This window comes from Mesoplodon densirostris, chromosome 6 (genome assembly GCF_025265405.1).
Source record: "Mesoplodon densirostris isolate mMesDen1 chromosome 6, mMesDen1 primary haplotype, whole genome shotgun sequence".
Classification (NCBI taxonomy): domain Eukaryota; kingdom Metazoa; phylum Chordata; class Mammalia; order Artiodactyla; family Ziphiidae; genus Mesoplodon; species Mesoplodon densirostris.
The window spans coordinates 126499048-126554217 of NC_082666.1; the positions used below are offsets into that span (position 1 = coordinate 126499048).

General features: G+C 51.6%; 1 protein-coding gene across 1 annotated transcript; it reads left to right on the forward strand.

Moving 5' to 3' along the window:
• Positions 1-6025: 6025 nt before the first annotated feature.
• On the forward strand, positions 6026-31675 carry C6H8orf74 (chromosome 6 C8orf74 homolog). Its single transcript, XM_060102384.1, has 4 exons — positions 6026-6073; positions 7588-7780; positions 28786-29189; positions 31535-31675. Exons 1-4 carry the CDS (start codon positions 6026-6028, stop codon positions 31673-31675), a joined length of 786 nt encoding a protein of 261 aa, XP_059958367.1.
• Positions 31676-55170: the final 23495 nt, after the last annotated feature.

Below are 55170 nucleotides of genomic sequence, written 5' to 3' on the forward strand. Positions count from 1 at the left end.
TAAAGAACTGGGTACTGCAGCCCAGCCAAGTCAAGACATAAAACTCACCATCACAGGCAGGTAACATGATATAGATGAAATGGCACTAATATGTGGTCAGAGGCTTGAGTTCCAGTCCAGACCCTGATATCTAACTAGTGATGCCCCCTTTGCTCAAGGTCTCATTCCATTATCTGGAAAGTTTAGGGTATGGACAAAAATACCTCTGTGTTCCCTTCCAGATGGAGTATTTTTAGATAATGTGACCTTACCATGTACCTTTGTATATTTCTAGCATCCAAACTCATGTCTTAATAGGGGTTCAATTCTGATGATGAAGATGATAAAAAATAATGTTGATGATGAGAATCAACATCATGGAGTATGGAGATTCCTCCAAAAATTAAAAATGAAACTACCATATGATCCAGCAATCTCACTTCTGGGTCTGTATCCAGAGGAAATGAAAACAGGATCTTGAAGAGATATCTGCACCACTATGTTCACTGCAGCATTACTCACAACAGCCAAGATACGGAAACAAACTAAGTGTCCATCAGTGGTATGTATCTATTGATACAATAGAATATAATTCAGCCATTAGGAAGAAGAAAATCCTGCCATCTGACAACACGGATAGACCTTGAGGACGTTGTGCTGAGTGAGACAAGGCAGCCAGAGAAAGACAAATACTGCATAGTATTTACTTACATGTGGAATCTAAAAAGAAAATAAAACTCATAGAAAGAGAGAGTAGAAAAGTGGTTGCCAGGGGCTGGGGAATGGGAGAAATAGGGAGAGGTTGGTAAAAGGTACAAACTTTCAGCAAAGTGATGAGCAAGGTGACTTCCCCGGTGGTCCCGTGGTTAAGACTCCGTGCTTCCAATGCAGGGGGGATGGGTTCGATCCCTGGTTGGGGAACTAAGATCCCACATGCCGCGCGGTGCAACCAAAAAAAAAAAAAAAAAAAAAAACCAATGTCAATGATGATGATGATAAAGGATAAAAAGAAAACGTAATGGCCAAATGTGTCCTGAATCATTCAAGGATATACAAAATCTCTAGGTTATTGTGTATATTGTAGCCTGAAGCAAGCAGTTAAGTCAGCTCTACTTGGGTGTTAACTAGAGTCTCTGAAGCCTGAATGTCCTGGACTTATCTAGAAAACTCTTGAATTCTGCAGTAGCAATTAGTATGGCCAATTGTTAAGACCGGGGTTTCAGCACTAGTTTTGTGATCTTGTGCAAGATACATAATCACTCTAGGCCTCAGTCTCCTCCTAGGTCAACTGGGAATGATTATCATTATATTGATCTCATGGAATTCTCGCAAGGATTAAAAGAGATAATGTATTTAAAGCTCCTGGAATATAACTCCCATTATTTACTAATTAAAAACACTCTTTAGCATTGTTCGGTAACTCTTTGAGGTTTTTGTTTTGTTTTGTTTCTGTAACTAAACAGGCCTTTAAGATAGGTAAGCTGAGATACACATATTCATTCCATAAATGGTAAATAGGAAAGGTCATTACGTTCAAAGCCAGACTAGGTGCCGTTTATAGTGCCTAGGAAAGTTCTGTTCATAGCCTGTTTTCATTCTGTCAGTATCACTTCGTGATACTTCCAATCATTCAACTGGCAAATATCTACTGAGTGCTGGCCACCATCCAGGCCATACACCAACCCCCGGGGCCCCAGGGGTGAAGAAGACATTGCCCACACCTTCATGTGATAAGCAGGCTGGACGGGGAGGCAACTGTTCAGTAGAAAGGTGAAAGGCCACATCATAGGGTCATGACAAAGACAGTCACAGCCATTCAACAGGCTGTGGCGCATAGAGTGGTGAGCAAAAGTCATCAGTAAGAGGAAATGCCCTCATGTCTTACAATCTAGAGGAAACAGGCACCAAAACAAATCATCAAGATGGTTAAGTGAACACTTATAACGTGCAAAGTGTTGCCGGTAACGCGTTCAGGGCTACCAGACTTGTCACAGGGACCCGGGAAAGGTTTCCCTGGGAAAGAGACGATTAAGCTGATACCCGAGGCACCAGAAGGATGTAGGCAGAGACACAGTAGAGGAGCTTCCAGGAAGAGAAGCAGCATATGCAAAGTTCTGGAAGGAGGAGAAGAAAGGGCTGGAGAAGAAAGAAAGACCGCGATCACAGAGGGCCTTGTAAGCCCCACGAAGTCTTCGGGGGCTACTCTACAAACAACGTTGAGGGTTTTGAAGCAAGAAACTGACATAGTCCATTTTTAAGTATCTATGTATCGGTGTGTGCAGAGAGAGGGAACAAAATAACCTATATAAAATAAAATTCAGAGATCTTAAGCAAGCCGGTTATACCAGAATAACCAACGCCCCAAACAAGATGAGAACACTATGATCACCCTACCACGTTCCCCCTTGCCAATTTCCAGTCCATAAGCAGATTTTTGTTTGTTTTTGGTTTTGTTTTTTTTTTTTTGCTGTATGTGGGCCTCTCACTGCTGTGGCCTCTCCCGTTGCAGAGCACAGGGTCTGGACGCACAGGCTCAGCGGCCATGGCTCACGGGCCCAGCCGCTCCACGGCATGTGGGATCTTCCCGGACCGGGGCACAAACCCGCGTCCCCTGCACCGGCAGGCGGACTCTCAACCACTGCGCCACCAGGGAAGCCCTGTTTTTGTTTTTGTTTACTCTGGTGACAGTGTGGAGAATAGTTGTTTGGGGTCTGGGTATGATAGTACCTAGGCAAGAAATGATGGAGGACTATCCTTGGGTCATAGTGATGGGAGTGGAGAGAAGAGAAGGGACCCGAAAATATTTAGGAGGTAAAGTCGGCAGAACTTGGAGAGATTGGGAAGGAGGAGTAGGGGAGGAGCAGGTAAGATGACTCACAGGTTGCTGGTTTGGGCAGCTGGAGGGACACTGAATCAGCCTGGGGGAGAAGAGGGTCCAGAAGGCTTTCTAGAAGTGCTGACACACACGTGGAGCTTTTCAGAATCAGTAAGAGTTAACTAGGTGATCGGGAGTTAGAAGTGCATTTCAGGAAAGGGGCTCGTAAAGGAAAAGCTCAGGGACGATCCTGGGAATGAACACAAATTTGAGCACCTGGATCAAGCCTCGCCTGAAGCACACACTGAGACATTTTGGTTCTGTGAAGCAATAGATTCTCACTTGGTCTAAGCCAGTTTGAGTTTCTGATGCAACAAAGAGAACTGTGATTTACAGACCACAAGGAGAACATTGAAAGGAATGGGAAAAGAAATGAGAAAGGGCTGTAGGTCTGGGACATCAAGCTCTGGGACCCCAGACTTAGGACAGACCTCAAGTAAGGGGCATCACCTGAGAGCCCAGGCATGGCGGCCATCCTGTAGGCCCTACCCCAGCATTGCAGGCTGTGACAGCTCCTGCTTGGCAGGCCTGGACTTGGAGACTCACCCCCTTGGACCACTGCATGAAGACTCCCTCTGGCAACACACCCCAACATGCATCAGCCCCAGAGACCCCCGAAAACCTATCAAGCACCATAACTTCTCAATCATCCATTTCTGGGGAAAGACAACAGCATACCCCAAGCTGAGACAGAGAATAGTGAACACTTCCATTACCTAAATCTGGAAGAAATACGTCGCTTCTATGGACAGACATCAATGTCATGCACTGTATAAAATCTCTCAAGAATATGTGGCCTGTGAACCTTGAGGACATTATGTTAAGTGAAAGAAGCTGGTCACACAAGGGGAAACACTGTATGTTCCACTTACATGAGGTCTTAGAGAACTCAGATTCATAGAGACGGGAAGCAGAATGGGATCGTCAGGGGCTGGGAGAGGGGAAAGGGAAAGGTAGTGTTTAATGGTGACAGAGTTTCAGTTTGGGGAGTTGGAAAACTTCTGGAGATGGATGGGGGTGATGGTTGCACAGAAATGTCAACGTACTTAATGTCACTGAACTTACACTTAAAAATGGTTTAAAAAGGGGCTTCCCTGGTGGCGCAGTGGTTGAGAATCTGCCTGCTAATGCAGGGGACACGGGTTCGAGCCCTGGTCTGGGAGGATCCCACATGCCGCGGAGCAACTAGGCCCATGAGCCACAACTACTGAGCCTGCGTGTCTGGAGCCTGTGCTCCTCAACAAGAGAGGCTGTGATAGTGAGAGGCCCGCGCACCGCGATGAAGAGTGGCCCCTGCTCGCCCCAACTAGAGAAAGCCCTCGCACAGAAACGAAGACCCAACACAGCAAAAAATTAATTAATTAATTAATAAACTCCTACCCCCAACATCTTCTAAAAAAAATAAAGGTTAAAAAAAGTAAATTGTTGTTTTGTATATTTTACCCCAATAAAAGAATTAAATTTTAAAAATAAAAAGAGAGTACATGGGATGACTCTTGAAGACGTTATGCTAAGCCAAATAAGCCAGTCATAGAGCACAAATACTGCATGATTCTATTTATATGAGATATCTGAAATAGTCAAATCATAGAATCAGAGCATAGGACAGTGGTTGTTAGGGGCTGACGGGGGTAGAGGAGGAGGAGAAGTTGCTGATCAATGGGCATAAAGTACCAGGTGTGCAGGATGAATAAGTTCTAGAAATCCTCTATTGTACACTTAAAATGTTTTGAGGGTAGATCTCGTGTTGTGTTCTCACCATTAGAATTTTTAAAAAGGATGCGTGACCGAGAAAGACAGGAGTTTGTGGACAGAACCCTGGATCATGGCAACGTGTTAGGGACCAACGGAGGCAAGCAGGTCTTCACAGAAGGCAGAGAAGGAATGAGTGGAGAGACCTAAGACCCTTCAGGAGAGAGTGGCTCGTTAGAAGCCGAGAAATAAACAGATGTTCAACAGAAGCATCGGCTGAGGATGGCAAGGACAGAAAGGGACAGTGGCATAGCAACTACACGTTGCAGAGGGGCACACTTGGTCCACTCGTTCCCTCCATGAGGTAAACAGGAGTGTGAAAGTTGCTGAAGAGGGAATGGGTACGTGTTCATGAGGGGCCCCAGGGATCCCCTCCCCCTCCCCTTGTCCCTAGTAATCTGCGGGAGTGGAACAAAGTGACCCTAACCCAGGTCTTCCCAGCGGCAGGAGAGGCAGCGAGGGCCCTGAAGTAACATGACCACGAGGACCAGGAAGGTGGAATCCCATGGCCGACGGGAATGATGGCTCTGGGTGGTTGACGTGGCAGAGGCTGGGACCTTCGTGAGCTCCCACGCGTGGCCAGGACCCCCCTGGCCAGGCCCGACACCAAAGAGCCTGGGCAGGTCCCAGTGGAGGCAACCCCAGGACCAGACGGCTCAGCCAGCGACTCCCGCAGAGCCCCGGGCTTTCCCGTCTGAGGCTCCTGGGCACGGAGTGGGGGCTTATGGGCAGGGAGGCAGGGGGGAGCAGGACTCGCCCCTCAGGTCCCCAGCTGGGCTTCTGGGAAGAGAAGGGCCAGGCTAAGCGGGAGAGCGAGACCAGCTCCCCACAGATCTTGGCAAGCGGGTGTCTGGCCACTGCACGGGGACACCCCCCAGAGCTGTTTTCTGCAGCCAACACAAAACAGGGATGCACGCAGCAGGAAGTCGGGATGCCCCTGGCCAGTGCAGAAGAGGGTGGAAGCCAGATCCTGGTGGGATGAGGAGGTGGTGAGGAGGTGAGGACGGCAAAAGGAGGCCCACCTTTACACAGAGTGAGATCCCTACTGTGGAAGGAAGCAGAGAAGCGGGGCTTGGGTTAGAAGGAGAGGGGTGGGACTTGGTAGAATGTGGAGCATGGGGGACCGTGTGTGTGTGTGTGTGTGTGTGTGTGTGTGTGTACAGGGAAGCCTGAGAAGGCTCACTGCCTGGAGGAGAACAGTTTATGAGGGGGAGGCTGGAGATAAGAAAGGGTTCCAGGTCGCCGAGCAGGTGTGGGGAGCTGGGACCCAGAGCCAGCTGGAGAGCAGGGCCAGAGGAAGGAGCCTGGGAGAGCCACCTCTAAGTGGGTCTTCATGACCTCACAAAGCAGGCACCCTCAGCATTCCTGAAGCTCTGAGTCAGTCCTGGCTAGGTCTCCTAGCAACTGGATGTAGAGGCCATGGCCCTCCTCATACCCCAGGGAGTGGAAAACGTCTTCCAACTTCAGGTGACGAGGACTCGTGACCTTTCAAAGGAGGTGCGCTCAGACTGATCTCAGAGTGAGGTGTGTCCTCCGAGGGAGCCCTGGACAGGATCCCCTGTCCCCGTACACCCACTCTGAGGCCCGCCCGCCACGGGTGTGTGCCCGGGGGATGCCAGGCCAAAGTCTTCCCAGCCCTTGGAACTTGGGGCTATTTTCCAGGCCGGCAGTGACAGTCCCTGATGCAGCAGAGCCCGCGTGGAGGGACAGAGGAGGTGGGCATGGAGGCACTGTGCCCACCCGCACTCCAAGGAGGGCCCGGGAGGCCCCAGGGTCTCGTCACAGGGGTGCCACCTTCACCAGGAGCTCCAGGGCCCTGTGAGCCCCCTGGGGTTGTATGCCAACGTGTGGAGGGAGGGTGTGTGTGTGATTGTGTGTGTGGCAGAGGGTGGGCTCTGTGTCTCTAGGGCAAAGAAGAGGGCAGATTTTGACGGTTTCTCAGAACCATTTCTGAGGCCGGAAGACATGAGCAAGGTGGGCACCTGCAGAGTGAAGAGAATCCAACCTGCAGGGCCCGGGCCTCTGAGCTGTCCACAGAGGGGTGTCCGGGCTCTGCTGCAGACCTCAGGCAAGAAGACCACAGGCCAGCTATGTGCATAGGTCAGCCTCTGACCGGCAGCCTCAAACTGTTGGGGACGCCCCCGGCCCGGGACCTGTGATTTCACCACCTTCCCTGGATCTTCCAGCCAGCTGTCCCATCAGGTGCCAACCTAGGGATCTAAAAGGGCTGCAGGGGAGGAGAGAGAGGAGTGACCAGGGGCTGAGACAAGGCTCTGGGACTTACTCGGGCACCGTCTTCCATCGGTTCCCCCTCCCCTCACCCCAGGGGAGCTCCAATGTTTGGTGGTTGCCCACTTCATGCCACACCTTTTCTTACCCCCGCCTTGAAAGGCACTTGATTCTCCTACATGTGTTAATGTGATCTCTAAGAACCTTTCTGGAAGGGCCAGGTGAACTCTCAAGTAAAATGAATCCTAACCTATAGAGGGAAATAAGAGGTACCCTGACCAATCTCTATCACCTAGCTTCACCAAGCAAGACACATTTCTCTGCTAAAGCATTGCATCTCCAAACCTCTTCTTGGCCAGTCATTTACACTTTAGTATGAATTTCATGATCAGATCGCCATCTCTGGAGCCGTTAGCTGGGTGGGAGTCGTCTCAGAGGAATGTCAAATTTTGTTTGAGGGAAGGGGAAGCAAGGATCATAATAATTCAGGACTTGACGCCGGCTGGAGGTGTAGAAACCTGGAACTGCAGCAGCTAGCATGAGAACACCCAGAGGAAGGAGCAGTGCTAGAAAGGTGACGGGAACCTGTCCAGAAATAAAAGATGAATTCTGCCCAAGCATACCCCCATTCTGGGTCTCTCTTCAGGATGCTGCGGAGCATATGCTGGGCCCCCAGTAGTGTTTTGCCCAGTGACGATGGCATCCTGATTCCTCAGTCTCATCCTCCACCCCTCATATATCCTGCCCTGCAGAAACCAGAAGGTCGGGAGCACCTACGGAGACTGTTGAACTGGGAAGAGTTTGACGAGCTCAAAGACTCCCGCAGAAGCATTCTGCTGGACACCCTCTACGAAAGTATCATCTTTGCTGCGGGCAAAGGCTTCCCCTGGGTAGAGGTGGCCCAGGTGGTCAAGTTCACAGAAGAGCTGCTCAGAGAAACCAAAGGTACGGGACATCCAGGGCAGGAGTCAGCGAGGCTTGGGGAGGGCAGACAAAGTCAGGAGCTCTCCGAGGAGCCTAGAGCCCCTTCCTTTTTTTCCCCTGGCATTTAGCCTCCTTGTGTGCTCACAAAGAGGGTCCCTGTCCAGATTTTCTGGAAAGTGGGTCAAACAGAATGTCCTTGCTGAGTCCTATCCCTGATCTCCCTGGTGGAAACTCTTGCACCACGTCAAGCTGTTCACAAAGCAGCCAGGGGTGTTTGCTTTTCAGTCAGTCATTTACACTTTAGTATGAACTTCATCGTTAGACCCATACCTCTAGGGCAGCTAGTTGAGAGCAGGCTCAGAAGGAAGTTAATTTTTGTTTTAGAAAAGAGAGAAGGAGGGACCATCATTTAGAATTTTTGTTTTGTTTCTGCTTAACATAAGTGTGTCACTATTCTGCTTAAAGCCCTTCATTGACTTTTCACTGTACTCCTGAGAGAACTTAAATGGTTCCCAGCATCAGTGTTTGCTCTGCTGAGTGTCTTGAGGGAATCCTCTACAGGTGTCAGCTTGCTGGCAGGGATGGGGGAACCACAGTCAGGTTATGGAGGGAGCCTCTCTCCCACCCCTACCCTGCATTAGGCTTCAGGAGAAGAGGGTAAGCATCTCTCCCCGTGATCCATGGCACAAGGGGATGTGGCCACATCTGTCCACCCCTTAGGCTCTGAGTTGCCGATTCATCCGTTAAGCAAATCCATGGCCAACATCGTAGTAATACTCAGCCAAGAATCATCAGTAGGTGCTAAGCCCAGTGGGTGAATGCTTGATGGGAAATGGGATACTTACGCACTTCCCAAGAACCTCCCCACAACAACCTCACTGATTGCAAAGGGGAAAAGAATGCTTTTACAGTGAGGTAGCCTGGCAGACACCTCCTTAATCAAATGATCCACCCGTAAGAGGACACAGAATACTCTGCCGCTTGACGGGATGCAAAAGAATTAGCCAGCCTCCTTCTGTGATGGTTCTGGCAAAGACTCAGAGCATGATGTCATTAAAAAAAAAAAAACACTCCCAATTAGGGGCACTGCACCAAGTCCTCTCCTTTAAGCTTCAAAGCATTAAGGCCTTGAGAACCAAGGAAAGATAGAGGAACTGTTCCAAACTGAAAGACACTGAGGTGACGTGTCCACTAAACATGACAGGTGGTCCCAATTCGGGTCCTTTTGCTGTAAAGAATGTCATTGGGACAGCTGGAGAGACTTGGGTCAGGTCTGGGGATTGGACAGTAGTGACGTGTCTCCAGATTCTGGTGGCTGTGGTTATGAATGTCCTTGTGTGAGGAAATGCACACAAAAGGATCCTGGAGGGTGGGGCATTAGGTGGATCACTTATTCTTTAAGTAGTTTGGGAAATTTTTCTTTGTACTATTTTTTTCTAGCTTCATTGAGATATAATTGACATACAATACTGTATAAGTTTATGGTATGCAACATGATTTGATATATGAATATATTGCAAAATAATTACCACAATAAGTTTAATGAGCATCACCTCACCTAGTTACAATTTTTTCTTGTGATGAGAACTTTTAAGGCCTACTCTCTTGGCAACTTTCAAATACACAATACGGAATTGTTAATTATAATCACCGTGCTGTACATCATATCCCCAGGACTTCATTATCTTATAACTGGAAGTTTGTACCTTTGGCCACCTTCGCCCATTTTGCCCACATCCCAACCCATGCTTCTGGCAACCACCTATCTCTTCTCTACTTCCATGAGTTCAGTTTTTTTTAGATTCCACATATAAGTGAGATCATACAATAGTTGTCTTTCTCTAACCTTTCTCCCATACCATAATGCTCTCAAAGTTCAACATGTCACAAATGGTAGGATTTCCTTCCTTTATGGCTGAATAATATTCCTGTGTGTGTGTGTGTGTGTGTGTGTGTACACACATATACATATATATATATACACACACACATATATAGTATATATTCACGTTTTCTTTACCCATTTGTCTGTCAATAGATCCATGGGTTGTTTCCATACTTTGGCTATTGTGAATAATGCTGCAATGAACATGGGGGTCAGATATCTCTTCAAGAGTGATTTCATTTCCTTTGAAAATATACCCAGAAGTGGGATTGCTGTATCATGTGGTAGTTCTAATTTTAGTTTTTTAAGGAACCTCCATACTGTTCTCCATAGTGGCTGTATCAATTTACATTCCAACCAGCAGTGCACAAGGATGCCCTTTTTTCCACATCCTCTCCAGGACTTGTTATCTCTTGTTTTTTTGAGGATAACCATTCGAATAGGTATGAAGTGAGATCTCACTGTGGTTTTGATTTGCATTCCCTTACGATTAGTGATATCGAGCACCTTTTCATGTACTTGTATGTCTTCTATGGGAAAATGCGTATTCAGATACTTTCCCCATTTTTATTATTTTATTTTTAATATTTTACTATTTGGGTGTTTGCTGCTGAGTTGTATGAGTTCTTGACATATTTTGGATACTAACCCCTTATTGGACATATGGTTCACAAATATTTCCTCACATTCTGTAGGATGCCTTTTAATTTTGTTGATCATTTCTTTTGCTGTGCAGAAGCTTTAATTTGATACAGTCCCACCTGTTGATTTTTCCTTTTGTTGCCTTTACTTCTGGTGTCATATCCCCCAAAAATCATTGTTAAGATCAACGTCAAGGAGATTTCACTGTTTTCTTCTAGGAGTTTTATGGTTTCCAGCTGTACTGTTTTTTTAATAGACTTTATTTTTTAGAGCAGTTTTAAATTCACAGCAAAATAGAGCAGAAGGTACAGAGATTACCCACAGAAACCCTGTCTCCACACACTCACAGACTCCCCTGTTGTCAATAGCCCCCTCCACAGAGTGGGAACATCTGTTACAGTCCATGAACCTACACTGATACATGATTATCACTCCAAGTCCATAGTCTACATTAAGGTTCCTGCTTGGTGTTATGCATTCTAAGGGTTTTGACAAATGTATCATGGTGTGCATCCACCATTAAAATATACAGAATGGTCTCACTACCCTAGAAATTCTCTGTGCTCCCCCTCCTCATCCTTCCCTCCCCGTCAATGAGCAGAAAGTAGATCTTTCTACTGTCTCTGTAGTATTGCCTTTCCAGGAGGTCATATAGTTGGAATCATACAGTCTGTAGCCTTTTCAGACTGACTTCTTTCACAAGTAATATGCATTTTGGTTTCCTACATGTCTTTACAAGGCTTGATAGCTACTTTCTTTTAAGGGCTGAATAATATTCCAATGTCTAAATATAAGGGCTGAATAATATTCCATTGTCTAGATATATCACAGTTTATGTATCCATTCATCTACTGAAGGATATCTTGGTTACTTCCAACTTTGGGCACTTATGAATAAAGCTGCAAGAAATATCTGTAAGTTTTTGTGTGGACATAAGTTCTCAACTCCTTAGGTAAGTACCAAGGAGGGTAGTTGCTAGATTATATGGTAAGAGCATGTTTAGTTTTGTAAGAAAGCACCAAACTGTCTTCCAAAGTGGCTGCACCATTTTGCATCCCCACCAGCCATGGATGAGGGTTCCCATTGCCCCACATCCTTGCCAACATTTGGTGTTGTCAGTGTTCTGGATTCTGGCCATTCCAATAGGCATGTTGTGGTCTCTCATTGTTTTAATTTACATTTCCCTGGTGACATATGATGTGAAGCATCTTTTCATAAGCTTATTTGCCATCGGTATATCTTCTTCGGTGACATGTCTATTAAGATTTTTACCCTTTTTTTCAGTCAGGTTTTTTTCTTATTGTCGAATTTTAAGTGTTCTTTGTATATTTTGCATAAGAGTCCTTGGTTAGATGTGTCTTTGGCAAGTATTTTCTCCCAGTCTGAGGCTCGTCTTCTGATTCTCTTGACGCTGTCTTTTGCAGAGTGGAACTTCTTAATTTTCATGAAGTCCAGATTATCAATTCTTCTCTCACGTATCATGCTTTGGGTGTTGTATATGAAAAGTCATTGCCAAACCCAAGGTCATCTAGATTTCCTCCTGTTATCTTCTAGAAGTTTAATAGTTTTGTATCTTACATTTAGATCTGTGACCCGTTTTGAGTTAATGATTATGAAGGGTGTAAGGTCTGTGTCGATTCTTTTGCTGTTGTTTGTTTCCATGCAGATGTCCACTTGCTCCAGCACCATTTGTTGAAGATTATCTTTACACCACAGTACTGCCTTTGCTCCTTTGTCAAAGATCAGTCACCTATATTTGCATGGGTCTATGTCTGGGCTCTATTCTGCTCCATTGGTCTAGTTGTCTATTGTTTTGCCAATATCACACTGCCTTATGTACTTTTGGGGAAACTTTTCTTTAGTTTGAAAAATTGTTTTAGCATGAAAGTTTTGTAATCTGTAATTTGAGGTCCTCCACTGGCCTTCTGACTGAGATCGTAAACAGCTGCCAAGCAAACAGGACTCACAATGCCTTGTCCCAGATGCACCCAGAGCTCACCCACCTGTCCTATCAGCAGCACCCGAATGTCCAGTCTCACCACTTTTCACCACGTGCTCATCCACCACCACCTCTGTCCACCGCTTTTACATATTGTATTTCTGCACCCATTCACCAAACTGCACCGTGATTTTTTTCAGACACAAATAAAATCCCATCACTCCTCTGCTTCAAGCCACTCAGTGTTCCTACCACACATATTATGTGCACTTGCACCAGCCTTTTTTTTTATTTCTTGAGCTGCCCGGGTGCCCTTCCCTGTCTCTCCTCCAGGCCGTCATTCCAACCCAGTGGTCCCAGCCTGAAGGCTTAAGCAAGACATGACAATGCTCATGGGCTGGTTGCAGGGATCCCTGGGCAATTTCATCCCACCTGAGACATCCCTGCCCCCTCGGGGCCTTCTTGGCATCCCTCCGGGTCCCGCACCCCACTGCTCACAGCAACGCCTGGCTACCAGAGTTCAGCCCTGTTGTTTGAGCTCTGCAGTGGCTCGTGGCCAGAACAAACACTGACGAGCAGGAGAAGAATGTCAGCCCCAAGCAGGTGGGAACTTGGACTCTTTCAAGTTTCCATTAGAGCCTTCCCCAGGCTGAGCCCTTGAAAAACAGTGGATGATGATGCAAATCCAACTTCAAACTGAGGAGATTAGATTGCACTGGCGCTTTCAATATTTCTGGCAATCACATACCTTACCAGTACAGTCTATCTATGTCTGGTAGACCTAAACCTTAGAGTTGCTAGGAGACTTGGTGATTCGAAAATGTAATTCCCTTTACTGCAGGGACACCCCTCAACCAGCCAGCGAGGTTTTCCCAGCCTTTGCTGGCACTCCAAGCCATGGGGCGCTCCCTCCTTCTGAGGCAATTCATTCCTTTATACAACCACTCTCGGTATTAGGAATTCCTCCTTATATCTAGTTAAACCCGTCTCCCGCACCTTCTACTCACACGCCCAGAGTGTGTCCTCTAGAAGCAGTGGGCTGGCCCTGCAGATACTGGATGGGCTTCATGCACCCTGACCATTACATCTTCACATGTCGACTGGACATCCCCAAGGGCCTTTTATCTTTTTTTTTTTTTAAGAGAAAGAAGGTTTATTCACAGAGAAGCACACTCCATAGACAGAGTGTGGGCCATCTTGGAAGGTGAGAGAAGGCCCAAAGCACATTAGCTTTTGACTAAAGACACTGGGCAACCTCCCTTGCTCAGAATCTTCCCCTGGACTATTTCCTGTCTTTATCATTCTTAACACTGCATCCTTTCCATAGACCCCTCCACCCCACCGGCCCACCCCATCCCCCCTCTCTTTCTGCCCTTCCCTGGGCATCCTTGTGTTTGTCAATATCATTCTTTTTTTTAAATTTAATTTTATTTATTTATTTATTTATTTTTGGCTGCGTTGGGTCTTCGTTGCTGCATTCAGGCTTTCTCTAGTTGTGGCGAGCGGGGGCTACTCTTCGTTGCGGTGCGTGGGCTTCTCATTGCATTGGCTTCCCTCATTGTGGAGCACGGGCTCTAGGAGCACGAGCTTCAGTAGTTGCGGCACGCAGGCTCAGTAGTTGTGGCTCACGGGCTCTAGAGCACAGGCTCAGTAGTTGTGGCATACCAGCTTAGTTGCTCTGCGGCATGGGGGATCGTCCCGGACCAGGGATCGAACCCATGTCCCCTGCATTGGCAGGCGGATTCTCAACCACTGCATCACAGGGGAAGCCTGTCAATATCATTCTTAAAATATGGCATCCAGATCCAACACAATACCACCTGCGATTTGATCAATGAAGTGATCAGGGATTTTATCATCACCCTTGTCCTGGTGATGATGCTCCTACTCATATAGCCTATGGGTATATTTTCTTTATCAGCATCAACGTCACAACCATATTGGACAGGCAGTGCACCATCCCTAGCCATTTTCCTAATCTTGCCCTTGCACATGGCCATGTTGAATGCACATGCAAGACTTTACAATCATCCCCACTGATTCCCTCTTGTCAGTGTTGGCCCATTGTTGGCTTGTGAGATATTAGTTCCCCAACCAGGGATTGAACCCGGGCCCTTGGCAGTGAGAACGCAGAATCTTAACCAGCGGACCACCAGGGAATTCCCCTTCTTACATCTTTTAACTCTTGATCCTGGGACATCCAGCTTACAAAATTTTCCTCTTTTATTTATTTTATTTTATTTATTTATTTTTTTGCGGTACACGGGCCTCTCACTGCTGTGGCCTCTCCCGTTGCGGAGCACAGGCTCCGGACGCGCAGGCTCAGCGGCCATGGCTCACGGGCCCAGCCGCTCCGCGGCATGTGGGATCCTCCCAGACCGGGGCACGAACCCGCGTCCCCTGCATCGGCAGGCGGACTCTCAACCACTGCGCCACCAGGGAAGCCCTTCCTCTTACTTTTAAATCAGCTCCAAATTTGTGAAACATGGCTGGTACAAACATCAAGTAGGAAGAAGCTCTTGGGTGGGGTCCCAGTGCCTGGAACTGGACTCGCCGAAGACAGCGTCCATCTGGGGGCTCCAAACCTGGAGAGAAGACTCAAATCCTAGTTCAGTCCCTTGCAGGACATGAGGTCCTGGGCAGCCACACCACCTCGGAGCCTCTAATTACACATCAAGAGAAGGAGAAAAATAAGAGCGCCCACTTCATAGGACTGAGGTCATGACAGTGAAGCCCACAGCACGGCGCTTGGTGCCTAGCTGGCGCTCAGTGAGGACTGGCCCTTAGTTTCAGGAGGGACCACAGGGGCAAAGACCCGGAGATGCGACGGGGGGTGATGTGATTCCGAGATGGCCGGATCCATCAGGTGTGGCTGGCCGTGCTTTGTGCACACCCCGCTTCACATCAGCCTCCAAACATCCAGGAGTCACCTCAGCCCCTTCTCAAGAGCAGCAGAGATGGTCCCGAGGCCCTTTCTCCTCAGATGCGTCGCAGGGAGCAGGGCGCCTGGAGGTAAAGTGAACTGCAGACTCTTCCCGGAAGTGCGGCTGCATGAAAAGAGGCAGATAAGGCGGTCCCGGCTCCACCCCCGGCGAATGGACCTGCTGTGAGTGCCGACTCCAGCTGACTCTGGGCTTGGAGGGTGAAGAGTGTGGGTGCAGCAGGGGAGAGCCACCCGAGGACCCGGCCTCCTGAGCTAGGCCCACGCACCTCAGGCCCCGCCACGCTGTCATCAGGATGACGCCTGCTGCTGTAGAAAGCGGCCACGCTGGCCGGACATTGCCCCACAGAGCCACGCCCACACTGCCTCCCAGAAACCCACCACTGGGACACCCACAAGAGCGTGAACAAGCTCATCAGTCCTCAGAGGCAGGGGTGGAATTTCAGCGGGCACCTCCTTTCTCCCTCGGACGCTCCTGCTCACTGTGCATCAGCTCCAGGCCCAGGCTGGGCCAGGCTAAAGGCCGCATAGCCGAGCAATCAGGCACCAAACTCTGCAGTCAGTAGGCCTGGATTCAAGTCTGCCTCCAACACATTGCTGTGCACCCTTGAGAGCAGTACTTGACCGCTCTGTGCCTTCTGTTCCTTACCTCTACAATACGGCCATGATAGTTCCAACTCATAGGGCGGTTGGAAAAACTAAAGAGACAGGGCCTGCAGAGTATACTAGAGTGGGAGGCATGTAGGAAATGCTCGGCAAAGTTTAGCTCCCACCAGGCGTGGGGGTGAAGCAGGCTGCACAGCAGAGGCTGGCGGTCCGGGACCAGAGGTTGCTGCACGCTGCCCCCCACCCCCACCCCGGGGTCTTGCTGTCTGGGCCACTTCTTGTCTCTCCCTCCCCCTGCAGGCAGGACTGCACATGGGTTCAAGTCATGGGCCCGCCTAATGGAGGTCCAGACTGGCCCCTAATGCAGGTGCCCCGCCCTCGGGCACACTGGTGAGGACGGCCCAGTGCCCACCAGCATGAGGAGATGGCGTCTCTTTGTTCCCCCTGTTAGGGGACCCCGGCCGCCAGGGGCAGGAAGCTCAGATCCCAAGTGAGCTGTAGTGCTTCTCACCTCGTGTCCCCCCCCGTCCCTTCCCCCGGGCACACCCCACCCATCACAGGTCGTGGGCTGCGGGATGCAGACAGCCGGGGGGTCACACTGGCCGGCCAGCTCACCTTCCAGCTTCTGTTTCAGCTAAAGTCCACAGTGGGCTGTCCCTCTTCTTGGAAGGTAGCTTCTCCAGGGATGAATTTTTTTTTTTTTGGTGGGGGTTAATCTAGGGCTAGTGATGGTTGAGTTCTGTTTGCATACTAGGTAACAAAGTTGGCAGACAGCCTTTAAGGAGGGTCCTGTTTGCACAACAATGATTCAGATCTCTGCCAGGACGGCCTCCAGCTCGGCTTATCTCGCGGCCCAATCGAGTCTCAGAACCAGGAGGGAAAGCGTGGCCCATTATTCAAAAGCATAAGCTGATTCCGTGCTGGCAAATGGCTCACCAGGACGTCCTGGTCTCAGTCCTTTAGTTGGCACCTCCTCTGCCAGCCTCCGGGAAGCCCCGGGCAGATCCCATCCTGCTGCGTCCTTGGGGCCCAGGGTGAAGTCACCAGTCTGGACAGAAGGCTGCCAGCTCCGTCCCCGTGGGAGGAAATCACAGGAAGCAGCAGATTTGCATACGCTGCCTCGGGTCCCGGAGAGGAGAGGAGAGAGATGCTGGGGCATTTGGGGACCTCGGGGAGCTGCAGAGATTCAGGGTGCCTGGGGAAGCCCCACGATTCTTATCTCCGACGGGCACATTGCAGCAGGAGAAGGGGGTGGAGAGCAGCCCCCCACAACCCTGCCTCAGGCTTCACTCAAGGCTGGAAGCACCCGAGCCAGAGCAGATGCTCGCCCGGGGCCCGTGACCACCTGCCCACCATCACTTCAGCCACTTTGCAGCTTCTGCTTCTTGTCGTCATCGACATCTGGCTTCTCTCTGGTGCTCCACCTGGACGTCTGGGCTGGGAAGAACCCCTTTCCTGCTGGCCTGGCCCCCAAATCCTGAGTCTGGGAGGAAGTGGGCCTCAATGACCGGCCGGTGGAGGCACGAGGCGGCCAGGCGAGTGTCCAGTGAAGTGCGTCACGGCACAGGCATCTGCCGTCCTACCCACGGCCATTCCTGATTCTCCCGGAAATGTCATCCAGGCAGCTGTAGGATGGAAGGCAGCCACCCCAGCCGACCCCGACAGCCCGGGGCTAAAGGGAGGCAATGACTCCCCCAAGCCCCCTGCACGACCTCTCCTGCCAGCGCACTCACGGCCATGCCCGGGGCCACGCCGCCAGCCCCCAAGCATCTGCCCACGCTGGCGAGCCTCCAGCCATTCAGGAGAGGCCCCGCAGAGAGCAGGGGCCCTTCTGTGTTCCTGAGAGGCTGCCTGTCCAGCGGCTTTCTCCTGGGCAGCCCGAACCCCACGCCTCTCAGACCAAACCTGGAGGAGGGGCCTTTGGAGGCAACTTTGCTGATGGAGAGTGGAAGTTTCCACAGAAGCCACTGACTGAGATCTTAGAGCATCTCTTGGGGCAAAGGTACAGCTCTCATTCCAGAGATCCCTCCCTGAGTATATTCATTTGCTCGGGCTGCCATAACCAAGTTCCCCAGACTGAGTGGTTTCAACTACAGAAATGTGTTTTCTCATCGTTCTGGAGGTTGGAAGTCCAAGATCAAGGTGTGAGCAAGGCTGCTTTCTGCCAAGGCCTCTCTCCTTGGCTTGTGGATGGCTGTGTCCTCATTCCGTACCTCACATGGCCTTGCTTCTGTGTCTTGTCCTAATCTCTTCTTATAAACGCATCGGTCATATTGGATTAGGGCCACCCACGTGACCTCATTTAACCTTAATCCCCTCTGTAAAGACGCTGTCTCCAAGTTCAGTCACATGCTGAGGGGCTGGGGCTTAGGATTTCAGCCTATGAATTGGGCGGAGGCGAGGGGGAGTGGGGGGCACTGTGTTAACACAGCCCCTGACACCGAGTGGGGTCACAGCCCACCAGGAGAGGATGAGCCCATCAATCGGCCAGAAATCAAAACTGTGCCGTGGAACCTTCCCCAACCTTCCCCGAGGGGCTATCCCTGCTGTGTAGCGGGGCACAGAGATCCTGACATTTCCTCATGTAGCATCTGTAAGCCTCACTGTGACCTTGCATCATGGGCATTATTTTAAAGATGAAGGTACTGAGGCCCAGAGAGTTTAACTAGCTTGCCCCGGGTCAAAGTGGCGTCAGGATTTGAACCCAGGTCTGTCTGACAGCAGAGCACACCCCCTACCCCGCCCTCCCGCCTCCACCCCTGGCCATGCGACCTTCCATCTTGACCACAGGGCACGTAAGAAGCTGAGGAGCCCCCAGCCCTGCGGTGAGTGGAACAAGTCTGCTGGCACGCGGCGGGAGCTGAGCATCTGGAAAGCCAGGTGGCACACCTGGGGACTGGGCTCCTAACTTGGTCACCTGGAGCTACTCCCAGCATGAGCCTGGGATCCTGGCCCCCAGCAGGACGGCTCCGATGCGGCGGGTGGCGTAGGCCCAGCCCAGAGGGTGAGCTGTGCCCGTCGGCTAATGTGTTCTTGCATGGATGTGCCCGAGTGTGGGTAGGTGGTACTGGTGCCCTGGGGACCAGAGCTCTGGCCCTTTGGAATGACTCCCTGCTCTCCCTCTAACTTCCCACGTTGGTCCTCGGTCGGCTGGACATCTTGGTCAGTCTCTGAGTTCCCCAGCAGCAGAGGGGACAAGGGACGGGTAAGAAGTTGCCAAATTTTAGTCTCAGTACAGTGCCCTGCCCCTGAGACGGTGGGATTACGTGGTCATTTTCATCTCGGGGATGATGACGATGAGGAGGATGATGAAATCCAAAGTCAAAGGCCCCTCACCAAACTTGAGATGGCTGCAGAGGGCACCCACGATGCCCTAGATGTGGCTACAGGGGACTGTCAGCTCAGTGGAAATCACCATGGCTTCTTAGAGTCAAAAGGGCCCGAGAGGTCACCTGATCCAAGGCCCCTCTCACCACCACACACACACATTATTCAGGATTTCTCTCCCCAGCTAAATGCCTCCTCACTTCTCCACTGATAAAGCTCTTGCTTCTAGAAATTTCTTCCTGCTTCTGAACTGAAATCTGTCTCTTTGAGCCTTCCGCCTGTTGGCTCCCGTTCTGACCTCCGAACCCTCCCAAATCAGCTTAATCCTGCCCCCATTCACTCAGCCATTCTCCAGCAAGCGTCGCCAGAGCACCGTGCCAGGGCGTGGAGAAGAGCGGACATCCACTCAGCAGTCCTGACGTACAAGCCCTCCACGTGGATCATCTCATTTAATGTTCACACCAAGCTCTGTTGGGTGGGTACTCCTGTCCCCATTTCGTGATGATGCAACTGAGGTTCAGAGAGGTTAGGTAACTTGCAAATCGTCACACAGTAAAAAAACCCAGCATTAACCCTGAGATCACCTGGCCCCAGAGTTTTGGCAGTCCTTCTTGCCAAAGCACTTTAGCATTAGCCAACTTCTTGAGGAATGGGAGTGAGGGGAGCATTTGCTAAGCAGACAAGGTAGGGGACCACTATGGACAAAGAGAAAAACTTGGGCAAAAGCCCATGACAGTCTTTAAAATACCCGACCCTGTGTTTGCCCTTTGAGTCCCAGGAAAGTGAACAGGGAGAAAATCTCTAAAAGGACAACAAAGTCTTTCTAAGTCTTAATGTGTAGGTAGACTTTTCCTTTAATGTGACTATTGGTTTATCTTTAAAACAAACACAAAAAACCTAGTGAATGGGAACACAGCAGGGTACTTGCTCAAAAAATTAAACATACACTTACCCTATGATCCAGCAATTCTACCTCTGGGTATATACCCAAAAAAAGTGAAAGCAGGGACTGGAACAGATATTTGTACACCCTTGTTCATGGCAGCATTACTCACGATAGCCAAACAGTAGAAGCAACCTATCAACAGATGAATGGATAACCAAAATATGGTCTGTACATACAATGGAATATTATTCAGCCTTCAAAAGGAAGGAAATTTTGACACATGCTACAACATGGATGAACCTTGAGAACATTCTGCTAAAGGAAAGAAACCAGTCACAAAAAGATAAATACTGCATGATTCCATTTATATGAAGTAACTAGGGTGATCAGATTTGTAGAGACAAAGTAGAACAAGGGTTGCCAGGGGCTGGGAGGAGAAGGTAAATGGGGAGTTAGTGTTTAATGGGGAGAGAGTTTCAGTTTTGCAAGATGAAACAAGTCCTGGAGATGGATGGTGGTGATGGCTGCACAGCAATGCAAATGGACTTAATGTCACTGAACTGTGCACTTAACAATGGTTAAAATGGTAAATTTTATGTCGTGTATATATATATATATATATATATATATATATATATTTTTTTTTTTTTTTTTTTTTTTTTTTTTTGCGGTACGCGGGCCTCTCACTGTTTTGGCCTCTCCCGTTGCGGAGCACAGGCTCCGGATGCGCAGGCTCAGCGGCCATGGCTCACGAGCCCAGCCGCTCCACGGCATGTGGGATCCTCCCGGACCGGGGCACAAACCCGATGTCCCCTGCATCGGCAGGCGGACTCTCAACCACTGCGCCACCAGGGAAGTCCTGTCGTGTATATTTTACCACAATAAACATAAAATTAAAATGCCCTAATGGAAGTACTGTACTTCTGTATATTCCATATCTTCTGTTCACTCCTCAAAAATACTTCAGTAGCTGAGGTATACTCGCCTTGGAGTTGGGGAATCTGGGTTTGAGTCCTGATTTTGCATAGGTCCACTAAGCGTCAGTTTCCTCATCTGTTAAATGGCAGCAATTACCTCTATTATAAGTTGATTATGACCAATTAAATAAATTGATGGATAATTAAATGCTTTAAAACTGTAAAGTAGCCTGCCAACGTAGGCTGGTTGTATTATTATTTATTGAGAGCTGAACACTGGGCAACAACTACACGTCCAGAGTTTTTTGGAAAGATCCTCTGGAATGGGGAAATCTGGTCCATTCAAGCAGGTCCCTGCCACCGGGGAGCTCACAGTAGCAGGAAGAGAGAGAAGAGAATGCTCCAGAGTTGTTGGGGAGAGCTATGAACTATTGGGTCACTCAGTAAATGGTCTCACCAGAAGAGTTGCCCCTTCCTCTACCCTCTGAACCCCCTAACTGGGGACAGCCAACTCCCAGCCATCCTTTGACCTCAGCAGCCAGTGTGGCCAGGAGAAAAAGCACATCAGCATCCATGACCCACCCCCAGCAAGGTAGAGAGAGCTTCCAGGTGAGGACCTAGGAGGGGATGGATTGAGGAAGACCAAGCTCTAGGAATGCATTGCCCTAGGAGCATGCGGGATCCTCTGGAAAGCCAGATTTATCCCAGAATAGCTCACAGTCCCCGGGGAGCTGGACGCCATACCTAGAACCTTCACGATGACAGTGATGATAGCCACGTTATGTACTGAGTGCCTCTGTGTACCTGGCGCTTCGGAAAGCTCCGTCACACATGCCCACATCTAACCCTACAAGGTAGACGTTTCTATTGCCTCCATTTTACAGCTGAGAACACTGATGTCCAGAGAGGCAAAATAACTCACACAAGTGGTTAAGAAGCAGAAGCAAGCTGTGAGCCCATGGCTGTCTGAATCCCCAGTCTGTGCTCTTAAAACCACACCAAGCTCTAAGGAACGGCCCCAACGTCAAGGCCATCTTCAGGCCAGGGGCTGCCCTGGGCTCACTGGGGGCCTCTTCGTGACTGAATGGTGCCTGAAAACAGAGCACGTGGCTGGCAAGGTGCAGTACGACCAGAACCTTGGCACTGTGGTCAGAGTGCTGACCAGTCAGCAGCTGTCAACATCCAGGCAAGACCCTCCACCAGCAAAAAGATTACAGCTCGCTGAAGGTTCAGATGATGGTTAGCATTTTTTAGAAATAAAATATTTGTTAATTAAGACATGCACATTGTTTTTTAGACATAGGGCTATTGCACACGTAAGAGACTACAGTATAGTGTAAATATAACTTTCATACACACTGGGAAACTGAAAAACTCGGGTGACTCGCTGTATTGCAATATTCGCTTTATTGCAGTGGTCTGCAACTGAACCCGAAATATCTCCAAGATCTGCCTGTATTTGCCTCAACTAAATCTAAGAAACATTGCATAGGCTCAACCCTTTTGGGCCATTTGCTGAGCCTATTAGCATATTTTGCTGAGCTCATTAGCACATTAAGGACATCTGTTTAATTTCCCTGGATCCAACATGTGTTCAAGGTCATGCATTTTTATGTTAACACTTGTTGCAAAAGAACCTTTGGAAAACTGTCACCGAGAGGGTTGGGGAGCCCTTCCAGTGTCCATCTCCAGGGTCTACAAAGCAAGCCCAAGCCTCTTGGGTCTGGATGCTGAAAGGAGCCTTGCCCGGTCAGGCTGCGGTTGGCATTCTGGTTCTGCCACTCACCAGCTGTGTGCCTTGCAGCAAATCCCTTGACCTCTTGGAGCCTCAGTTTCTCTCACAGGTAAAGTGGGGATGGTGGCTAATCTGCTCACCTTGCTGGGAGGAGTTGGGCGGAGCCTGAGATGACCCAGGGCGTGCAGGCCACAGAGGGAGCTCCCTGAACAAGAGTCCTCTCCCCGTCAAAGAAAACACACCCCTTCTGAGCTGGTACCGGCGCCGCGGGGCGGATGAGTTTGGCAGAACCTTTTCCAGAGCAGAAAGGGGACAGGGAGCAGCATTCGGGACCCCGGATGGGGGTAAAGTGGAGGGTGAAGTGGTGGGCTTTCCTTTCCCACCATCCCGGGCTGCCCTGATAGGGGCTCGGGTATTGGGAAGGGTAAGCCGGGCCAGGCTGCAGCCTGACTGGGTTCCTCCCCCCACACCCAAGGCAGGGACAAACAAACTGGTTTGTCGTGGGGCACCCGTGGCAGCTGGGTCCTCCCCCTCCCCCACCCGAAGGAGCAGCCCCTCTTCTCCTTTCCCAGCCCCCCAGGAGGCACCCCTGTGCTCGCCCTCGCCCAGCCCCAGCCCCAGACCCAGCCCGTGAGGGATGGGAGGGAGGGAGCCCAGAGCGCCCGGTCCAGGCCCAGTGCCTTTTTGCCCTGATGCTGGAGCAACTGGGCTGTTCCACCCACGCTCTGGCCCTGCGCTCCCCTCCGCCCCTCTCCTGTGCTCGGTGCAGGTACTGGCCTCCAGGCCCTTGGGGACCGTCTTCAGGAAGTGCCTAGCAGCCAATGCAAATGAAGGCCACTCCCTGTATTTGAAGAGCAACTTGCAAGGACAGATCAGCCCTCCCGAAGCCAGAGGCTTCTCCCTGAGACTTAATCCTTGGCGTCCTGAGTCATCAGGGGCTTCTCAACCCATGACAAATGGAGGGTGATCTGGGGGCCAAGTGTGTCTCGTGAGCCAGCTTGGGACAATTTTTGCTGAAAACCAGAACTGGTCCAAAGAGTGTCTTGGGGCTGAAAGTTAGAATTCAGCCCAGGGGTCCTTCCCTGTTGACCCGGGACAAGGCCCACACTTGGGTTCTGTGGCTGAGGCCATGGCCAAGCCCGTAGGAGGGCATCTGCCAGGATGACAGGCAGCTGGGACACCTGGGGGTGTTAGCGCAACGGGGCTCGCGCACTTCTTGATTCAAACCTGGACTCCGTGCGTGGCTGCCAGGGCCGAGTGGAGAAGACCAGTGCTGGCCTAGCCGAACGAGGCAGCCGGGGATGCCCATATCTGGAAGCTGCAGGTGACCCCAGCCCCACGTGCTGCCTGGCCAGGTGGGAAGAGGAGTAGGGTGCCTTCCTGCAAGTCCAGTTCCTCAGAGCCCAGAGAAGATTCCATGATTCACCTCACCAAGTTCACACAAAGATGCCTCCATACAGGCCTCAAGTCCAGCTTTGATTATCAGAAACCGATGACCTCACACTGCTGCCTGCCCTCTGGGACACCTTCACCGGCCGTCCCCGCCGTCCTCCACGTACCATCCTACGGAAATACCTGCCTGGCATCTCGCTTCTCAGCTTAATGCCTCTGAGTGGTCCGCAGCTCCGAGCCGAGATTCTTCACTTTTCCTTTAGGAATTTGATGATTCTCTCTAATGTGCACTCTCCCCAGAAAACATGTGCATGCAAAATTCTAGATGCAATTCCGGGGTCCCGGTCAGTCCTGAAGCCCTTCCTTGGATGTCCTTGCGTTTCGTGAATTCCTGTTCAAGAGCCCAGCTTCTGTGATGAAGTCCAGCTCTCTCATGTGACCTACACAGCTTGCCCTCTGCAGACTGAAGACCTCAAGCCATCTGTCCCCCAGCCCAGTCCCCCAGACTTCAGCCTTGCCTCCCAGAAACTCTGAACCAGGTGTGGATCCCTGTACCTGCCCCTCTGCTTCTACGAGTTCCACTTTTTTAGATTCCACATACAAGTAGAATCACACAGTATTTATCTTTCTGTGTCTTGCTTATTTCAATCAGCATAATCTCCTTCAGGTCCATCCATGTTGTTGCCAATGACACGATTTCCTTCTTTTTTAAGGCTGAGTAGTATTCCAGTGTGTGTGTGTGTGTGTGTGTGTGTGTGTGTGTATCACAACTTCTTTAACCATTCATTCATCTACAGACATGGCAGACACTTAGGCTGTTTCCATATCTTGGCTCTTGTAAATAATGACATGAACATGGGGGTACAGATATGTCTTCAAGATCCTGATTTCATTTCTTCGGGTATATACTTAGAAGTGGGATTGCTGGTTCCTTTTGAGAAGCCATTTTAGATGTTTTTCCCTAACTGCCCCCTGCTATCAAATTTTAATATCCTAGGTATTCTGTATGTAGTACAATTATATACTATATGTATATCTGCTTTATACATATAAAGTTTACTCTTTGTATTCGATGCAAGGTTAAAGATGACTAAATAACATTTTAAAGTTAGATTAAGAACTGAAAAGCCATCAACGTTGAACTTAACTATACTTTCTGAGTAAATTTTAATGTGACTTATTTACGTGGGTAAATTGTCAAATTACATAGACAAAGAAGAATTTATACAAATATATAATGATGAGAGCAATGCAATCAAATCTTAAAATGTCATTCAAAACTGTTATTTTTCTGGCAAAACAATGGACAAAATTAATTTCTTAAAAACGATTTTCAGTAAATTTAGCTTTCAACTTTTGCTTAATACATTAAGGTAACCAGTTGATAAGGCTGTGGTGTGGGGTGGAGTGGTCTGGGAGGCCCCTGTGAGAACCAGTGGGACCCACCGGAGGCTCTCTAGCCTGCCAACCTCCCAACCCCCAGCCTTTCATTTCCTCAAATGGGCCATGCTTTATCCAACCACAGGGCCTTTGCACAGGCTGTTTCCCCTCTCTGCTTTCATTCTTTTCCACCTCTCTTTGCCCAGTAACTCCTCTGACACTCCCCATCTCAGCTCCTTCACCACTTCCTCAGGGAACTGCTCCCCGATTTCCCTGAGAAAGTCACTTCTTTCTACTGTGCACCTGCCCAGCCCTACGTAGCCCTGAGCAGGGTTAGACTGTCTGTGTGTTTCCCTCAGCCTTTCACCACCTTCCTGGACCATAAATGGGTTCTTGACACATGGAAAGAAGGCCCCTAATGAATATTTGTTGAAGGGATAAATGAACAGCTCCTTCACCACACTTCACATGTCAGAATTTGTTCATTTGCTCACTAGATACCTATCGGCCCCTACTGAGCACAGAGCCCTGAGTTGGGGGCTGAGAACAAAGAGGGGATGTCATCTGTTCAACAGTCTCCTCTTCCACAGACTGGAAGGTCTCTGAGGACAGGGGTCACAACAGAGGTAAATGTACCACACTTATCATATACTCTTGGTGTCCCCCGCCCCTGCTCCCCAAGGGTCCCCAGGAAGAGCCTGGGAGCCGGGCAGGCCTCTATCCCCCTCCACACCTGGCCATCAGTCCTGCCACTCAAATCTGCCCCTTCTGCCCACGCCTGCTGACCTGGCACTCCAGTCCGGACTGGGCCGCAGTCTGCCCACAGGCCACCACGTAACCAGAGTCTCCCTGGGCAAGCCCTGCACTGCCTGGAGTACAAAGCCCTGGCTTCCAAACACAGCACTCAAGGCCCTCCCGTGTGCCTTCCACCCACCTCTCCACTCAACACTTGCCGTTTTCTGCCTCTACATTTAGGTGCCAACAACAACACACTCGGTCTTGTTTCCCACCCATGCCATGGGGCTGCTTGCCCCTCTGATCTCGCTCATGCTGTACCCATGCCATGCCTCCCCCACCATCTTTGCTGGCTCAGTCCTACTCAGCCTCTGAGATGTCACTCATGCATCATCTTCTCCAGGAGAACCCCATCCTTGACTGAGCATTCCTCATCACCTGATTCTGTTCCTCGTTACACATGTATTAACATTTGCTTGTGTATCTCTCCTGTGAGAGCTTTGAGGGCAAGAGTTGCATCTGATAAGACACATGATAATATTGCCAGAACCTAGCATAGTGCCTAGTAATTAATAGGCCCTCAGGAGCAGTTTGACAAATTAATTGTTGATGGATGGAGAGACGGATGAATGGATGATGAGTGACTGGATGGTTGGATGGATGGAAGGATGGATGAATGGAGAGATGGATGGGTAGATGGATAGTGGATGGATGGGTGGATGGATGAATGGGTGGATGATGGATGGATGGATGGAGAGATGGATGAATGGATGATGAGTGACTGGATGATTGGATGGATGTAGAGATGGATGAATGGAGAGATGGATGGGTAGATGGATAATGGATGGATGAGTGGATGGATGATGGATGGATGGATGGATAGAGAGATGGCTGGCTGGAGAAATGGATGAATGGATGGAGAGATGGATGGATGAATGAACAGACCAATGGAGAGATGAAAAGATAGAAGGAAAGAAATGGCCAGGAGAGACTCTTCTCACACCACAGAAACACATGCCTCTTTTCCTACAGCATTCGTTGATTACTACCTTGTCGTGGGTTCTGTGCAAGGCGCTTGGACACGTCATCCCATCTGGTGCCCCTAACAATCCTATGAAGTAAACATGCCTATCCCCCATTTTACATGCGAGGGAATGGAGGCCCAAGAGTCACAGCTCGGAAGGGACGGAGCTGTGTCAGCCGCCCAGGCCCAGGGCCCTCCCCTCCACCACCCTGGGACACAGCACCGTCTCGGGCCTCGGAGCCTGCTGACTTGCCTTGAAAGGAAGGGGAAGCACAGCCTGCTAACATTTAACTCTGCGCAGTGGAGAGGCCTCCCTCCTTCCACCCCCCAGGAGACTGAAGCCTAAATCCCAGTGACACCTCCCAGCACTTGCTAACGAGGCTCATGGTGGAGCAGCGCTCCATGTACTAATATTTCTCTAAGGCCCTGATACCTCGACCTTCTCAGGACTCAGGGGAGAGTTAAGGTCAATAGGCCCACGCAGATCCAAGAGTGAGGGGCCACAAAGTGAACACAGAATCGGCGGCGGGTGAGGAGGGTTTGAGAAACAAACGGTGTGGGCTGGGCTGAGACAGCCCCTCCTGAAGGCGTATGGGGCACCCTGGCTGGGGTGGGGAGACTCCACCAGGGCCCCGTGGGGGGCTCCGCCAGGGGGGATGAGGACGGGGATCTACGGGCAGGCTGGCCTCCACCCCAGGAGGAAAGCCAGGCTCCCCGCATGCAATGCCCGGTCTCTGTCTTCAGTAGACGGAGCGGTGGAATCCCCAAAGCCTGTGTCCAGCTCCCTATCTGAAGAGCTGACACCGAGTCAGGGGGCAGGAGAGACTTGGCCGAGGTCACAGTGCGCCTCGGGGATGGCACCCGTGTGAGGACTCAGGTCTCCTCGCACTGGGGCCAGGGTCACTCTCTGTCCCTTGTCCTGCCCTCTCCCTACCTGAGATCCGTACACAGGACACGCACCTCATTTAGCCGCAACCCTTTAATGAACCATCCCTGTCTTAAGACGCAATCATATGCTGAGGAGAGTCCCGCCCCAGCTCCAACCACACCCCTACCCCGGGCTTCTGACAGGCTTGTGAGCAAGAGGCGTGACAGGGAGGACATGGGAGAAGGCGGTTTACCCTCCAAGGAGTGTTGCCCGGTGCTACCATCAGAGCTGATTGATCTTTGCACGGTCTAAACAACACTTGCCTAACTCTGTGACCCAAGTCGCCAGTCTAATGTCTCTCCAATCCTCTCATGCTCCACTCGATTCAGAATCCTTTTTTATACCCTCATATCCTTCCCAAAGGGTTTGAAGTGGAAACAACATAAAGCACAGCTGAAATAAGTCTTTAAAACAAGAGTTATGTGTCAAAATATAGGTAAGGCGTGAGATAACCATATCAGAACAAATGGGATAAATGTAAGCTACTGCATAAAATTGCCTCTGAGCGTCCCAGAAGCCAAGGTAAAAGGGGAAACATGATATGCACTCCATGGCTTTCAAGACCTAATAAATGGTGCCATAGAATAGCTGGTAGGATGTGGACTCTGGGGTCCAAGTCTGTATCAATCAGCCATCAATGCAGCTTCAGCCCCATTCACACTCGATGCCCGGCCCCTCTGTGCCCACAGGCTGCTCCATCACTGAGGCTGCGACGATCCTGGGGAACAAGCTCAGAGACTACGAGGGGCAGTTGAACACCACCCACCTGCTGGCCCAGTGCGACTACTTCCACAACACGTTCATCCGCCACTACAAACTCTACCAGTACGTCCTGGGCCGGGACCAGGACGTCAAGCTGACCGTCACTCACCTGGAGGTGTGTGTGCCACCCCAGCCCCTCCCGCTGGCTGCGGGCAAGGACCAGGCCGTCTGGAAGCACGAACAGCAGGTGGTGGAGCTCAGCGCGGCCGAGGTGCAGAAGCGGGCCTACATGCTGCAGCTGAAGGAGGCCCTGCGACTAGAGCAGCAACATCTGTTGCAGGAGATACTCCCGGAGCTGCCCGGGTGCCAGCACCAGGTCCTGAAGAGAGAGGTGAGGTGGGGTCCTCGGGGCGGGAGGAGGCTCGCCTGCCCCCCACCAACGTCCCTTCCCACAAAGAGGACGTCCGGGCTGGACCCTGAGGCCCGCAAGAGGTCCACACACCCAGGAGAGGGCAGAAGGGGACAGGCTTTGCGTGCACGTTGCATGAAACATCCCTGAGATGTATAATTCATGGCCCCATTTTAGTGATGAGACAACTGAGGCTCGGAGACTTTAATCGCCTGGCCCAAGGTCCCCAAGCTAGCCTGTGGTAGAGTTTACATTTGGACTGAGGTCTGGCTGACCCCAAAGTCCAAGTCCTTTCCACTGCAGATTCTGCCAAAAGAGCTCCCAGGCTGCGAACCACCATAGATTTCCTCAGTGCCCTTCGTCTGCTGCAGAGCCAGCATCCATGGAGGATGCCTGGGCGGGGGGTGGGGGGACATGAAGGAAGGGCCGTAGGGGACAGACAGCTCAGGGCAGTGATGTGATGAGGTGGGGGAGGGTGTGTGTGGAGCTAGGAACCTGGCTGCCCTCTTGGCAGGTCTTAAGGACTGCTGGGGCTCCAGGAGCCAGAGTCCCTGATGCCCAGCTCTTCAATAAATGGCGACTAGCTTGGTCCCAGGGCAGCCAACTCCTTGAGGGCCTGGCCGAGTCTAAATTCATTTTTTAACTCTATGTAGGCACTGATAGCATCACTGTTGCTTGTCTTTGAACACGGGGACAAGTATGTGCATGTGTGTGTGTATGTGTGCGTGTGTTGGGGAGGTTGGAGCTGGGTGGGGACGGGGAGTCTCAGGGACTCTGTGTTCCGAAAGCGGTCTGGTTCTGAATTGTCAGCCAAAGAGAGGGTGGCTTTGGGAAGCATTCCTTTAAACGTGCATAAAACACTGGGGAAATCTCTAAACAACAATGAGTACAATGGAACCAATGATACTCTTCTGAGTTTAAGTCTTCCCGGTAAATAGCGCATCAGCTGCTCTTCATGCGTTGAGCGGGGACCCAACAGAACACAAGCAACGGCTTGTCTCCACCTCCTTCAAGGGACCTTCCAAGATACGTGGGCAAGGCCACGGGCGGAAGGGGCCCCCTCCCCTCCGCTGCCCCCAGCTCCCCTGCAGGCCTCCATTACTTGGCTGCTGGTCCCTGCCAGGTGGAGCTTGTAGGCTAGAGTCCCCTCTGCTCTGTGCCCCTGAGCTGCGGACACTCAACACCGCAGGATAAACACGGTGCGTCTTCTTGGAGCCCAATCCTCCCCGACGCCCTAGGGTAAGAACACTATTTTTCTAGGGCAAATGTGAGATTTTGCATGGGATTCTAAGTTAAAATGTGAGATCTCAAAACAATGACTTGTAGGTAACCAGATACTCAAGGTATGTCCCCTGACACTCCCAGGACAAGCATGACCTCTCCGCTACTGACTGGTTGCTTGGGCAGGGAACTTGGAGAAACACAGTCACACGGTCCCTGTCGCCAGGATCTTATGATGCCATGGTCCTGATTGCGATGACAGACAGGGTCTCCTGTTTAACCTGGCGCGTGGTGGCTGAGTTTTCAGTCTTCCCCAGTCTGGCTAGTTGGGGGACACACCCCCTCTCTGAGCAATTTCCCCTGACCCCTCCGATGAAGCCTGCAACTGGAGCTTTGAGATGTGAGAATGAGATGAGGGCAGAAGAGGAAGGGGGCTGGCATCCAAATGGAGCTTCACCAGGGACCTCCCTGGAGGTCCAATAGTTATGACTCTGAGCTTCCACTGCAGGAGGTGCCGTTTGGATCCCCGGTTAGGGACCTAAGATCCCACATGCCATGCTGCGGGGTCCAAAGAAAATAAAAACTGGAACTTAACCAGAAAGTAGGGGATATGGGGCTGGCCTCTGAGCCCAGAACAGTGTGAACAATAAATGACACACTCAAATGGGGTGAGTGCCGCAGTACGCCTGAAGGAGGAGGAGGGAAGAAGCGAAAAGAGAGCTGTAGGAGAGGGCCACAGGGAGGGAAGTGCCGCTGCAGGTAGAGGACCATGGCCATGTCCAAGCCCAGCTGGCTGGCAGGAAGATGAGAGACTTCTTCCTCTCCCCACCCTCAGATCTCCTGCCAGGGTCTCCCATTGGCTGAACTCAGCCAGCAGCCACAGCTCAAGGGAGCTGGTGGATGCAGACCTTAAAAGTCAGCCTCCCAGGGCACAGAGTGGGGTGGAGACAGATGGAGAGTAGGTCTGGGGGGGGGGCATGGAAGGTCCCAGCACACTGAGAAAGGAGGCGGCCGTGTTGAGAAGTTGCAACTGCATGGGACTCTGTCTGCAGACGGCCTGAGCCTTCCCCAGGCCCTGTTCACCAGCCACATTCCATTTCTTTCAGGAGCTAGAAAATCTCATCAACGAGGCCATTCACATCCAGATTGAATGCCTGAAGGAACTGCTGCAGTCTGAGATACAGAGAACCTTTGTCACGGGCCAGTCAGGCCAAGATGAAGCTCTTAAGTTGTACAAAGCAAACTAAGGAAGGAAAGCAAAAGCAAAGAAGAAGTAAAGGCCCTGGTGGCCACGGTCCGAAGACTGACTGAGGAAGAACCACTGACAGATAGAAAAGGATCATGTGGTGCGCCCAGCGCCCCATAGGTCAGAGGTTTCTAGCCATTAAAAGAAATGAAACAACACTCATCATATTTTCTCTATCTTCTTGCTGGAAACCATCTTACACCCCCTGAAAGTCCAGCCCAAATGGATTTTCCTTGCGTGGAGGAGAGGGCTGTCCTGTGAGCCCAGGCAAACATCACTGACTAAGCCTGAGCTCAGTCACGGACGACAGAACAGCCCCCAGAGGGCTTCAGCAGGTAAGAGGGAGGGCAACACCGGACGCCAGGGAGGACCTGCGGCCAGCACAGTGGGTGGAAACAGGGGCTGGGACCCCTTCCTCTCTGAGGTTTGTACCGGGCGATCCGTCGCGTGCAGCCTGCCCAGCCTGCCGGGTCTCCTGCTGGAGGACGCACACCTCTGCGATACTCTGCCTTGTGTGTGAATCCACACCGTTTAGCCGGAAGCAGAGGAAGAGGTGCCCTCCTAGACGTCAGAGACCTGGCGTTGAACCCGGCTCTGCCGCTGGTCGGCTGCGTGACCTTGCTCGTGTTCCTTCATCTCTGAGCCCAGGTCTCTCTCCTGTCAAGTGGGAGGCCTGCTGCCTAGTGTGGAAGGCCCCTCTCCCACGTTAACATCCTAAGGGGGAGACGAAGCACGGCCGGCTCTTCTCGGTTTTCAAGGGGTTCAAGGTTCGAGGGGGCTAAGTACCTCCTCAAAGCTGCAGAGTGGGACAGTGAAAGCATCAGGACTGGAGCTCAGGCCGCGGGACCCTTATCTGTGCCTCTTCCCCTGCAGCCCTGGGCCTCGGTGCAAAGAGCCTCACAAACCCTGTGGTGGTTGGCTTAGTCATGCAGCTATATAGCTGACAGGTGACTGTGGCCCCCGAGATCAGGGCAGAAAAGATGGTACCACTCGCTGCCTCTCGCCGGGCCAGGGACCTGCTCCATCTCCTCGGCCGTCTGCTGCGTGGTCCTTGCTCACGCCGGGCCAGGCCACGGTGCAGGACTCCCATCCCTCACCCCCAGCTCTCCAGGGCAACCGCTGCTCCCTGGGTCTTGCCCCTAAGGTGTGCCTGGGTTTACATGTTTGCAGGCAGAGTTGGTCTGCTTTCGGAGGCCAGGCTGGATTTAGGTCGAGGGAGCCCTGGAGCGGGCATGTCAGCAGCCCTGGAGCCTCTGAAAGAAGTCCAGGAGACAGGAGACCCCCGGCTGGGAAGGGGACCCCTCTGGGAGGGCTAATCCAGACTCTTCTGCCCACCTTACCTTGCTGCTGCAGAGAGTGTGTTCCGTGCCTGAGAAGTGTGCTAGGCTTCCCCATACCTCTTTGGACAGAGGAAGGAGGATCCAGGTTTTCCTTAAATGTTTTCATTCATTCATTCATTCATTCATTCATTCATGGTTTCATCCTTCACTCCACAAGCCTTTTTCAACATCCATGTCTACTGTGTGGCTGAAACCACTACGGCCCCGATGGAAGTGTGAGAGCTACCATCCCATCCGGTCCAGGCCTGACCAGGATCCCAGCCTGTGTGGGTGGTCTGTGTGTGTGTGTGTGTGTGTGTGTGTGTGTGTGTGTGTTTGGAGGAGGTGAAGGGGGAAAGTGGGTACCCCTCCAGCTCAGGCCATGTGCTGGAGGACCCCCATCTAGAGCAAGAGAGACTTGGGTGCCCTGGCCAGCCTGGGAACCAGCTGGGCTGGGAACACTGCTCTAGTGCCCAGAAGCCACTGGAAGTCCTGGCTGACACTGGGCTGGGTCACTGACATGCAAAGGGGTCGACAGCTCCCTCCTGCCCTGTCTTTCTCCCAGGTTGCGGGAGGCTCATCCATCCTGTCCACAGCCTCGTCCACATCCGTGTCCCAGCCTTGCCCCGCTGGTGCCCAGAGAGAACCCTGAGGCTCTGGGCACTTTCAGACTCAGGCCATTAGGAGCCTGAGCTGTGGGCAGTGGACTAGGGGTGCTGTCCTCCCCACGGGATCTGGACCTTCCCCGGGAGGACTCCTGCCATGGGAGCCCCAGGTCGCTACCCCATGGTGGACCGCTGGCCTGGCCAGGATCCTCCTCTTAGGACCAGCCAAGCTGCCAGTGGTGGGGTGGGCGCTGCGGGGGCTGAGAGGAGGAAGGGGGCTCCTGCAGCCTCGTGTCCACGCTGACTGCACCCCGGACCCTGCCTTCACCTTCAGGGACAGCGCTGCCCCTACCCCTGGGAGGGTTGGGTGGGGTCGGAGCGAGGGTTTCAGTCACATAGTACGTGCAGAGGTTACAAAGTGTCTGGGGGAGGAAAGAAAGAAAGGAAGGAAGGAAGGAAGGAAGAAAGAAAGAAAGGAAGGAGGGAGGGAGGGAGGGAAGAGAGAGAGGGAGGGAGGAAGGGAGGAAGAGTGAATGAATAAAACATTTAAGAAAACCCTGAGCCTCCCTCCTCTGTCCACAGGGGTGTTGGGAAGCTTATCACACTTCTCAGGTGTAACGCTCCCTCCCTCCTGCCAGGGCCTAGAGCAGAGCTGCAGGCTCTACTGTGATGGAAGAGGGAGACCCTCCCGCCCTGCCCTTCCCCGTGGAACCCTCCAGGGGCTCGGCCCGGCCCTGTGCTGGAAGCCTCTGCCCTCGAGAAGATCGCCCCACTTAGCAAGAGAGACAAACGCCCCCCATAGCCGGCTGGCTGCCACAGAGTCATTTGATGTCATCTGCTCAAGGCCAAGCAGAGGAGGCTGGGGGCTGGGCATCTGAGAGAAAGACACCCCACAGAACCCCAAGGCCCTTCCAACCCAAGGGCAGACGAAGCGCCTTTGGAAATGCTGGCTTTCAGGCGTGGGGCCCGGGCAGGCTCAGGAAACCGCCCTCCTCCAGCTTGTTCTCAAACACGCAAACGCCCTGGCTACAGTACTTGTCAAACATCTACTTCATGTGTAGCTGAGTTACATTGGTGAAGTGGGGGGGGGGGGACAGAGAGGTCACAAGGGGCCAGAGATGAGGGGGAAAGTCACAGCGATGAGTGGATTCCAAGGCCTCCTCGGGGACGGGAGTGGAGACCTCGGAGCTAGAGCCAGGATTTCTGCATCAAGGTAAGGCCACAGAATGGGTGGCCCTACTGGGAAAAGCCTCCCTCTCACTGCCCTGAGGAAGCAGGAGCGAGCAGCCTCTTGCAGTCACTCACGGAGGCCCCCAAGTCTGCTGTTCTCACCTATGCCACACGCTCGTGCAAGGCCCGGACGCACACACCACCCCTGACTCCGGGCTGAGGTTGGAACATCCCCTAGAGCCCGAGGATAAAGGGCCCCGTAAGTGAGGCAACCACACGCTCCGGTTTGTCCGGGACAGTCCTGGCTGACCTCTCTTGTCCTGGAGTCCTGCCTGGTTTGTCATTGTTTAATGGAGTGTTAATCAGAATTGCTCTAAAAGAAGCCAGGATGTGACTGGTGCTCCTCCACTTGGGCTTCCAGCTCCTGCCAGCTTCTTTTGTTTTTTTTAACATCTTTATTGGAGTATAACTGCTTTACAATGGTGTGTTAGTTTCTGCTGTATAACAAAGTGCATCAGCTATACGTATACATATATCCCTATATCCCCTCCCTCTTGCGTCTCCCTCTCACCCTCCCTATCCCACCGCTCTAGGTGGTCGCAAAGCACCGAGCTGATCTCCCTGTGCTATGCAGCTGCTTCCCACTAGCTATCTATTTTACGTTTGGTAGTGTATATATGTCCATGCCACTCTCTCATGTCGTCCCAGCTTACCCTTCCCCCTCCCCATATCTTCAAGTCCATGCTTTAGTAGGGCTGTGTCTTTATTCCTTTCCTGCCCTTAGGTTCATCAGAACCATTTATTTTTTAGATTCCACATATATGCATTAATATACAATATTTGTTTTTCTCTTTCTGACTTACTTCACTCTGTATGACAGACTCTAGGTCCATCCACGTTTCTACAAATGACCCCATTTCATTTCTTTTTATGACTGAGTAATATTCCACTGTACATATGTGCCACTTCTCCTTTATCCATTCATCTGTTGATGGGCACTTAGGTTGTTTCCATGTCCTGGCTATTGTAAATAGAGCTGCAATGCACATTGTGCTACATGACTCTTTTTGAATTATGCTTTTCTCAGGGTATATGCCCAGTAGTGGGATTGCTGGGTCATATGATAGTTTTATTTTTAGTTTTTTAAGGAACCTCCATAGTGGCTGTATCCATTTACATTCCCCTGCCAGCTTCTTAGTATGTGAGTCACGTGTGCAGTGAGCAAGTTTTCAGTAAACTTGAGGCTAAATCCGGAAGATGACGAGGGCTGACGTGCCTCTCCTTCCCAGGCCTTTCCTGTCTCAGGGTAACCCTCTCAAGGACAGGGTTTGCGGCTCTCCCAGGGATGCTGAAATGCTCGCAGACACAAGCAACTCAGGAGAGCTGACTCCCCTCCGCTGGGGTGGTGCAAAGGGATGGACTCAGTGCTGCTGATCCAGTCGGTGATGCTGTGGCCTGCAAGAGGCATAAGGCCACAAGGCCACTGGAGAGCCAGTGGGGGAGTGGGAGTGACAGGCCAAGGGCATATTCGGGACATGCAGGACCTCAAAGGCAGGAGTCTTGCTGAAGGGCTCATAGGCAGTAGTCGGAGCAGCTTCACTGCAGCAACTTTGCCACTTACTGGATGGTGTAAACCTACAGTTATTTATCGTAGTGTTTGCAATTGCGTTGTCACTTTTCAATGACCCTTAGAAGCAATGAGTTTGACAAAATGGCAAGTGCATAAGTAATGAAAATGTAAAGATCTTGACTTTCTCTTTTTCAAGAAAGTTAATGATGAAATGGTAACATGCGCAAATGCTTCTCTGCATTTACCATTCACCCTGAGAACTATAGCGGTGTTATTGACTATATAGAAAACAAGACATGAATCCACTCCAGAATCCTCAGCATTTAAGTCAAAGGTCAGCATTAACTTTAAAAAGCCTGTCTAAAACCCGGTCAAACATTATTCTGTATGTTTCTGTGAGGGTGTTTTTGCATGAGGTTAACATTTGAATCTGTAGACTGAGTAAAGCAGACTGCCTTTCCTCATCTCCACAGCATGTGGCCTCATCCCATCAGTTGAAGGCTTTAATACAACAAAACCCTAACCTTTTGAGTAAGAGCATAAGGATTGGAGGGATATAGAGGCTGGAAGAAGGGAGACCAGGAAGGAGGCTCTTAAAATAATTCAAGCCAGGGCTTCCCTGGTGGCGCAGTGGTTGAGAGTCTGCCTGCCGATGCAGGGGACACGGGTTCGTGCCCCGGTCCGGGAAGATCCCACATGCCGCGGAGCGGCTGGGCCCGTGAGCCATGGCCGCTGAGCCTGCACGTCCGGAGCCTGTGCTCCGCAACGGGAGAGGCCACAACAGTGAGAGGCCCGCGTACTGCGCAAAAAAAAAAAAAAAAAGTAATAATAATAATAATAATTCAAGCCAAGTACAAGATTAACTGTCAGGTAGGCGGTACACAAATATTTAGTAAGTACCTACTGTGTGCTAGCAACTATTCTGAGCCTTGAGAATACTGCACCCAGCTGTAAAAAAGTTCCTGCTCGTGAAATTCATAATCTGGTGGGGAGACAGAAAGTCAATGAGGTAACAAGCAAATATTTGATGTGACACATGGCAACAAGTTATATAAGTTGGACACATGCTGTGTGCTTACACTTGTAAGCACTTGATATGTAGTAACATGTTATTTTCATGACAACCCTGTGAAGTGCATACTATTATTAGCATCACCATTTTATAGGTGAGAAAAATGATGGGCAGGGGCTGGATAACACCAGGCGGTCCAGACAGAGCTCATACTCTTTGCCTCCCCACGTTACTTCCTTTCAAGTATTGGTGGCCTGGCAATGGCAGGGAGTGGGGAGAAGTCCACAAGCAGGGGCCATCCTCTCCCCAGACCAGGCATTCTGAGCCCCTCAGCCTCCCCCCTCTCTCCTCCATGCTGACAGCTCCTGAGCATTCATCCCTTTTTGCCAGCTGTCCCCCTGCCAGCCTGCAACTCCTTTGAGAGCCAGGAGCCATTGTACCTCTGTTGTGTCTTCTTGGAGACTTTCACATGTTGTCAGGCACATTGTATGCGTGTAGACCAGACAGGATTGCCAAAGACCACCTGTTCAGCAAAGAGTGGCTGCGTGGATGGAGTAGAAAAGGAGAACCATGGTGGGAGAAGCACTTTAAGGGCACTCATGCTGTGCACGCTGTGTTCTCTGGTATTTTTGGGGTCTTCATTGCTGTGCGCGGGCTTTCTCTACACAAGGCAAGCAGGGGCTACTCTTTGTAGTGCGCGAGCTTCTCACTGCGGTGGCTTCTCTTGTTGCGGAGCAGGGGCTCTAGGCACACGGACTTCAGTAGTTGTGGCTCGTGGGCTCTAGAGCACAGGCTCAGTAGTTGTGGCACATGGGCTTAGTTGTTCCACAGCATGTGGGATCTTCCCGGGCCAGGGCTCAGACCCATGTCCCCTGAATTGGCAGGCGGATTCTTAACCACTGCACCACCAGGGAAGTCCCATGTGTTCTCTGTTTTAAAGGAGAGAACTGTTTTATCGATAAGACATTGGAATTTTCAATAACAGGTGAGAGATCAACTCCCCAACCTTCTTGGCCAGGATACTCAGAGTGGAGCAGGCTCCCAGTCCCTGGTCCTCCTCACAGAAACTCAGGTACAGGGCTAACAACAGAAATACTGACGTCACCTTACAGGCACCTGGCGCCTATAGGCTCACAAAGTAACCCTCCACTTCAGTGGACATTTACAGTTTCGACTGCCCAGATCAACAGCTCCTTCTCTGAAAAACTGTCCTCCACCTCCTGCACCAACCAGGTGGTTCTGATGGAGGCTCCCAGCCATAGTGTCTCCCTCTCTGGCCAAAGGTTGAGCATGTTCCCCAAGTGCACCAATCCTAGTACTCCACTGCCCTCGGCCACAGTGATTGGGCCAGGCATGGGCACATGACCCAAGCTAGACCAATCAAAATACTCCATAGTCACCCCACCCACCACACCCCCAGCCATGGTGATTGATTCAGGTGTTTTTCTACCTAGAGCTGGCAGGGTGCCCTCCCTATAGGTGTGAGGCTGATACTCTAGTAGCTGAGATTCTTGGCTGAGAGAAGGAAGACACCATGCAAAGGGAAGCGGAAAAGAAAGAAGAGAGATTGATTGAGAGATACCCCTTAATCCGACCACCTGGAGGCAGCTCCACCCCGTCAGTGGTTTGAGCCAATGTGCACACACCCATCATCTGACTGAGGTCAGCAAGCAGGCAAGGCAGGGAACGCTCCTCCCGTGACAGATAAGGAAATGGAGGCTCACACAGGTGAAATGATTACTCAGGGTCCCTTGACGAACAGGGGGCGAAGCCACGACAGATGCAGCCAGAACTCCAACCGTGAGATGAGAGCTTTTGTCTCATCCACTGCCTCGAAAGGCATGGCCCCTGTAGCCAAGACCACTGCCCTGCCCACAGGTGCGACGGCTCTTGGGTATAAGTTGCACTTTTTGCTCTGGACTCTGAGCCAGAACACAGTATCTACTCTTAGATGGAAGACTATTCAGGGCCCACAGGACAGAACCTCTTCTATGGGAACTTGGACCCTCAAAGTCCAGTGGAGTATTTGAGCAGCAGTGAACTGAATTTACCCATCGCTATTATTCTCTCTTCAGAAAACATCCACCCCAACAGCAACGTCATCATACCCTGCTTGTTCAACAGGGTCTCGGCCATAAACTGCATTAAGTCCAAACTTCTGTCCACCGTTCATGTTTTATTATTATAACTCCTTACAGCGGTACTTTGAAAATGTCCTCCAAAGAACCCAAAGGGCTTTTTGACATTTTCTGTAAAGTTCTTTTACACCTACTCCAAAGCTTGAGAAACCAGAGGCCATTCCCAGTGCCCACATTTTTGAAATGAGGGGCAAGGTAACCCTTGTAACCTTTCTGAGCCCCCTGCCCACTCCAACCTTCTGAGAACACGGCAACGTGATTCCCAGCCTAGGTTCCAAGGCACCTGGGCCTGAGAGAGAGCAGGAACATACTTTTCTGAACCTGCTACGATAAGCCTGTATTCTCCAGCCCCCATCATCCCAGAAGAGTTTCTTAGGAGGCTGCCCTGCCTGTGGGTTTCAGATTTCCAGCAGAATCCGGAAGTTCCACCTCCATGACCTCTGAGCAGAGGAAGTGGCACAGCTAGAAAGAGCCTCTCATGTAAACCGGCCTTAGGTGTTCTCTTCTGGAGGACTCCAAGTACCTCTAAAGTTTTTGTGAATAATTTAGGCCAGACAGGTGGACAAAGCCTTTGGAACTTTTCTAGCAAAAGGGTAGAGCTGTTGGTGAAAGGTGGGCAGTGCTGCTCAAGATTCTTTGCAAGAAGCACTAACCTGGCCCAGTGGCTATTGTCTCCAGGACAATGCCAGTTGGAAATCTTAGCGTCCAGAGGAGACTCACTTTCAAACTCTGAACCAGGAGATTGCTGGTGATTGGGACTCAAAGCCCAGAATTAACCCCAGACTGCAGGTGCAGCTGAGAGAGCCTGACAGCTTCATGGAGGAGCCACTGCCCACGTGCTGAGAAGGGCACTAGACGGTCAGCTTCTCAAAGGGCCGTGTCATTCTGGACATCTCTTGTGGGCCACCTCCCATTCTCATGGCCTCACCTCTGATTCCAGCCGAGGCTACGGCTATGGTTGCATGCCGATTCTGTCCACTTCGTGCTGACAGCACCTAACTCCAACATATGCCAATGTCCCCTGCTTCCTGCCCTGGGACTTCTCTCATGTCACAGCCTGAGACACCGTCAGGAACCCATGTGGCATTTACACACTCACATCCTGGAAGTGTGGGGGGACTGAACATCCCAAGGACCCCTCCGGCCAATAGGAGGGGCGAACCCATGGCTAAATGCTTCTCCCTTTCATCCCTCAGGCAGACGATTCTGAGACACAATCTTTGGGGCTCCTCAGACAGTCCCAGTGGGCTCAAGTACTAGTCACCCACTGTGGTGGACAACTCGGGGACACACCTAAATATTGGCTTTCTTTCCTCTGTCTTCCCTCCTTGGTCTTCATTTCTGCTCTCTGAGGTCACTTCTCAAAGAAACTGCAAGCAAACCTTTGTCTTAGGTTCTGTTTTTGAGAGGATCATAGGCTAAGACACGTCTTTATCTTTGGGTTCCCGTAGATCAGCACTAGCTCTGAAGTTTCAGTGATGATTGCTGTGTGACAAACTATCCCCAGATCTAGTGGTTTAAAATAACAATAATCAGGGCTTCCCTGGTGGCGCAGTGGTTGAGAGTCTGCCTGCCGATGCAGGGGACACGGGTTCGTGCCCTGGTCTGGGAAGATCCCACATGCCGCGGAGCGGCTGGGCCCGTGAGCCATGGCCACTGAGCCTGCACGTCCGGAGCCTGTGCTCCGCAATGGGAGAGGCCACAGCAGTGAGAGGCCCGCGTACCGCAAAAAAAAAAAAAAAAAAAAAAAAATCAGGATTTTTCTATCAGGGCAGGGTTCACGTGGACTGCTTACTTGTCTCTGTTCCACATGGCATCAGCTAGAACAGCTCAACTGGGGCTGAAGGAGCCACTTCCAAGATGCTTCACCTCCATGGCTGGCAGGTTGGTGCTGGTTGTTGGCTGGGAGCTCAGCTGAGACTATTGACTCAGAGCCCTAATCCTCCTGCACATGGGCCTCTCCATGTGGCTGCTTGGGCTTCCTCACAAGCTGGGTTCCAAGAAGGAGAAAGTGGAAGGTGACAGTCGTCTTAAAGCAGAGCATCACTTCTACTGTATTCTATTGGCTAAAGCAGTATTAGATCCAGCTCAGAATCATGGGAGTGGGAAAATAGACATGCCTTTCAGGGAAAGGAGTGACAAAGCATCCTTAGCCAACTTTGATCTGCCACGTTGGCACAGAACACTAGATAAATGAAGAGTTAAATAAGTGGTTAATTAGAGAAGCAAATTCATTAATTAATGCTACCAGCCATTATTCAACAATTACTATTCCTCCCACCCACCCATATAGCCACTGTCACTCTACCTGAAATTTGAGAATAAAATATCACCTTTATTTATTTGAGACCAGGAAGCTTTTTGACCTCAGAGTCACAGAACAGCAGAGCTGAAGGGATCCTAGGGGGACCTACTTCAGCCACCTCATAGTACAACTGAGGAAAATGAGTTCCAGGGAGAGAAAGGGACTTGCCCAAGGTCACCATCATGGCCATGGGTGATGATACCAACCCAGGGCTCAAATTTCCAGCCCAGACCTTCCCAGCACAGCGGAATGCTGGGTGAAAGGGTGCAGGAAGGGCTGCTTTCTCCCTGCCTTTGAGTCTTTGTCCCCAGAAATGCCACATCCAATCTACTGCGAGCATAAGGGTGAGCCTGTGGAAGGGCTGAGGTGCCAGCGCGGAGGAGGAGCTCAGACTGGAACCAGTAAGACCTCCAGGTACAGCTTGGCCTGCTCTACATCTGCGCCCATCACGGCCACATGGCCCAGCCAAGCACACTGGTTACTGCCCCATTTCAGGAGCATTTGTGGAACCCCTGGAATGTGCGAGACACAGAGGAGACTGCAGAAATAGCACCATGAAGGTCACCTCTAACTTAATACCGAGGACTTACCGGGTGCCAAGCACCTTATTTCATTGTCCTCATTTTACAGATGAGAACACTGAGGCTCAGAGGAGTCAGAGAACTTACCTATTGCTCCCGAGCTAGTAAGTGACCTGCTGGGGTTCAAACCCAGGCCCCTCACACCTAAACCTAAACGTCTTTCTCCCTAAATCAGCCATCACACTGAGTTGACCCCTGCCCTCTAGGAGGCTACATCTAGAGCTAAGCCTGAATCAGCTGGTACCCAGTCCATAGGGCACTGTGTGACCAAGGGCAGTGGCCCACAGGCATGCAGGTCATGGAAGAGGCAGGATTCAGGCAGGAGGGACCTCAGGACCCCAGAGGGCACAGGAGGGCAGGCCTCAGGGACAGGAGGCACCTGAGCCAGCGCTCCTGCTGGGAGGAGGGTGATGGTTAGAGTGGGCAGCGGTGTTGGAGGGCAGGCTGGCTGGTGGAATCCAGGGCTTGGAATGTCTGTGTATGTTGGGGGAGAGGCCTGGGAGGCTCCTGGACTCCAGGTTCAAAGGGGAATGAGGGAGCCTGGTTTGAAGCTGCGTTTGCACAGCGACACTACTGTTTTTTAATTGCTTGTGCACCAAGGCGCCCTCCAATAAGCCAGTCTGGTGCAGACCAGGGTTGGGAGGGGAATATGGAAATGGGACCTCGGTGTGAGGCTGGGACTTTTGAGCCGTGTTCCCAGGAGGGAACCACCGTGATTCTCAGATGGGCAGTGACAGGATGAAGCCAAAAGAAAAGTGCACATTTTTTAAGTGCCGCCTTTGAGTCATTCGATGACAGCCTGGAATTTTGATCCACCCATCCACCCTGTGTGTTGGGGGGCTCTCAGGATTCCCGTTCTTCCAGCTGAGGAAACTGAGGCTCAAGGAAGTGGAGTGACTCACCCTGGGCCTCACAGGCATCAAGTAGGGGAGCCGAGAGCTGGCCCGAGGCCCTGCCCTCTGCACACACTTTCTCCCCCCAGGCAGCAAGGGACAGGAAGACCAGGTCCTGCACAGTCACAGTAAGGCTGGGCCAAGGGACACACACAGGAAAAGGCCACCCCAAAGCCACTGGGTCTTTTCTGGCAGAGCAGGCGCCCCAGGACAGGGGCACCCCTGGGTCTTTGCCCTCCTTCACAGGAAGAGAGGTTTCCACCCTGAGCAGGATGGTGCATGTTAGAGGCCGGGCGGCAGCCCTGGGCCCGGGCCGGTTCCCAGCAGTCAGGGAGGCTGGGCAAAGCTGCCGAGTCACGGCACAGCCTCAGACAAGTCACTTCCCCTCCGCCCCGGGCACCCAGCCTGGCATTGCAAGTGGGAATCCTGGTGGCCCGCACCTGGGCCCCAGGGGCCTTCCCACCAGAGCCAGCTGGCAGCTGGTCCAGTGGGGAGGGGGTGGATGACACAGGGGACACGTCGTTTGAGAACGGACGTTTGGTGGCAAGTAGAGCCCACATGTAGAAAGCAAACATGTGGCTCCCGATCTTCGTGGCAAAAAAGCCCCACACACCCTTGGGCGATGGGAACATGCCCGAGAGCGAGTTTGGGGTGATGAGGCTTCTGAAAACGGGCACAGCTGAGAGCCAAGACACCCCAAGGGTGGAGCTTGTACACCTCACCCCTCAATGTAAGGAGCCCGTGAACTGCTCTCCAGTCGGGGAGGGGGGTCCTCATTTAGGGCACCTCAGTCTCGCTCAGCAAACTGCGGGGCATCCGTGGGGTCTGGTAACATGGGGCACAGAAACGTGTCTTCTAGAAGCGCTCATAACACAGTTCATCACCCGTTCAGAGGCATGCACTGCTGCAGAAATGGATGCAGGCTACAATGTTCACTTTTTTAAAAAGCGAGTTTAGGGCTTCCCTGGTGGCGGAGTGGTTGGGAGTCCGCCTGCTGATGCAGGGGACGTGGGTTTGTGCCCCGGTCCGGGAGGATCCCACATGCCATGGAGCGGCTGGGCCCGTGAGCTATGGCCACTGAGCCTGCGCGTCCGGAGCCTGTGCTCCGCAGCAGGAGAGGCCACAGCAGTGAGAGGCCCGCGTACCGCAAAAAGAAAAAAAAAAAAAAAGCGAGTTTACAAAATGATGTAATCCCAATATTCTAAAATAAAGTTTAAAAATGTGTGTGTGAGCACACACAAAAACCTAGGGGAAAAAAAAGCCTAGAAGGAATAGAACAGAAAATAATAAAAGGTTTTAAAATTAGACCTGGAAAAGATAACTTACCAAAGGGCTAAATTTACTTCCAAAGAGAACTTAGCATCCTTATTACAACAGAATTAGCGGCCAACTCCTTACTTTGATAAATCCTAACCCTGGTCATTAGTCTCAGCCCCTACATCTGTCCCCTTGGGGCGAGAGAAGAAGCTATCCCGAAGTCTTTTATATCAGGCCTTGGAAAGTCATGACGTGTGTGTCTATGTGTGTAACATGTATTCCTGTATATGTGAGTGTGTGTAATATATGTGTATGTAATATATATGTATGTGTAATATATATGTGTGTATATGTGTGGGTAATATATACGTGTGTAATATGTATATGTAATACACATGCGTGTGTGTGTGTGTTATCAATCAGCTCCCCGCATGCAGCACCCATTTTCTTCCTGATCTGCTCTGGTGGGGACAATATTACAAATAGTTTTCATTCCTGACAGATGGCCAAGGGTGGGGTATGGACACAGGCTAAAAGGTGGCAGCCAGCCAGTGGAGAATTAAATGTTTCCAGCAATCATCAAAAGGTGATTGCATCAGGAATTTATCCCTCACCATTGATCATCTCCTGAGCTTCTATTTATTACCGTAATCTGAAAGCTCTTGACATAAGCTAGTACCAATTTACAGGTAGAAAAACTGAGTCCCACAGAAATGAAGCGACTTGTCTAAGGTCAAACACTGAGCAGACGGTGGACCAGGAAGCGTTCAAGCCCTGAGTAGATTCTGTCATCTAGCAGATACTGACGGGGCACCTGCTGTGTGCCTGGCACAAAGTAGGCCCCGTGGAATCAAAGATAAATAAGATGCCTTTCCCAGATAAATCCGTTCCCAGACTAGCTGGAGGATAGAGGCTCGAAGACAGAGATCGCATCTTCACACCCTCGGTACCGTGTGAGAGGGCTGTGCTAATATTCACACACCCTCTGGGGCTGAGGGCTGGGGGGAGGTGGGTCGGATGGGTGGAGGATGTGTGGAAGAGGCTATCTGAGAGGGGGAACATTCAAGCTGGGTCTTGAGACATGAGTAGCAGCCCACAGAGTGAAGATGCTGGGAAGGGCATTCCAGCCCGAGGGAACAGCCTATGCAAAGGCACGGGGGGATGCGGAAAGAAATCCTATTTGGAAATCGGCTGTGCCCAGAACACAGGGTGTGCTGTGGGGAATGAGTCAGGGGAGAGGTGGCTGCCAGCTGGATTGGGGCCTGAATGTCCCTCTGAGAGGTCTGAGCTTCGCTTTGCTGGCGTTACCAGGCAGGCAGAAGCTGGCCCCAAAGGGTGACATTTGCAGATCTTATGGGCCCTCCAGCTGGACTGGAGGGGGAGAGGCTCAGGGCGAGAGCCAGGTGACTGTGGCGAGGCCCGGGAGTGGACAGTAGTTGTGGGGTGGGGAGGATGGAGCCTGGGAGTCCCCCGGGGCCACAAAGGGCCCAGCCTCCCTCGGGAGACCAGCTACAGTCTTCACACCTGGTTCTGCCTGACGGGAGGGGTGCTCCCGGGTGTCAGGGTTATGTGAGGACCTTCCAGGCTGGGCTCTGACAACAGAAGCCTCTTGCCTCACCCTGGCCCAGCAGCCTGTGAGGAGAGGTAGAGAGACCAGGTGATGTGGGCAAGGTGAGGTAGAGGTCCGAGGAGGCGGGGCCCGGGCCTGGGGACACATGGAAACGGGGCCCGGCCAGATGTCTGGGGGCCGTATGCCGTGGCCTGGTGACAAGGCTGGGCAACAGCCCAGGGCAGCTGAAGCGAGAAGGGATGAGGAGGAGGGACACGTTCAGGGCCTGGGTGCGGAAGCCACATGCCCAGCACAAAGGTGTGCAGCTCGGGGGAACCCCACCCCGGGACCCCCCCCACTGCCACCTCCTCAGAGACCACTCCCATGCTGAGGCCAGGTGCAGAGAGGAGGGGGACTCTCCTCTTTTCCTTGCTCCTTTTCAGAGGCTCAGAGAACCAGGGTATTCTAGCCCCTAGAAACTCTCAAGTCTGGACTCCTCATTTACAGAGGCCCAGAGACGGAAAGTGACTTGCCCGAGGTCACACAGCAGACACGTGGCTGGGCCAGCCCTGCAGAGCATAACATGGAAAGGCCTGGACCCCAATCTTCCTTCCTTCACCCACCTCTCCTATCTGCAGGCCTCCCATGACCAGGCGACCCCAGATCAGAGGACGGCACAGCCCAGGCAGCTCGGGTGGCCTTGTGCCATCAGCCAGGCTGCGAGCCGTCTCGCTACCCAGGGAACCCCCTCACCGTCCTCTCTGTCACCCACCAGCTGTTCAGGCTCAGCTGTGGTGGGTGGATGCTCACCCCAGGCGCAGCCGAGAGACAGCCCGTCCTCCTGGGCAGGAACTGGGGAGGGCAAGTTTGTCTCCACCTCCATCGGCGGAATCCCCATCTCTGCTCACCAGCGACGGGGCCGTAGCCCCTCTTTGCCCCACCTGAGCATCAGCTCCACCTGTGAAAGGGCATAATGTAAGGGCTTTGTAAGTAACGGTGCCCCCAAACGTGAAGAACGGAGTGCGGCCCGCACGTCCTGTGTGCCCACTCGGGGATCTGTCAACACCTATGCACACGTTTTCTCCAAGGCGAGCACATGTTCACCTGTGCTGGGCCTGAGATGCTCCCTTTGGGCGCTTTTATCCACCGAGAACCGGCTTCCCGATGAGGGTGGAGGGGGTGCCTTTACCAGGGGCCTGGGAAGCAGGTCTGGGCGTGAGTAAGGAGGTGCATCCCCAGTTTGGGGCCGGACTGCCCGGGGCAGGGGGCCTGTGGGAGAGCCGGCTATCACGGGGGGGTGGGGGTGGGGATGCGCCTGGATGGCGGTGGCCGGCAGTCCTGCTGGGGCCCCCATTGACGACCGTGTGTCTGAGCAGCACCTCTGCCCTCTCCAGGACTTAGTTCTCCGAGAAGCCCCTCTCCCAGACCTTGGGGTCCTACGCATAATCCTTGCCCCCACCCTGGAGTCCCGGGGATCCTGGCTCCCAGGGAGGCGTCTGGCCCCAGGGGCAGGATGGTGGGAGGGAAACCAGAGAGGATGCTCTCTAGGGGAGAGGAGAGCTGAGCAGGGGCGGGGGCAGCTCCTGGTGACACTGGTGAGTAGGTGCTGTCCCTCCAGACCCTCTCTCCTTCCCTCGGTGGCCATGGGCTGCGCTCAGCGTGCCAGCCTTCCCCGGGGGCGGCCACTGCCCCAGCTGCTCCCTGAGTCCGCGATCCATCATGACTCCCGGGAGGGAGGCCCTCAGCTCCCCTGTGGCTTCCCTGTGGCTCACCCGTCCAATTAGACGGGGAGCAAGTCTCAGAAAGGGTCAGGGACTCACCCTGGCCACACAGCCCGTCAGGGCAGAACAGGGCAGCAGCTGGGTCCTGGGCCAGCCCCTGCCCCTCCCTCTGGGCCAGCCTGGCGTCTTACTTCCCAAGCCCACCGCTCGCTCTCGCCCTCTGCCCTCGGACAGTGGCCAGGTGAGAGGGGGCTGGTGCGTGGACTGACCGTGAAGAAACTGACCAGCTTTCAGGCCCGAACTCCAGGCATGAGATCTGACAAACACATAAAAAGGTTTGCAGTCACTGCCCTCCTTGGCCGTGGTTGACTTTGGAGCAGGAAGGCTTCCGCTCTCAGGGGACTTGGCCGCTGAGGCCCCAAGACAGGCCGGAGTCCCTGGGCCTGGAGCCTGAGTGCTCTGAAGGTGGGGACCTCTGGGCGTGCTGGGCCCCAGCCCCGTTTCCTGTGGCTGCAGAACGGGGCCGGGGAGGAACGCCCGGCCTGGGCGAGCTAATCTGGAGAAGTGATTTTCCTCCTCAGCCAGCCCCTCCCGGGCAGGGCTCTGGGCCCGAAGGTAGCCCGGCCAGGGCTCCCAGGGAGGGGCCGGCTTATCAGGCAGGAAACACTGGGCTCGGGCCACATCCTCCTCCTCCTGGTCACAGCGGCTCCCATGGGCAGGAAAGTGCTCAGCGGCCAGGCTGCTCCTCCACCCTCTCCAGGCCCCTCCTGCCGGCCCTCGTCCCCCAGCGACTGGGGAAGCAGAGTATGGCGGGCTGTGGCGGTCAGCTCGGGGTTCTGCCCGGCAGCCCTGGCCTCCCAGCCCCTCTGCTGCCCCTGGACCGCCTGCTGCCTTCCTGGGCAGCCTGGTCACAGAGAGGGCAGACGAGTATGGCAGGAACACGACAAAGGGGCACTGGCTCCCACAGACGTCCGGCTCCCTCTCCTGGGCCAGCACCACCAAGACCAGCCAAGCTGCAAGAATCCAGGAAGAAACTTCTAGGGAAGTCTCCTGGAGGCATGCCCACCCACAGGCTCCTGCGTCCCCTCCCATCTGCACTCCCAGGAACGCTTCTTCCCAACACCCGCATCCCTGCACTTGTGCCACTAGCCCCCGTGGTGGTGGGGATCTCCCCCAGCCCTGTCTCCGCCGCCCTCCTCAGCCAGCGCTGCCGAGGATGACTGACCCTCCGGGCCCGAGGGGAGGGGTCTCACCCGGCCCCTCCCCGCTGCAGCTCTACACTCAAGGCCCTTCACCAGCTTCTGCTCTGAGCAGCTCCCTCTCAGGCGAATCCCCTGACCTCTCTAGGCCTCCAGTTCCTTTTTCATCAAATCTGGGGATTGACAACACGATAACAATTCCTTCCAGCTCTGACCTCTGTGATTTTTCTTCAAGGTCACAGAGCTGGGAGGAGAATTCTTTCCAGTAAAGATGTAACTGCTCTGTTTACATGAGGACACCTCGATCGATTGGTGGTCCTCATCGGAACAAATCGCTTTATCTTACTATATCCTGTCTTGCAGATTTTAAAGGATGTTACACGCTTTCCTGGACCTTCACAGCACCCTGAGACGTGGGAGCTGGTGCTTCTATTTTTCAGGGAAGGGAATAAAGAAAAAGAAAGTTTTGACACTTGTCGGAACTGGATTGGAGGAGCTACAAAGCTCCCCTGGATTCTCTGACGTGATAAGGACAAACCAGACTGCAGAGACACACGTGGAGCACGTGGACGCCTTTGGGCCCCTGCCCTGGTGGCAGGACCCACCCGTGGAAGTCGATCATACCTCTCAGGTCCTGTCATCAGAACCTCTAGGGTGCAATAGCCAGCTCCCTGAGGCCCCTGGAGGCTGCAAAGACATTTCAGTCATCAGAATCCACTGATTTTTTCCAGAATCCAGTGGAATATTTTTCTTGTTTTAAGGTCCCCCCACTTGTCCCAGACCTGTGCCTCCCCCCCGCCCCTCGGATGGAAGGAAGGTGAGTGACCAGTGAAAGGACAGTGAGCAGAGCTAGGGGACCCGCCTTTTGGCCCAGGTGTGGCCCTCTGAGAGATGACTGCACCCCAGGCCTACATGCAGAACATTCCAGAAGTGCCCACAGAGACCCCTCTCCCAGTCCCGGGTGATCCCCCGCTTTCCTCGATCACGGTTTGTATAATGGAACCTTCCTCATCCCTCCGCCTCCCACGTCCCTACGACCTTCAGCCTCCAGCTCAGGGGAAAACAGCCCTGATCTGGAGGAAAACTCAACCCACACCGGGGCCTCAACATGGTCCCATAACAAGGAGGAAAGGAGTGTGACCACCAGCCTTCAGGGGGAGGACCTCCTGGGGACAAATCCCGTAAATCTCCTCATATGACATCAAGCAGATGTGGATTTAGACTGAGCAGGAGGGATTTAGGTGAGGTACAAGAAAGAACTTTTTGATGATGGAACTTGTTAGATGAACTAACAGAGAGAAAACCCATTTCTCTAGAGGACTCCAATCAAATAGAAACCCGTCTGCCGAGAATGGCTAAGACGCAGTCTTCAGTAGAGACAGGGGAGTGGACTCAATGACCCAAACAGTCTCTGTCAACCCCAGGTCAGTGCCAAGCAAGGAAACGGATGGATCCTCTACAAGCCCCTCTCATGAGGTCCGTTCCCTTATTTCTGCTGCACAATCAGTCTCAGCGTGGTAACTGCTGAACACGTGACTCTGGGTTTTTTAAACTAGTACCAGCCTCCGGGCCTAAAAGAAATCTAAATTGTTCAAGGAGATCTGAAATAGACAATAGCTATTCTGTACATGTGTATAAAGCCTTACAATTTCTCAAGTGCCCACAAATTCACAAACTACCTGTCCTGGATGAGAGAACAGGTCCAGAGATTTACCCCCAGTCCAATCAAAGTCCAGTGATGGGGTGAGGTCACACCCCTGCCCTAAGTTCCGGCTCTTTCCAGATGCTCTCCCACTACCTGGAGCTCCGAGCGCCCTGTGAATGCAGCCAGCTGCTCTGCGCTCCAGGGGACTCTGGGGACCAACCCAGTTCCCGTGCTGACTGATAGAGGAAGCCTTTCCCCCATATAGTAAGCTGATGTAGATGGAAGGGTGTGCCATCTACATGGCACTTGAGGAAAGGAACATCTCCAATGTGCCAATGAAGCCAGCAGCAAGCACATAACTGGTCCTCAGGAAGACAAGCCAGCATGACAGGGGAAGCCCACTGAGCATAGTCAGATTGGAATTAGTTATAAACAGTCTTCAGGAGTTTTCCTTCTTCCTGGTAGGGAAGAGTTCATTCTGGGAATTGCATGGAGCCATCTTGTGCCTCGACAGCCAGCTGAGATGCACTGGGAGGGCCAAAAAACAAGCAGTCTGATCAAAAGCTGTAAACTTGTTCATAGCTTAGACCTGTGATACCCCACTGGGAATCTAGCCAAGGAGAGAAACAAGTAAATGTTCACTGCAGTGCTATTTATAATGGCAAAAATGAAAATGCATCAACTTAGTTATCTAATATCAAGGGGATGGTCAAGTAAATTAAACCACATTCATGCACTGAAGTACTGTGCTATCATCAAAAGTGATGAATATGAAGACAGATATCAAAGTGGCAAAACTTCTATAACAGGATGATGAAAGGATAAAGCCAAAAACCAATGGTATCTGTATCTTGAACACATGAATACAGGACTGGGGAGTTCAGTATACAAAAATGAGTATGTTGAAAATAGTTATGTTGGGAATTACCTGGTGGTCCAGTGGTTAGGACTCCACCATTTAACTGCCAAGGACATGGGTTTGATCCCTTGTTGGGGAACTAAGATCCTGCAAGCCCCACAGCACAGCCCCCAAAAAATTCTTCTTAATTTAAAAAAAAGAAAATAGCTATGTCAAGGTCACGGAGTGGGTAATTTTTCTCTTTTTCTGAAATTTTTTCTTATTGATTTTTCAACCGCAAAGAAAACACCTTTTGCAGAAAAAGTTTAAGAACATAGGAAAACATTTATTTAATATTAATGAATAAAAATATCTATTATTAAAGACGTGTATATGTAGAGCTATAGACAGACAAACAAAAAAGACTTGGTGGATATGTGTAAAAAAATTACTAGTAATGTCTCTAGGCTGCTGAAAATAGATGATTTATTTTTTTCTCTATGATGTTTTTTTTCCTAAACTTTCTACAAAGACTGTGTTTCTTTTGAGAATTAAAATATCAATAGATGATATAGATAGATAAGTGACAGATAGATGGATAAGTGGGTGGGCGGATGGATGGAAAGATGATAGAGAGATGGGTAGGTGAAGTGGGTGGATGGGTGAATGGATGGATAGATGGATGGATGGATAGATAGATAGATAGATAGATAGATAATGTCTCTTTCCTCTCTCCCTTCCTGCCCTCCTTTCTGCCTTCTTTCCTTCCAAATTCCTTTCACTTGGGATGAAATCAACAGCACACCTTTTTCGAAAGGAAAGGTAGGCAGTTACAAAAGCTGCAAATCATCCACCCTCAGCTCTATTCTGCTGCCCTAGGATGGGACGGGAGAGGACATGCTCTGGTCCCCTGTGCCCACCTCCTAACCTGTTTACTGCAGGCTATATTGTAGCAGGGGAGGGTGACCAGCCATGGCTGCATCACATCCAGTCTCAGAGCCCTGAGAACTGCACACACAAGGGCTCCAGAGTCTGGGTTTCCAGAGAGATGAGTGAGAGATTAGGAACCCAGAAGGTTTCAGGTCTTTAGCACCAGGACTAACTGGAATACCTAGAGGACCTCTCAGATGTTTACCTTATTCATTTATTCATTCACTTATTTGTTGAGCAGCTACTACGTGTCTGCCCTGCTGGGGAAGATACACATGGGTGGATGACACCAACACCAGCTGTAAGTGCCAGATCTGCTCAAGTCCTGCGGGAGCTCAGGGAGGAGAGTGACCCGCCCCTCTGCCTGCACAGGTAGGGACGCCTGATCTGGATCTGGGATGTGGGTGGGATGTCATCAGACAGGTGATGGGAGTGAGGGTCTCCCTGGTCGGGGACTAGCGCTGGGAAAAGCATGGAAGCATGGGAAAAGAGAGCATTTTCAGAGAACAATAGGCCTTCCGTGCAGTAGGGACACTGTGGGGGAGGGGCGGAGGGCTGGCCTTGTGAACACAGTACCCTCCCGGCACCCAGGAACCTCGCTGGCTCCCTGTGGACCCACCACTGTACTCACCCTGTGTGCCGAGGGCAACACACAGGCACTGAAGGGTCTTAAGGAAAAGCGTGACGTGGTAACATCTATGTTTTAGGAAAACAACTCATAACTGTGCACACCCATCAATTCCCATCAGCCAAAGCCAAAAGTGCTTTTGTCACGGGGAGGGGGTGGGGGGGTGGAGGGGGGTGGGAGTTGGGTCCCCGGGATGGGCAGCTAAAACTCTGAAATACACCCCGCTTCCGGGCATGACTGTTTCGCTCATAGCTGAGCAAAAGTGAGAGAGCGCCCTGTCGCCTGCCAGTTTCCTGCCCTCCCAGAGGCAGGGACAACGCCTCCACCCCGCACAGTGTGGCCTGGAATGAAACACGCCCATCTGGCAGCGTCCAGGGCCGGACGCTGACACACAGACAAGGCCAGCAGACGCTGCATGACAAGCCCTCCCACCAGCTGATGACCCCGCAGACGGCCACGGTCAGCGGCCATGGTGGTGGGCCTGAGCAGCAAGGAATTCGGGGGTCAGCTAACACGGGCCCTGCCATTTCCTCTTTGTCCATCCTCTTTCCCTGGGCTGTGAGAGGTACGAATGGGCCGCGTGTAATCCCATGCCTGGTGAAGCTCTATAAAAGGAGCTGGGAGACTCAGCTGGGAGACTGTTCTACCGCCAGCAGATGCATCTGACAAGGTGCTGAAACCTCAGCCTCTGCTGGTAGGGTGACTCCAGGGTGTTACCTCCCACCCTGGGCCTCAGTGTTCCTGACTGTGCGATGGGGTGGAGTGATGACGGGCCCCACCTGGGGCTGGGGATGAGAAACAGATCATAAAACTTGCTGTAAAACTCCCTACATCTATAAAGTGCTATTAAAGTAATGACGAGAGATTACGATCAAATTTGCAGGATGAACGTCTGCCTGTGCGGACCCTCCCAAGACCTACTCCTTGGCCCAGAGGCCCTGGGAGAACACAAGGCTACTACTGACATAAACAAGTTACAACGGCTTCCTTGCAGAGAAGAGCCAGAGGCGGTGACCTGCCTGGGGACTGAGGGATCATCAGTTTTTTTCCAGGCACTTTTTGGCTGGGATTCTCATCCTAAACCTCACAAGATGCTATATCCTTTAATTAAATTACCCAGCCTTGTGTTCCCCTGTCTTCTCCAAAACACTCCACGGAGCTTTGAAAGCACACAATTTTTGTAGTACCACATCTATAAAGGCATAGTAAAGAGGGCAATCTAAATATTCTTCAAAAGATGATTTCAAAAAGAAGGGGAAAGTGTGGTAGCCTTAAGGAAGCAAATAATTGGGCACTACTTCCCATCCTGAGACAGCTGACAGCCACCTCATTCCACTTTACAAGTGTGAAGTCATGCCTCTCGAGGAGAAAACTGTTTTGCAAGTAGGCTATGAATCCATCTTTTCTTTCAGTATCAGTGACAACAACCGTGATGTTGTTGGTGTAAAATTAGGCTTTTATCTCTTTACCATAATTCATAAAATAAAACCAACCACTCCTACAAGATAACTTTTTAAAATAAAAAAGTTGATGGAGAAAACATTTTGACCAGTGCTGGAAGGAGTACTGGGCATAATACCTACGCCTCCCTTGAAAACTTTTTCTTTTTGCAAAACTGTATTTCGAATGATAGAGTGGTCACGGTACAAAAACGTTTATTTAAATTAAATATTTTAGACAAATCAATATCTACAACCATTCCAAAGCATGTGTAGTTCTTACAGAAAATGGAACACTTTAGCTTAATGTCTGTGATAATGTTTTATAAGATTATTAACATACATTCTGGACTGCACCAATCATAGTGTCCATGATTTACTATTTATTACCAAATGTCATATACAGTAATAACACAAAGATTAATCACATAGGAGATTTTACAAGAGGACTCCTTGGAAGGAAAAAAAAAGGATCTTTCAACACTATGAAATATAAGGTGAAACTAATAGGAGAATATATAGAACACTTACATATTTCATACAGGCAATAATATGCTGAAATCAAAAGACAAACAACTGTCTTTTAGCACACTGATAGATATGTTCCTTCAAAGGAGGCTTGGGGGAAGGATGGAAATGTCTTGGGGATGGGGTCAGGGCTCAGAAATATTTTCTGAATCACAGTGCATTTCTGTTC

What these genes read in the sequence shown, in the direction of transcription:
- C6H8orf74 (XM_060102384.1), top strand. Translation starts at nt 6,026, where the DNA reads ATGGCCCTCCTCATACCCCAGGGAGTGGAAAACGTCTTCCAACTTCAG. An exon ending in GCTGCTCAGAGAAACCAAAG is followed by an intron (nt 7,781 to 28,785) that starts GTACGGGACATC and finishes CTGTGCCCACAG; the next exon opens with GCTGCTCCATCACTGAGGCT. An exon ending in ACCAGGTCCTGAAGAGAGAG is followed by an intron (nt 29,190 to 31,534) that starts GTGAGGTGGGGT and finishes CATTTCTTTCAG; the next exon opens with GAGCTAGAAAATCTCATCAA.